Source organism: Ostrinia furnacalis, unplaced genomic scaffold (assembly GCF_004193835.3).
Source record: "Ostrinia furnacalis isolate ACB-3 unplaced genomic scaffold, ASM419383v2 OfSCF1067, whole genome shotgun sequence".
NCBI classification, from domain to species: Eukaryota; Metazoa; Arthropoda; class Insecta; order Lepidoptera; family Crambidae; genus Ostrinia; species Ostrinia furnacalis.
Window position 1 is genome coordinate 121,749 of NW_021131306.1, and position 60,847 is coordinate 182,595.

The following is a 60,847-nucleotide window of genomic DNA, read 5'->3' on the forward strand; positions in this document are numbered from 1 at the left end:
TTTGTGGAGCACCATGATTGTGTCAGAAGAAAATCTTTTTAGTTATTGTCGCAGGAGGTGCGATTTGTTTGACGCCGAGTGTAATAAAACATAAACCTTGTTGACGTAGGTAAGTGAAAGCACAGGTGATACTTACGCCCGTATTCACAAACGATGCTTGCTTATGTAAAGCAGCAGATCGAACGCACAGCGTTGAATAGAGCTCTGTGATTGGTTCGTGTGTCACCCTGTGCGTCCACGCGCACTGTGAGACCTCAGACCTCATAGTAATGTTTGTGAATACGGGCGTTAGTTACAATCACTAATTTTTATTTTATACCTACTATCTTTTGGAGTTCCGAATCGCGGATTAAGGAATTACAAAATTAATTTTCAAAGCGGACTAGTAGGTATCTAATTCCTGAGATTTTGATTAGCGCATATTCAACCAAACAAACTTAAGCTGCTTAAAATATTAGTTATACGAATAATATTACCTAGACATAGATACTAGTAACTAGATGTAGGTAGGTATGTTTTACCTATCTGTCTTTCGAACATCACAAAGTCATTAGCCTCTTCTTAATTAAAATTTAATATCCTTTGTTTGATCACTCGATAGGTAATCTGCCATTGGCCTACATTGGAGTTACAACGTGTGACGGACCGACGGAAGGACTATCACCGGAACATGCTAATTTAGCTAGGTTATAAGATTAGTGACTTGGCAAAATTCATAATTCTATAGAAGACCTTTAGGTGACCTTCAGTTTATAAAATAACTTAATTCATATCACTGATTTTGGTAATTGTGGGGTCTGACTCCAAGGTCTTTCTGGCCCAGCGATCGTAGTTCGTGGATCGTGCGTGGCAAGGTGGACCGACGACCTGATAAAGGTAGCAGGAACTGGAAGGCGCTGGATGCAGGCTGCTACCAACCGTGCGATGTGGAAGTCATTGGGGGAGGCCTATGTTCAGCAATGGACGTCCTGTGGCTGTAATGATGATGATGATGATCGTGGTTCATCCTTGCAATGTGTCCTGCCCATCTCCATAGAGGCAGAGGAAGACCGCCTAAAAGGTGGACAGATGACATCCGGCAACAAGCTGGAATAAACTGGATGCTAGTGAAAGTGGCCGGGGACAGAAGTCGGTGGAAGGTTGAAGAGGAGGCCTATGTTCGAAGATGAACCAAAAGGCTGCTACAGATATTAGATAAGATAGAGATAGAGGTTTTGGTTATGGTCAGCATACAAAAAAAATCACCAGGTAATTTTTATCTCCACTACTTACAAGACACGGAGCACAACTGTGTTACAAAAGCACGATTTTCTCTATTTATCAAAGGCAAGTGGAAGATCAGGGAGGCCTAGGTACCTCGCGAATGACGCGTTGAGACTGGTTTTCAACCGACTTCAAAAAAGGAGGAGGTTCTCAATTCGACCCGTATGTTTTTTTTTTCTATGTTTGTTACGCGATAACTCCGCCAATTATGAACCGATTTGAACAAATCTTTTTTCGGCGTATAGGGAATACCTCAAGGGTGGTCCCATTTAAATTTAATAATAGAGAAAACAACCCCCAAGGGTGGAAAATTGGGGATGAACTTTTTTATACGCAATATCTCCGCCGAATATAAATCAATTTGAACGATTATTTTTTTGTTGAATAGGTATTATCAAAAGGGTGGTTTCATGCGAATTTGAAGAAAATATTTCACCCCCAAGGGTGGAAAATTGGGGATGAACTTTTTTATACGCAATTTTTTTAATTTTTAGTTTTTTTTTGTCGGTCTTATTTTTTAAAAAAGTTAATTATTCTCTATTTTAGTTTAGGATGAGTTGATATTTTTATTTTTGCTTTCATATTTTTGTCACGGATCCTGATCCTGAGTCGGGACTCAAAATTAAACTCATAATTATAGCTATATATACCTAAATAGGTACGTGGCGAGTCATCATACCGCATCCATTAAAGCTCGTTAAAACTGGTGAGATTAAGTTAGGTATTATTGAATATTGTAATAGAATGTAAATAACTTGCGTCAGTCTTGAAAAACCTTTCACAAATAACACCAAACAACCAATACAGTCACGGGTAAATTTTAGTACCTATACCTAACTCAGTGTTATTTGTGATGTTATATCGAGAGACAGGAATTGACAGCATTTGGGTACAGACGTGTTAAGTCAATTTGCTGCACTACATTAGAAAAACTAGCTAAAATAATGAGCATACCAAAGCGGAAACCCTGTCTTCCACTACGTCAAAACGGCTTGCCTATTAAGCCTTTTTCTACAGCCAGGTCACCGTTTCAAACCTTGAGCCCCAAAATAAAAATAAAAACAGAGATAGCACACATTTCTCAGAAAAAAATAATCTAGAAAATACAACTTTCTTTCCACCACCACCACCAACCACCTTAAAAACCATAATATTGAAGCTACAATAAAAATATTAATATTTGCCAGCATCAAACATTTATTACCGTAAATAAGCCTACTTCGTGATGAAATTAATTTTAGTAAAACTGTTTACAACCTCTGCATTAGCAGTTTAGCTCGCACGTTTGACCTACATACGATTACTGTAGAAATAGAAGTTACTAGTCTAAAATTTTAGCAAAACTTATTTATGAAGAAAATTCATACACCTAAAACATTCTAGAAAAGTGCAGCAGTTTTTTATTTGTGAAATAATTCATAATCACATCGAGATCCTTTTAAAGACAAAAAAACAACACTTATGAAATGTTCTAAAAGATAAGGAACAAATTACTCAACGTGGTTGACGTTATCTTGAACCCCTGAGATGAGAGAGTTCAGATAAGTTCAGATCTCTTTCCAATCGTAAATACAGAAATCAGAAAATTTCGTTGTAACAATTGCCGAAAAAAGTAGATGCTATACTCGTACATAAACAAGAAAATTCAAGTAAAAAAATGTAAAAAAAAATGTTTTTCCATTAGTAAAAGTCACATACTAAAATTTTTCAATAAAAATCTCCCCTTGTTAATATTTTCCAAGTCTGAAGTTAAATTTTTAGCATAATAATGGTAAATTAATTAAATATTATTTTATATTATTCTTTTTTGCAACCTTTTTACATTCAACATTTTATAAATAAACAATCATTCAGCTATAAAAACGTTACGAAATATGAAAATTAGGGTTGCAACTTTTGTTCGTGCATTTTTAAATATATTTTTTAATACTTTAGATGTTAGTTTCACCAGAAAATGAAATGGCTAATGTAGATTTATCATACAGTTTAATGTAGGTAAGTAATAGAAACGAAGTGTTGAAATAAACAGTTGTACCTACATTATACTAGTGTTACCGTGTGCTGACTGAACAAACAAATTTATTTACTAACATTTATTTATTCTACATTAATGTTAATGCCATACAAACAAATGCTTGTTTGTTCCAGACCAGATGTTCTTTTATTGTACCTACGTAATAAAACTTTAATCGCCTTTAATAAAAAAATAAATTATATTATCTCTTTAAAGTATTTGTATAGATAGATCTACTTAATCCATATAGATAGGTGGGTCACGTTGCAATTAAATTGCAAGTGCACGATAACGCGCGAAAATGCCGTAATAAACCCATCTTGATACGCGCCACGCAACACGGTAATCAGCTAACCTAATCACATTATTATCAGCACACAAAACGAAAACGATCCGCTCATTACAAACATACACAATTCGTACAAATTAATTGCAATTCAAGGGCACGCCGAAAACTTGGAGTAGCCCAACGTAACTGTGATAATGATAAGACCTGTGACAGCAACGCATGCGCAAAATATCTTCAATGGACCTATTTAGAATTCGTCCGCTCGCGTCAAAACGTGGTCTCGTCGCTGATCGCTCGCTTTAGTTTCGTCGCAAAGCGCGTTCGGTGCGGTCGCAAGCGCGCGCGCCCTCTGCACGACATTGGACTGAAACTCACGCACGATATTCGAACTAATGTGTATTTGGTAAAGGACAAAAAATATTTTATGAAACAAAATGTGTAAGACGGAGATTCTACTCGCCGTCGTCGCTTTATCCATCGGCCTAGTTAACTCATGGGGTGAGTATCTCAAAATCAGCTGATACGTTACTTTTTGACACGTGCTATTTTACTCCAACTATGTATTATGTAATTGGTTATATTAGCGGGACGTCAGATGACTTTCAAGCGCGGGTAGACGGTTGATTTTTCATTCAAGAATGTGGTATTTCACGGGTGTCAATAAAGTTGTTAATTGTTTGGCAGTCGGCGCCATAACGCGGGGGCCCCGAGTCACGTAGGCCACTTGCGTACCCGACCAAGTTTAGGCGACCCTCTTCCTCGTGCCTTTGCAAACTTATAGGCGACCGACGTCATTTTTTCGGGTAGCGTTCCTGAAAAGTGGAAAGCGGTTGCGGCGTTTTGCAGAAAAGCGCGTTTTACCTACGTTTATGATTTTGACCGCCAATATGCTGAATGAGAGTATTGAGTATATTACATACAACGTTATTTTTATAATGTAACAAAGTCACCATAAATAATAATAAAATTTAAGCAATAAATTATAATTGAAGCAACGTGGTTCATGCGTAAAACTTTATCTTTATCATGTATAAAGTAAACAATGTAATGTAGGCTCAGCCAGTTGATATGAATTATTTTTTAAGTTCTTAAGAACACAAAAATGATATAAAAAATAAAATATGTATCACTCCAAACATTCAGGTCAACAGTAGGTACTGTTTGTTACAATAACCTTATGTTTATTTTCTTAACACAGAATGCCAATCATTTGCGTGATCTTATTCTAATACAATGATCAAGAATGTTATTGAAAACGTGATTGATATTTACATACCAACTAAAGATTATAAACTAACAACAAACATAATATTAATATCTGCGATATCTACCTACCATAGTATTAATTTATTACTGAAATAGTTTATCTACTTCATTTGTTTTTTTTTCGCATTCCAGAGCATATTTTTTGGTTCAAACCAGTTAATACAATGCTAATGCTAACCAGTTTTGTCAATTGAGCCAGTATAATTACTTATTATCAAATATCATGTGTATAAATTCTGGTATGGTACCTATAGTAGGTACGAACTCTGCTTAGTTTGGATTTGGACTACATGACGCAGTTGTTAAATATCTAATCTACATAAGTAGGTAATTATTAAGCCAAAATTTATTTATAAAAGAAAACCGGTGCCTAAAAGTAGGAAGTAAAGTTGTTATTGGTTGAAGAAAAATAATATATTTGTCGTTTAAAAAACAAAACGTATCAGTCGATTTGTATTGTAAAATAAGAAAGAGAATATCCAATTCCTGAAAAATGGTTAAATATTCCTAAACTAGCTGTTAAAAAAATATATAAAAATTTTCTTTTTGCTTGTTTTGTACAAGTCGTGTCAACAATTAAAATATATAAGTAAATTATTGACAACCCCATTAACACTCTAATAGTAATTTCAATCATTGCAATTTTAAAATTGCTATAATTTTGTTTTACAACTTTTTAACATATTGTGACAACCCTATTATGTTACGCAACAAATGTTAGATCAGTCGCGTGCGCAGGTAGGTACTTGAATTAGGTATAAATAAAATGCGTCATTTATGTAGAGGTTAGGAACAAATTTTTTATATAGTTAATTACATTTTAATTAGAATTTCAATTCCTAACTACAGTGGGCTGAGTGCAAGTTTACATCGTGAGCGCGTTTAAAAATGTATGAAAATTTTAGTTTTTGAACTTAACTTTGACCGTAACTTTGACGATAACCGGTGTTTTTTGTATGGAGTTTGACAGATTGTTGACGTTCGTCAAAGTTAAAGTAACATGGTGCAACCCACCCTTAATGTCATTTTTTTTAAATGAAATGATGAAAACTCACACTCAGCCTGTAGAACTGTAGCTTATTTTATGTGTATGAGCAATAGGCAAAGAAATAAATCTAAAATTAATAATAACAAAATGTTCACTTTAAATTAATTTGTCCCCTATGGAATCGAACCAGCAACCGTAGCTCAAAATCGGACGTCAACATTGATTGATAACTATGTAAATAAGTAAAGTTTTTGCATTATCACCGTTATGTATGAAATTCGATTAAATGCTGATGATGACACTTAAAGCATCATCAAGTTTCCAGCTGTTTCCAGCTGTTACCAGAACCTCGATGTTTATCTAATTTCTAAATTAGGTAATTTAGAACCTATGTAGGCCTATGTTCTTGAAATCCAATGTCAAATACAATAATAATAATCTTAGCAAATAATTCATTATGGTACTTAAAAACATTAGTTCAATTGTTTTGAACTGTAAGTGTTAAGAGAATGGCAAAAAAAGTTAATCAGGGACACGTTAATTTATTTTTGTGTCGAAAACAACTCACGTGGGTGGATATGTGGCCGTCACTGAAACGATTACAATTATTGCAACGTGATTTGTTTTTTTTTTTACATTTTTTTTTAATCATAATTATAATAATAGCCATAGAAATCAATAATTTACAAAACGAACTTTTTTGGGTGCACTTTTTTAAAAAAAATCTTTAAATATTGAAAAGTGTCCTTAGCAATTAAACATAAGGTTACTAGGTAACTACTAAATACTTACCGAATTTAAGGACAAAAGGAAAATTTAGGTAAGCAAAGAACTGCTTAATCTAAACAAGTTGTAAAAAGTAAATAAAGCGATAGTCACTCATTATATACTTTACTTTATTGAACTATTTACAGTGCATATAAATGTAAATGATACCTACTAGACTGAACACATGCGACTTTGCTTGTTACATAAGGTCACGCAGCAAAAAATGGGTACAAGAACGAAACTAAGTCTAAAACTAAATCTTCAGAAATGTCCGTGCCCCAGTTTTGAATACAATGGTTTGTGACAATAGGTATCAGAGGTTACGTGGTAGTAATTAGATCGCAATGAAGTTTCTTCGAAATTCGACACATAATTAAGTAATGTGCAGTAGGTCTGACGTTAAATAATGTAGAAATGTCAGTGTCAGAATATGCGTTCGTTCTAGTTTATGGATCAAAATGTAATGTAAATAAAATTGAAATTAGTCAAGTAATGGAAAACCGTAATTTATCAATGTCTGTACTTATTTAACTATGAATATTAATTTTTGTTTAAAAGGTTTCTATGAAATCGAGCAGTGTTTCGAATTGCCAGTCAATTTGCCTTTTAATGAAGTTCAATACTTAATACCACGGTAAGCCATACATTGAATCTTAGGATTGGTAGAGTTTCAATATTTTTAACCAATCACATAACAGAATCTGCCGTTTGATGTAGTGGTTCGGAAACGGACTACTATGCCGAGAGGTCCCGGGTTCGATTCCCGGCCGGGCAGAAATTGAAATTATGAATTTCAATTTCTGTGACGGGTCTGGGTGTTACTATGTATAATATGTATGTATTTACAAAAAAAAAAAAGTATTTAAGTATGTTTATATCCGTTGTCTAGTACCCATAGTACAAGCTTTGCTTAGTTTGGGACTAGAAGCGTAGTGTAAAATGTCCAAGGATATTTATTTATTATTATTTATTTATTTAATCTACGAACAAATTAAAGCAACTTTTAAGGAATAACTTATTATTCATTTAATTCTACTTGATTCAGTTTTTGAGATATTCCATTAAAGCTAATTCTGAGCATTATTTTGTAATTCGGGCCTAAGTCTCTACAGGGTGTTAGGTAAATGGGTATATGAGCCGACACTAGCCCATGTTAACATGGGCATATAAATGGTATGGTGAAATCAGAAATTCGATATCATCATTTTAATTTTTTTAAATTTTCATACAAAATAAATTTAATAAAATCCGATTTGTATGAAAATTAAAATAATTAAAATGAAGATATCAATTTTCTGACTTCACGATACCATTTATATACCCATGTTAGCATGGGCTAGTGTCGGCTCATATACCCATTTACCTAACACCCTATATAGTTTACGTGGATCTGTTTCGATTTTATTATAGAGTGGAATGAGTGGACCTTCTGAATCTTTATAAATTGTGTACAGGGCGTGGGACGGTAATTTGCTCACTTACAATGCAACCTCGTCGGAGGATGAAAATGCGGATCAAACGCACGCGAGGATCTTAACTCTTAACCTTTGCATAAAAATGAACTTCGCAGTGTAACTGAAACGTACTTGAAACTGGGAAAATGTTAATAACTGTAGTATTACTTAGGTGCCTTTGTATTATCTGGAATCTCATAATGACAATGCTTTTTATTGCTTTATCCATCATTGGTAGAGTCGACATTTTTACTGAACTTTCTACCGATTTTTTTTATTTGAAAATCTGTTCTATTCTCCCCCAATAGGTAGATATTAATAAAAAAAATAATAAAAAAAGATCTCGTATACTAATTTTAAAGTTTAATCACGTTAAAATTTATTTTTAGAACTCCCAATGGAGGTATAATCACTCTGGAAAGCCCTCTAGCTGATTATTATGGCGTACGTGCACTTTCCGTTGCATTATTATTACCTAATGGGTATGTAAGTAGGTACAAAGGCGGTTATAATAATATGGCGTTATATTCCTTATCGAAAGGAAGTCCTAACAGTATTAACTTAGCACTTACCTGGAACCTGCAAATTCAAGGAGTTATTGACAGATTTTATCGTAAGTGGTTCTCAGGCTGATTTGCCTTAGTACCTACTTGATTATTGTACAGTCAATAGTACAATAGATAGTATATCTTACATTCTTATTGCAAAATGCACTTACTGTGGCCACAAGTGTACAGCTGAAGGATGATTGATGACTTTCAATATTTGAACCTATCAGTTTTTGTTATTGGCTTAAACGTCAAGAGACGTGTATTAGAAAATATTTAAATACATACATAAAATACCTATATCTATTACTAGCTGTGCCCGCGACTTCGTACGCGTGAAAACCAGTTTTCGCAACATTTTTCATTGTTGCTCTGCTCCTATTGATCGTAGCGTGATGTTGTATAGCCTATAGCCTTCCTCGATAAATGGGCTATCTAACACTGAAAGAATTTTTCAAATCAGTCCAGTAGTTCCGGAGATTAGCACGTTCAAGTAAACAAACAAACAAATCTTCAGCTTTATAATATTAGTATAGATAAATAAATCCCCCTATCTAAGGCGGAGTAGAAGATTGATTACAATCGCAATTAATTATATTTAGCTCTATATTTTTAAATACTTCTGGAACCTACCTTATTATAATTGTAAATTACCTACTAAAGTAATAAAACACTATAATGGTTTGTTACCTATGTAATATTTACCAGTTATAAAGGGTGTCGGGCGGATTGACCAGTTTTTTCGCTCTCTATGAACGAATGATCCTTAAAAGCACGTCGTTCTTTATAAATTGAGCCTTATTAAAAGGCATTGAACAATAAAATCCCATACAAAATCCGAAACGGGTTGGAAATTAGGGGTCTGCATGCAATATGAGATGATCACAACAAGACAGGAGCTTAAATTCATTGCAGACAATGGGGCACTTTTTACTGGTAGAGCATTCAAGTTTAATCAATCAATATTTGGTAACATGCTCTTTTATAACTACACCAATAAAGTTTAATATAAACTTGCTTTTTTAACATGAACTGACTTTTAATTTTTTCGTAAATTATTTTTTGCCTGCGAACTCTTCTTTTTAGGGGTAAAAAATAATTTTAATTTCATAAATCAATGGTACGGAACCCTTTGTGCGTGAGTCCGACACGCACTTGACCGGTTTTGTTTCTTCTGCTTGAATTCTTTGCGGCTTCATTTTCGGCGGTCGCATAAGGCCGCGGATAGTTTTTGTCTCGATTCACGGGTACTTGAAGGGTTAAATTATTAGATAAGTAAAAGAAGTGTGCAGACATGGCGCCAATGCAAACTTTTCAGGTACTTTTTATCAAAGTTTTCCATTTAATCAATTGCTTATCTATCAGATAGCTCCATGACTAACATGATAAAATTATAATCGTTATGTTATAAGCAAACTGCGGCAAAAATTCAAAGAATGTTGTAGTATTGTTATCTTACTTGTTGCGTACATTTTCAAATCTTCACTCACATTTTTTAACCAAAAAGTTTTTCTTTACCTATAGCATAGTAGGTACTTATTCAAAAACAATACAAATTAACACAATGTATGTGAGTACGTACGTATGTAAGTACAGGTGGTGAATGGTATATGCATTTGCGATAAAATACAATATGATAAATAATATGTGATGAATATTTTATTCAAAACACTTTAAAGTGGCACTTAATTATAAGAAGTGTATTTTATCGGAAAGCACTCGAAGATTGATAGATAACAATGAGTGTTAATTATAATTAATTAATTATTTAAGTAGATACCTGAATGATTTTTGAGTTAAGGTATTTTTTATTTAAACCACGCATTTGTTTCAGTTTTAAATCTTTCGGATTTCAAAATTTGTTTATGACAACCCTACTTGAATTAATACTTTTAGCCTATTTGCAGACCATCAACTTTTAGTTGGCCGATAGTTGGCCGATTCTAATTTGTATGAAGAATCGGCCAAATCGGTGTAATGTGCGCACTTTCTTACAATTATTATCCATACTGATCAACAGCCCGACCCAACTATCGGCCAACTAAAAGTCGGTGGTCTGCGCACTATTACTTATTCTGTGGCCTAGGCTTATAAATGAGTGTAGTAGAACAATGTAAGTATGTAATAGATGAAAGTACATATTAAATGATTAGTTAGGGTTTTCAGCCGGATATTTCATCGGATGTAGACAATGTAATGAATAGGTATTTCTTTACTGAGTAAGCGTTCTCCATTTTAATACTCGTGACCACTCATCAGATGAGATCTGAGTTTTAGGCTGAAATCAGATTTAGTTCCAAGAAAAATCTGACTACGAAATAGTGACGTATTTTTAGGATTCCGTAGGTATAAAATCTACATTGTGATCTCTATGACGTCAGTTCATCTAACTCAATCTCTATAATCCCAGTTTTAACCTGCCATCATGGTCAGCTGGAAAAATCTCTTGATAGAGATATCGAGCTTCTCTCTATCAAGAGCTTTCTTCCACATTTCTCGATGAACTCCCCAGCATACTTTCTTATATTGCCAGTATGCTGGCTTGACTCTACCTTATATGCTTATAGTAAACTATGTAATTTTAGTGTAGAATGTTAAATTCTATTAAACTAAAACGACTTGGAAATAACATTTTAATTGAACTTTGTATTAAACTACTTTTACAATACATCTAGAAATCATTTCATTTGTATCTTGGAAAATGTACGAATCCCTCAGCTCGTAGATTCAAATCCCACTTAGCTGGTTTTTAATCGACCTATAGCTTCATTGCAATTTATAAATCGCACGTATCTTCAAATATGAAAGCTGTATAATCAATCAGTTTTATAGATTATTGGGCCGATACTGGATGATCAAGTGAAATCAATCAAATGAAATATCGAATAATTGACACTGCAGGAAATGATAAATTGGACGTAGGTACTTATCCTATTATGTGTTTCTTCATATCATGTTTTTTTATTATTTTGAAATCTATTTGAAGTGGGTATAAAAATGAATGACCCTGAATTCATACAAAAGTTCTAGTTCAAATTCAATACTTAATTATTTTCAGTAAAAGCTCTTTTCAACTACAAAACCATGTGAGAGTCATTATCATCAGTGTCTACTCCAGAAACACTAACCCAAGTCAGCGTGGGGAGTTTATGCCAAATCCCCATTTGCCTCTGGTGAATTGGAGAGGATGTCATAAGACGGGACTATCCCCACCTCTCGTTCCCACCGCTGCAACTCTTGTGTAGCCAGGATCTACATCTGGCGTGAGAATCGTAATTTTTAGGTGTAAATTTCGCTCATTATGGTTCTTTGTTCTCTACCTTACAAACGCAGAGAACATACGAGAGTTTTCGGTCTAGGTACTAGGCACCACGCGATAATAAAATTAATAATATTTATGATTTTACCTAAAGACAGTGGATGTATTGCATCATTAATGATTAATTTGGCTATTTGTAATCATGTGACAGAGCTTAATACAACGCATCGTTGTTTTGGTGAATTTTATCGCAGGTCGGTCACGTAGCTGAACCGACGATTTGATAAATACTGAAAGAAATTAAATCAATTACCTAATACGTTTAGGTATTCATTAATTTGATTTTTTTAAGATAAGAAGAGCTATAAGTACTCTGAGCAATCTTAGCTTTGAAGTAAAATGTATTGAAGCAACTTTTTTTTTATGTATTTGGAAGTAGGTATGTAGGTGAGTGCCAAATACCTATGTAAATAAGCGAAAAGATTTAAGCCGAGTTTGTATGCGATTTTACTTTTTCTTGACTGTGCCATCCTTATTATGTTATCTTGAAACTGTAATTATTTTATAATAATTAACATACTTTTATGTGGGTAGTCCAGACAGTGTTTTTCAACCTTTTATATGACATAGGGGGGTTACCTAGTATGAAAAAATATTTTGCGATCCCCCGACCGCTCGCTTTTTTCATGCATTTTATATTGTTACAAAGATGTTGTAGGAACCGAATATTTCTGCATTTGCATAATTCGATTTCGGATAAGTCTATCTTTATAACTTTGAGGCTTGACGACCCCCCAGGGGGTCGCGATCCACAGGTTGATAAACACTGTTCCAGTAGGTTTGTATGTCGTCTGACATGTCACATCGCATGGCTCATTAACAGCCACTGCAAAAGGCAATTAATTACCTATATCTTCTATACTTATAATAAATCTGTAGAGAGGTCAATTCTGTACATGAAATATATTTTCAAAATAACTATCAGGGGGTGATTAGTGATCGATACTGATGCCAAAAATGCAATCAGTAAAATTTTTGTCTGTCTGTCTATCTGTCTGTCTGTCTGTCTGTCTGTCTGTATGTTCCTTATAGAAACAAAAACTACTCGACGGATTTTAACGAAACTTGGTACATTTATTTTTCATACTCCTGGGCAGGTTCTAGGATACTTAAGAATTCCCACGGGACCGGGAATTAGCGGGAAAATCCTTTTGTATGAAAAATCTAAACCGCTTAAGTTAGACGCTTGAAATTTGGCATGCAGGTACCTTAGTAAACTTAAAGCTTAGTTACAACAGGATATTGCAAAATTCTTACGGGAACGGGAGTTAGCGGGAAAAAACATTTGTATGAAAAAATCTAAACCGCGTAATATAGACGCATGAAATTTGGCATGCAGGTACCTTAGTAAACTTAAAGCTTAGTTACAACAGGATATTGCAAAATTCCCACCGGATCAGGAGTTAGCGGGAAAAAAAATGGTATGAAAAAATCTAAACCGCGTAAGATAGATGAAGGGGGTAAAACGGGATCCACGCGTACGAAGTCGCGGGCGGCCGCTAGTAATATTATATTAATGTATGGAAACATTATCTTTTGAGCGATCCTTCTATCTTCAGTAATGCTCATCTAGCAAATGTTGATATAACAAATTAGCAAATCTGTCCATAACAACACAACATAGTAGCTTATCTAAACATAAACATTATACATACAAACTGCTTGCTACGTAAGGACTGTTCAATGTACAGACGACAGCACATCAAGGTAAACACTGTAGTCTATATGCTGTTGAGATAAAAGCGAATTTGCAATAAAAATGGGTAGTCTGGGTACGAGACCATTCCCACAAATCTTTCCCACCGCTGCAACTCCTGTGTAGCCAGGATCTACAGCTTGACCGCCAATAAAAACCTACCCGACCCTGTCGTCAATAGAAAAGCAATGAGCTACACTTTAAACTTAAATTATCTTTGATGTGACTGAACAATCTGAACATACACTTTATCTACTTACATATGAATAATGTACTGAGACACTACTATCAGTAAAAATATGAACTTTGCAATTTCTAATCTCAAACCACGTCAATAAATGAAGATCACACAATATCCATTTTAATCGACAATAAGTAATATCTACCTAAGTATAGGTATTTATTTCTTTGTTCATGTTTAAGGTTTAGACAATAAAAAAATACATCTTAGAAAAACAGTTTTCCAGAGCTTTCAGCGTGGGCGGGAGAATGGACGTCCACGAGGAGCTTTGAAGCACTTAATTGAATATACTACTTAGATAGTGTGAAAAGCTTTTGCGCTTAGAGCATCTCTATTTTTAACCCCTATACTACCTCTGAGGGGTAGGTAATTCGATGCAAGAAGCTCGATCATAGAATTAAAATTGGCTGAACTTTGATATAGAGAATCTAAACACAGGTTTTACTCTACAACGTGCTCTTTTTGATTTCGTGGAACTCTAGGCTAGGGTATTAATAACCACTTCAAAGAATGGAATGGCATTACATTTTTTGTTAAATTCAACAATTTTTTCGACTTATTTTTTCATACGAAATTATTTAAAAATTTAATTTTCACTGAAATAATTCATAATTTACATACACTTATCAATAAAAAGTCTGCACAAAAAGACTAGGTGACAATTTTGAAAAAAAAAAAAACTAGATTGATGATACTATAATCTAAATCAACTAGGTATCTTCTAAATCTAGAATCCACAATATCTTCAAAAATATGCTTTTAGAAACACATATTCTTAAGACTCATCACTTAACTAGTTTTTATTTATAGAATATACCCCTAAAATTTCCGGTAAACAAAAGGAGCACGTTGTATACTTTAGATTTTTATAAGAGCCTAATGAAAGCCTAGGAAGGTAGATCTTAATCAGAAACTTGGGAAAAAATCCTAAGAAATTACTATGAAAGAAATCATTACAGTAAGTTTCTTATAGATTAATTACTACGTGTACTAATTATTTACAAAGAAGTAAGGTCCAGATTCCAGTTATCGCCCTCATCTTTTCATAAACAAAACAAGTTAAAAATAGTGTTGTCGTGTCTGTTAGAGTTATTGCATTTCTTTGATTAATGACAGTCATTAATCATTAAATAGGTCATCTTTATCGGAGATTTTCTTTGGTACTTTCCCAGTTAATTAATAAACTTGACACAAGAGATTGATAAGTAAATTTATTTGCAAATTTATGTACCTTATTATTATTAAACTTTGTACTTCCTTGTTTTCACGCGGTAAATAAATGAATGTTATAATCTTTCATCCATGGTTCATTTTATTTGCAATCTTTTCCTCAGTTACGAATAATTAATTTAAATTTAACTAATAAATTTACTTATCAGAAACAAAATATGTATTTTACATATTATAATATTTAATTTTATCCTCAAAATGGCACTCTTGTGTGAGCAAAACGCACCTCATATTCGAATCGGTGACGTGTGAAAACTTGATAAGTCAGATTTTTTTTCTAAATAAAAATCTGAGTCATAATCAAAAAACTTATCGTCTCACATTATTTAACTGATAAAATTTGGTGGGTTGCGCCATTAATTGTAATTATTAGTTCAAGCATTTTCTCAAGGTGTCTTTAATTATTATCTTCACCTATCTAATCACAGACATACCTATTCGTGATGAATTATGCAAATTAATAAGTGTAAATCAACCTTATTAAAAAACCGCGAGTTGGGATAGAGCTTTTTTCATTTATAAATAACACATTTCTATTATTTATCCTACCTGGAAATCTCGGAAAGCTATACAACTTCCTCAATAAAAAGTAATTCACCTTTCAACTCCTGCGCATCTAAAAACCTGCCTATACACGTCAAAGCTCATGACGTTCACAGACGTCACTCTTGGTTGTTTTCCAACATTAGCCGAATATATTTTACATAACGATGTGCTCGTATTTACAGTGGGCAAACCGAGTCGCGTGACGGTGTAGTGAGTGCCATTCCATACAAATTACTCACTTGTTGTCAAGCTCACAGATTTGATTGTTTTACCCTGTCAAAAACTATAAAATATTTGAAAGAATGTCTATAAACTTTCTATAATTTTAACCTACATCTACAGTTAGGAGCTGATAGTACCTACATATTTACTTAGTTTTTAATTTGAGTAAATAACTCTACTTTTAAATGTCTCTATGACATGTACTGGCCAAAATGCTGACTCGATTTTAATGTAGGCGGCTATTTACTACTCTGTAATGTAGAGTCCATAACTATGTTTGTTTATCTTTAGGGGATTTAGAAATAATTAAAATGTCTGGCTCCTATAACAGCTTAATTTTATGTTTTACTTAAACGTGGGGTTCTGTTGTGCTAATTAATTAACACTACCTAAGTTTTTTAATATTTTTGGCTTTTCAATCCTCGATTATGTTTTTTTTTGTTTCCCGGGCTCACAAAGCGTAATGGCTACTGCCTACGTAGCTACGTAATTAAATTTAATTAGTAAAGTAGCGTTATATCATTAGTTTTAGGGTTCCATAACCCAAAGGGCATTGATATTGAGACTTGCTGTCTGTTTGTTGGAGAGATAATATCTTTTGAACTAGTATATTATACTAGACATTTTTTAGTATATCCCGCTGAAAAGACTAAAACATGTTTAAATAAAAAAATGTATCGTTACAACTCGCACTTGAAAGGTTTATTAAACTCTACAAAACGACTAAAAAGTAAAACGTCTACGCACAACGCCCAATTCTTGCACGTCGAATGTGACGTCAAAGAATAACAATCCAGAAAGGCATGTAGGTATTTTTTATGCTTTTATTTATAGAGGTCATTGACAAGACGTCGGGCGTCCTGCAATCTGCTCTACTTTATATCATTTCCGTGGTATAAATAATTTATTTTATCTACGACTAGCTTTCCGCCCGTGGCTTCTCGCGCGTGGACTACATTATCTACATATTTTGCGGAACCCTATTTTTTTCCAAAATAAAATTTAGCCTATGTTACTCGTGGATAATGAAGCTTTAGAATGGTGAAAGAATTTTTAAAAACGGTCCAGTAGTTTTTGAGCCTATTCATTACAACCAAACAAACAAACAAAGTTTTCCTCTTTATAATATTAGTGTAGAAGTGTAGATAACGCTGCTCTCAAGCAAGGCTTGTTACGTGACTACACGTATACGAAGGTCGGTACATCAAACTATGTAAAACGTACCGTTAAGTACCTACACCTATACCACAGAATAAATGCTAGTGCCTATATGAGCTATACTTTAAAATCCAATTATCTAAGTGCCTACATTTATGTACAAGACAATACATAGTTTGGTTAACCTTTCTTGTAAAGTATACACGTGACTTTTAACAATGTCTTATTTTATACATAATATATACAACTTCAACGTGTGTAAAGACGACAATAGAAAAACAAACATTTAACGTGACCGTCAGATGAAAAAATAAGTTGTCGACCTTTTTTTGTATGTTTTTCTTAACATTTCCGAAAATAAATGGAAAAAAACGTAGTCCTTGTTTCTATCGTAGGTATTTTTTCGGAAATCTTGACAGTTTTGTTTAGCCGTAGAAATAGATCGATAGTTATTATTAAGGGTGTTCGTAATAACTAATCAGGGTGTCCACTGCAAATGTTCGAAAAAATTCCCTGACTTTTCCCTGACTTTCCCTGACAATTTTCTCAAAATTCCCTGACCAACTATGTATACAACGTGTCCCAAAATTCATGGATAAGCCGACGCCACAGGATGGACATAGTCATGATTACTTTAGGAAAAATAATGAAAAAAATCTATCTCAATTATTTTTTAACTTACACAATAAATTATGAAATTCAACGAAAATTGACACCCCTTATGATATTTTACATTACCACGACCACAATTTTTCAATTATTCCTGGTTTTCTGTTTATATCGGCAACTTAAGTAGTGCTGCTGTTCAGCCCAACTCTTAAAACCCCCAGAATACTTGCAGTTTTTACACAAAAGTTAATCAAAATATTTTATTTCCTTAAAATTTTGAACGATTTTTACTTTCACACCACTTTGACTCATCGTTTTGTAAAAAAAAGGATGAACACTACTGCGGCAAAACTGCTCACTAGTCTGCACTCAATAATCAAATCAATAAATAATTATAAAAAATATATAAATAAACATAAGTTATAAGTTGCACTTTCACATCGACAATAGAAAATATATCATTTTACTGAAACAAAAACGTACAACTATTAAAACAAAAAGGAGTAATCTAGTTATGACAAAAAAAAATCATAACAGTCTACCTATTAATCTATCACTCTAATCCTGAAAAAAAAAAACTATATGAAAGTAATCTAATTATGAACAAAATTGTGTCATAATTTAGATCAATCCACTTCATTAGATAAAAAACTAAAAAGGAGTAATATAATTATGACTAAAAACAAAGTCATAATGTAGATCACTCCAAACCTGAAAAAAAATTGCTTCGATAGTCAAGATCAAAGGTCTTTCTAGAGCATAAATTAATTAAATCCCTTATTTTACAATCACTGGGAAATTTCGGGAGACAAACAGTGTTTTGGTAGACAAAATCTCAATGTTTCCCTGACTTTCCAGGTGACCCCTCTATTTCACTGACTTTCCCTGACTGCTATGAGCTTCCCTGACTTTTCCCTGACTTTCCCTGACTTTCCAGAATGTGGACACCCTGCTAATGTTCAGTTACATTTTAGGCTCTATTTCCATTTATTATCATGAAAAAAACAGTTCTACCGCCAATATTTCTGCCTAATTTATTCTACTTTGACATCTTTACGTTTCCCTATTTCTCTCACTCACCCCAACATCCAAAGCGAGTAAGTGAAACAGAAATGAAAAGCGATTTCAATGAGGGTTTTCGCAATTGAAAAATCCGCCAGATGGCAATACGTAGACGCAAGGTCCAAATGCTGCGTGATTGGTGGATTTTGACATATCTGTCAATGTCATGTCGGATTTTATAAAAATTTATTTTGTATGAAAATTAAAAAAATTAAAATGTTGATATCACTGACTTCACCATACCATTTATATACCCATGTTAACATGGGCTAGTGTCGGCTCATATACCCATTTACCTAACATCCTGTATAATAGAGCTCAACACGACGGTTGTTTTATCTCCGTAAACCAATGATGATGAATGATTTATTGATGACATATGAGTTATGAATACATTCCATTGCGCCTACTCTGATCTATAAATGGCATCTTTCTAATAAGTCCTGTTGTCCACTGCTGAGACATTTTACGCTTAACAATTTTTTTTACAACAGAAACTTTTATTTGTTTAATTTTCTGTGTAATTTCAGTCATGGCTGGAAAATGTTTGTAAGATGTTTTTGTAATTAACGTGCCTACTTGTTTAACTTGAACTCTGAATTCACCTCTATTGTCAGCGTCACGTTATGCTAATGAGGCGGCGCCGACGCATGCTATCGGCACCAATCTTACGTCACTGGCAAAAGTAATCTTCCAATCACGCAAAAAGTAAATAGGTACTCTGTTGGGTTAATAAACCATCCAATTTTGCGGTGTAAAATAATTGAATCGGTAGCCTTGGGCGTTTATTTTTTATGTCATAAGAGTTAAAATATTTTTTAATGGTTTTAATAGTAATTTTTAACACACTATCTTTTGAATTTCAATGGAATGTCATGTTGCGGTTGCGTTGTCAGTTCATTTCTTTACCAAATAGATAGTTACTTTGTTATTGAAGTCATTGTGCAAATAATTGGCAATTTTGAGTTTATTTACTTGTAAGTCTATTCTATGAAATCTTTGAAATTACCAGCATCCATTATGTCTATCCTGGAAAAGGCAGGTTTTCCTTTCCTGTTTTAGATAAACAGAAAATTTTACACAAAAGCGTGTATTTTTCCGTCCGGTAACATCTTGAGCGTCACACAAATTAAATATTCGTTCACTTTTTAGCGTCCGAGTAAGTGGACGTTCAGCTTTAAACAATTGAACTTTGACCACGCTGAAAGCCAAAACTTGTACGTGAGGACAGTCACGTAGCCATGGGACCTACAGCGGGTCAAATTACGCGATAAATGGCGAAAACGATTATGCAGCAAAGATATTGATACGCTATCGTTTGCTGTAAATGCTTCAATCAGGTGGGTCTCGGATAACCTACTTATCTTCAGACATCGGAATGTAATGATGATTTAGGAATTAAAGACGACAGTGTAATGTTCACGATTATCTTACGAAAAGTCAGAAAAGATAACTTGTAAATGACATCAGTATTTTAATCAATCTATTAAAATTGTAAACAAGTTTTTTTAAATAAAAGGAATGGATTCGTGCTTGATAACGATCTCATCCGAGGATTGCAAATAAATCAAATTCATTTTCAAATTTTTTATTGCGCATTATCTCCACGCGAAATTGAACTGAAAGTTTTCTTTTTGACCAATCTAGTTAAGAAATTTTTAAGTGACCCCTATGGTAACACAACAAGAATTTTGTTTTCAAAGGGGTCACATAAAAATTAGGGATTGATGGTGAAAACGGGCATTAGTTTCATTTGCATCACTGAAAAGGCCAGGAATAATTACTAACTTATGAATAAAAACACAAACAAACAGTCAATAATAACAAACAAGTCACAGGTTATCAACGCGTGAAATGTGTTTCTCCACTGGAGTTGTTTATTCCGATTTTAGACTATTAATCACAGGAAAATTGCGGATGTTGTCTACAAGGACTTGTATTTAACCTCTTCGCGACCTTTCTTCTATTCTGTGACACTTTTTCTAGACTTAGCTCACCAAGGCAATAAATAATTCAATGCAAAAAAACTGTTTCAAACGGTTATGTAAAACCTATCAGTGTGACTGACCTCTAAAATCAGCTCAGTCACAAGACGGTGGTGTGGCGGTCTCGATGCCAAATATTCATTGACTATAGCTGTACACATCAGTTCACTGTTTATGTAACCACCACTTGGTAATTTTATTTCAATTTCATCTAAAATTAATTCAGTTGCAAACTTCGTCCGAAAATAAAAGTTTTTACGGGCTCCCGGTAAGATTGCAACACTTTCTCCCTGATAAATTGGCCAATTGCGTGATTGAGACCTGTGTGGAATTTTGTATTCTGGTCTTATGGCTCGTTGTAGGTTTTTGTTTTTATTAAATTCAGGTGCTTTATTTCAATTAGAATAATTATTACTAACGTGATTGCTACCTTATGTAGCCTCCGATATTTCAGCACTGTTGCTGAAAAGCGCCATGATCACGCAGTAACTGAAGATTTTGCGGGCGCCGAAATATCGGAGGCTCGTAAATAATAAGGTTAATAATCCTGTTATTAATTATTCTAATGTTAGTGACCATGAAAGTTTAACTTCAATTAGCAATATTTTCGCAGTTATCCTTATGTTTGATTTCCTTGTTACAGATATTGCCATCACCAATGGGGACCAACTAGAGTTCTACAGTAACCAAACCAAAACAAGCAGCGAAGGCACCCGCTTTAGGGACCTTACGGCTTTAGCGTATGATGCTGTCCACAACATGCTGCTCTTCGTCGACAAGGAGAATGACAACGCATCCATATTCAGCTTCCACTTAGCAACAAAGAAGTACCAGTCACTAGTCAGGAGGAGGTCGTACGAGAACATCCAAGGTCTGGCCTTCGATCCCGTCAAAGGAATGCTTTTCTGGACTGACACAAACGCAAAGAGCATATTCTGGATGTCGCTGATGCTAGGCACCAAAAACGATGTCTATGGAAACCTTTTGATCAAAATGAACGATGAGATTCCAAGAGCAATTGCCGTCGATAGCTGTCGAGGGTAAGTTACTCGTAAAAGTTACATGAGTGTTTGAACATTTTTTCGCTACTTATTGCTGTAGCAACTTTTATTTTTAATTATTTATGTCAGTTTATGGCAATAGTATCTAATTAATTACATAACATTTTGTTGTTTCTTTCCAGATACATTTACTGGACAAACACAAACATTACAAATCCAACGATAGAAAGATCCAGATTTGATGGTTCTGAAAGGGAGGTCATTGTCAACACTGATATCTACATGCCAGTCAGCATAGCCATCGACCAGGGAACTAAGAGACTATATTGGGCAGATGACAAAGAGGGCATACACTTTTCCATAGAAAGTTCCAACCTTGAAGGAAAGGACAGGCAGACATTGCTAAGGGGCGTTCAACATCAACCAAATGCTTTAACAGTGTCAAAAGACTCGATCTACTGGGTCGATTTATACAAGAAAATCTGGAAATTGGCAAAGGACAAAAATAACGCTGAACCTTTCGAACTGCTCAGTTTCTCACATAAAGCGCCTTTTGGGGTTATTGCGAATTACCAGGTTTCTAATGAAATTGAAGGCATCCCTGAGTGTGACGCTTTGTCCAGAATGTCCAAAAATAAAACAGCGATCAACGATTCTTTCAACATTCCCAAGGACCGGGGGCTGTTCTGTCTCTATGGTGTCAAGGTTGAGGGGAAACTGGCTTGTAAATGTTCCCCGGGGTACATAGGGGACCGCTGTGAAATATCAGTCTGTAGCAATTACTGCCTACAAGGCGATTGCAGTCTTACTCCAGGAGGTGAACCTACGTGCAGGTAAAATCTTTAATATGTATTAAGTTACGCGTTATCATTTTATAGACTCATCATTATCGTTAATAAGGTGTAAATGGCGCCTACTCAATGTTACCTACATTGAGTCAAAGAGAGTCTATCATCAGTGTCAAAGTTCTCTTCAACACATTTGCAGGAAAAAACAAATACTCATATTTTTGACGGTGCCGGTGATCTAAAAGCTTTGTTTGAAAGTCAATATGAGAGGGCTTATGCCCTCTGATACATTACAATGCTAACTTAAAATCTGTTCCATGTTTTAAGTCATACAATTAATCTTAGCTCAGCATATAGTCCAGTCAATAAAGCATTATAGATGGAAAACTGTAGAACACAATTTCTGACTTCAGGACTTTATTTAGACTAGTTAGGAGGTGAACATAGCAAAAGTCCCCGCCCTTAGCCCTTGAGCCGGCGGGGAGAGGGGAGTTTAAAGGTGCCACTTTTCGGTTTTTCGCTTAATCCTCGGAAACTATGCGTTCTAGTGACATGACTACTTTGAACCAAAAAAAGCTGTAAATACAAAGGAACAAATAAAAAAACAGTAAATTTTAACATTTCACATGTGATAGATAGATAGTAGTGCTCTAAATATCGATTTTTGAACGTCAATACCTAAATAACCGTTTGAGGTATATTTATGAAATTTGAAGCTGATGTATATCTTGCAAGTCTCAATACATAAGCCAAATTTGAAGTGTTAATGCACAGTAGTTTTTGAATGATGAGGAGTCAAAAGTGGCTCTAATTGGTTCGTCTAAATATACGCACGGTGCAGTCCCCTCCATGGAACTAGGCTTAACATGCTCCCGCATGTCTATAGTGTTTGCTCAATGTTGATTTAGTCGATTTTCTCCTGAAAGGAACATGTAAGACAACAATAAAATTTCCAATTTTACAGACCTTCTAGAGCAGATGCCGCAAAAACTATACAAGATATAGAAAAACCTGACGGTCTCACCTGTAGCAAATTGAATAAGCTTTTTTTGGTTCATAGTAGTCATGTCACTAGGACGCATAGTTTCCGAGGATTAAGCGAAAAACCGAAAAGTGGTACCTTTAAATCCCCCTCTCCCCGCCGGCTCAAGAGCTAAGGGCGGGGACTTTTGCTATGTTCACCACCTAACTAGGCTAAATAAAGTCCCGAGGTCAGAAATTGTGTTCCACGGATTTCTCTCTACGCCGTCGTTAAGGCATTCATTGACTGGACTAATAGGTACATTAATCTTAATCAATTTATTATTTTCAGCTGCAAGCACGGATACAAAGGAGAGAAGTGTGAAGTTGACGTCTGCAGCCAGTACTGTTTGAACAATGGTGTATGCACCGTCAACAAAGATCAGATACCTGAATGCCAGTGCTCTGGGGACTATGAAGGCCAGCGGTGTGAGATGGTGAAAGCAGCTCCAATCCCAGCAGCAACGAATTGCAAGTGAGTGTTTGGAAAATAATCTTACGTATGTTATAATGCTCGAGCAGTTACTTTAGCATCAGTCAGTTGCAGTCTACTGCTGGATGTAAGTCTCCCCTAAGGACAGCGCCAAAGACAAACAGGTTTTTCTTTCAGTCACCAGGGTAATGTCAGCATTACAGAACTAATCTCACCTCAAGATCCCACTACTGCAACTCCCGTATAAAAACCCAACAAGTCTAGGTTGAGTAGTCCTTGGGAAGAGCTCTTGGAAATCGCTACGAATTTAATCAGAACAATATTATTATCTCCCCCTATATTGATCGAAGTATAAATCACCCACATAATGCCAATTAAATAGCATATTTACCTTTTTTTCCAGTTGCACTAAGGAGACTCGCTCGTTGTACCAGGCCGAGAATTCAGTGCAGACCGATGGGGAGTTCGTGGAGCCATCTGAATGTACCCAAGGGTGGGATACAGTGAGGGATCCAGTGATAGTCGTGCTTGGAGTACTGTGTGGGCTGTTGTGTGTGGCCTGCACGGTGCTGATCACAAAGGTTCTACAGCTCAAGAGAAGGCCTAGGTATGATTGGTATATCTTGACGACTTTTTGGTTTATTGTGTTGTGAGTGAAAGACGTGTGTGATTTATTAATAATTATAATTCGAGTAAATTAACTTAGCTCGCATAGCTGACGCAGTTTTCCATAGTTGTAGGCAAACTGCAAAATATACAAACACTATGGGAAACTGCATAAATTATGCGAGCGAAGCTAAACTAAGCTTATCTCTTGGTCTACAACTCGCACAAAGTTTAACCCATGCAATGCACGAAAATAACTTCACTTACCTACTTCAAAACTTAACAATATTCTTGTTGATGTGCATTTGTTTTTTGTTATATTAAGTACCTATTATGGTATCAATTATGTGATGTTTTTTTTTGTATGTTTGCAATATGTTATCTCCTTTTCAGAATAAAGAAGCGCATCATAGTGAACAAGAACGTGACGCCGATGACAGCGCGGCCCGATCAATGCGAGATCACTATAGAAAACTGTTGCAACATGAACATCTGTGAGACTGTAAGTTATTTTACTAATTTCCCTTTTCTACTTCTTATAACACAAAACCTTATATACTTATAATATTGATCCAACTATATTAGTTTTTGATTAGCATGCGTTTCAGTTTTGTTTAATAATTGACCTTCCAGGCCATAACAATGCCTACTTAATTTAATTAATATAAAATTAGTAATTAAAGAGTGTTACATTTGAATAACACCTCACGTTGCGTTATTTTAATTAATATCAATTTCGTCATTAATTAAGTTCCGAAATTCAATGAAGGAAAACCACAATAACATACTAATTTTATATCAAAACCTACGCAATTTTGTAGTTACGAATAAGGAACGTAGTGCCCATATAAAATATACAGCAGCTTATTCGCAAAAAATTAAGTGTTAGAATACCTACCACATTAGCTTAAGTATACTCGTACTTTATGTCAAATTTTTATTTCACTAAGATGAAAAGAGAAAAAAAAAACAATTAAAATGCAGTTCTAATATTATTTATGGATAACGGGGGTTTGTGTCTTCTTATAACCTTTAAACCCACTACGGATACGGCGTGTGTAACTAAACGTGAAATGTCATTTTTCCAACTTTTGTTTCTAACTGCTCAGTTACTCGTACTTCTAAAAGTTTTGTCACCATTAACTTGGGCTGTAAGATTTCATTCATTTCATAACACCATTATTATTAACAAATTGTAGTCTATCTATGCATTTTTATTTTCATGCAGGGAGATAGGTGCGAGCATATCAACTGGGATTGAAATTGGCGTCCGTTTCCAAGGTTTTTCTTAAACATAAATACCAGGCTTCATACATTAACGGTGGTTGATGTACTAACAAGAGCAGAATAACTGAATGGCCATAATAACAAAACAAATGGGATTGGGAAAATATAGCTCTAGTTCTTACACTACGAGCTAATGATTCTTGATCCCATTTTTGGGTGTTTTTTCAAAAACAATAAGCTTTATTTAAGTTGTATTTAAGAAATACTAATGTTATTTGTTATATTTGTAGTAGATTTGTAATATGTATACAGGGTGTTAGATGGGCAAAAGCTTTAAAAAGTAAAGTCAAACATTTTTTAACGGAATGAATTTAAGATAATCATCGAGTAGCTAGTACCTAACTGAGAAGAAAATTTTCTACACAAATAGGTAAAAGTTTATTTGACTAACAAAAATTTTCTTTTTGTTACAGCCTTGCTTCGAACCGCGTTCCACTATTAGACCAACCTTAGGCGATGCCAAACCAGGGAAAGAAGAGAAGAAGAACCTTATTGCCAACATGGAACTACCTGATGAGTACTAACGGTACTAAAATTTGCTTTTCGACCATGGTAAATAGAGCTCTCAGCTTTCCGCCGTCACAAACTGAACTGTACTCTCCGTTGTAGCTTTTAGGCTGATTTTAGAGTAACCGAATTGCTAAATTAGGGGTTAGTACAAAATTAGTTGGATCACCTCATTCCGTCTAGGGCTCTAGAATCATGGTCGAGTTATTACTCTTTAGGGAATCCAAATAATAATTGACGTTTACATGAAATAGGTTTGCTGCGAACTTTTGCACGAAGGACGCCGGACGATATGACATTAAGAATTAAGAATAAAATCAAAAAGATAATTTTAATTTCAAATATTACTATCCAGCTTTCAAATTCCGTTGTCTTCTAGGTCTGTGTGTTGAACTCGTATTGTTCTAATTTTATGGTAATTCTGTACTAACAAAGTTCGCATAAACCTATTTCTAAGTACATGTTAGGCTGAAATATATGTGATATTTGATATAAAGCGACTACTAATGGAGAACTGTGTGAGTATCTGGCTGTGTATACATTGGGCTGCTAAAATCTGAGTACATGGAACTAGATTTTAGGCTGGGTGTGTAGATAAGGTATATCGCGGGATATAATTATATCGATAAAATTTCCATGGCCTGGCACCGGGTAGGTATATGTGCCTTGTATATTCAATAAGCAACCAGCTTTACATTGCTTAGAAGCATATTGATCTCTAACTATGTGGAGACTTGCCAAACCATGTTAATTTTAACACGATTCTAACATTGTGTCTATTTTTCGTTATTATACCGTGCCAAATGTCCTTGTTTTTTTTATTGTTAGAACCGAAAGTAAACATGCAGTGGAATACACTTGCATCGCGTAAAATTCTTCGTTTAAATGTTTATAAAACGTCGCAATAATAACGAAAAATAGTCGTGCGTTAAGTATATGTACTTATGGCATTTAAAACAAAACTATTTATAAAAATATCAGTAAAATTATACCAAATTTATACAATAGGATATAAAATTTTATTTGTGTAATTCAATGTTACCAATCAGCGTTGTGAACCTTGGTATATTGGTGATATTACATTTATGTAACCGTTAAAATCACTGCTATATCAAACAATATAAATATCTATTTGCAATATCTAGAGGCAGTCATCTTAAAAATAATGGATATTCATACACTACTATTGCCGAAACTAATCAGTTTATCTCTTTCTATTCAATAATAAAAATACATCTGTTAACCCATTCGCTGCTCACTAACAAGACAAATGAGTGTGACATATATTATATGTAGATTATTTAACAGAACTACAAATTCTTTTTTGAAGAAAAAACGTTCTGGCTATTTTCATTTACTAAAAAAAGAAAGAATGGGTAAAGTTAGATAATAAGCTTCAAATTACGATGTTATGACGCAAAAAAGATGACGCCTCAAAGATACAATCTGACAAACTGTTCCTATTCCGCAAATTGTGTTCAAATCACCCACAAATCATGATGACATGGTTGTTTTCGTTCATTCTTGTCATTTGTTCTTCCAAACAAATGTTTTATCAAATCGACTTGTTGACTAGTTGTACTTGCGCGTTAGTGTGGTTGTATGAATAAGAAATACTTTTAGATGGGTAGTAGTTACAATAGGATTTTAAGAATGGATAAAATGTCAATGATTTATTTTAATAAAGCAACACCCTACATTTTAAAGCAAAAAGCGCTCTCATTCATAAATGAAAGACGTTTGTAGCAACACGACAGTTTGCTATTATTTTCACAAAAGTTACCATTTTTTAACCTCTTTAAAATCGTTAAACGGACCAAAATTTAAACACCAAAACAAAGCAATAATTTATAATATGACATTTTATCTATTTTGGAACTTGTTACCATTTGTTGGGAGTAAAGGTATGCAAAAAGTACCAACCAATATGTAATAGAATTTTATAATTTGTAATTTTTTGAGCAAATGCAAAAAAAAAATGTTCAGACGCAGAAATAGAATGTTACCGATTTTATATTTTATAAAAACTAAAAGCTGTATAAACGTAGCGTTCAGAAAATATTTGTTTAACCCTAAAAAAGCTGTCATAGTGTTAATAATAAAATAATACATGTACAAAACATTTTGATAAATGCAAAAATGTGTTTCTTAGATATAAATGTCAAAAATCCAGTTAAGTTTAAAATTGAGTGAAGTATGGTTGTTGTACTTGGGATATAAGATGTAGTTCATATTTTATTCTGGGAACAATTTAAACAATTTAATGATGATTCCATCACTAGATGTTTTTTTAATAAATATTATGGTTTTTTTTCTAATTGATTTTTACTGCATCTTATATCCATGAGTACAGATTTTTCTTATTATTTTTTATTTTAAATCGGTGCCTCAAGTCTCGAACTTTGAACACGCGCCAAGAAAAGTAGTTGTGTACTTTAGTTTAAGAACTCCGTTCCTATAATTGTAAACATATTTATGAATTATTTCGTAGTAATGTGCAAAATTAATTTTTGTCTAAGTATTTATTATTTAATCGACCCAATGTTGTGAAAACTAAATTATTTGATACTTAACATTATTGTAAACCGCCCATTGGTACTTAGACTTTGTAGAATCTCAAACGACAAAATGTACTTATCCATTCAAAATGTATACAAAATTTTATTTATGCAAAAAGCGTTTCAAGAGACACTAAAACATAGTTTTTTCGACTGCATTCATAAGTGTTTATGAAATAGGTCGCATATGGTGGTACTTAGAGAAATAGACAATTAGATATAGGATTTATTTTTATTAGTTTTAGCTTAGTCTGTGGATTGATAATATCCACATCAGAAATGTGATATTATTGAGTCTTTGTATAAGCATTAGAATAGAAAAATAATATAAAGAATAAAGAGCTTTGAAAATAATTGTTGTATTTTAATAAAACACCTGGATTTCATATTATCGTTTATTTGGATTACACGGTAAAAATGCTATGGGAAGAGATTTCCTTGTTATAATGGAAATTATAAGGGAAATATATATACCAATACCATGTAGGACGACAAATCGTGAATGGCATTTTGACATAGAAATGTCAAAGCTGTTGATAGATCTGAAATATTTCATTTCTTCTTATAGATTTTTAAGTTTAATTTTACAGAACATAAATAAATACTTGATACATATTTCTTTTGAATACATCTTACATTAGGTATTTTCTTCAATTTATTAAATTGATGAACTTCAACAATTTTTAACAATTGAAATCATACATTATTTTGCATTCATGTGTACTTTAAATTATAACGATTCACAAACAATTAATTATAAGAAAATTATTGATCTTTAAAAAAATAACTTCATTATGATGAAACGACATGACTACATAATTTATACATAAAACAGAAATAGTATAGTACAGTCAGGTACTAAAACGGAAACACGTAATATTTTTTAAATTAAAGTAAAACCACTTTGACTAGTAATATGCAATTGGTATATTTTACTATGCAACAATGGACAATCGTCTCATTTGCGGTTTAACTGCAGAACTATGGTAAATAATCTAAACAAGACGACTGTTGTCACAATCTAAGATAGATTTTACGGGTTAAAAAACAACAAAGGCATTTTCTTAATACTCGAATAATTTTCGTTTTCTCTTACATAATTTTGTTCGTGTACAAATATTTTAATAATAAATGTTTTAACAAAGAAAGCTATTAGTATATTTGTGATGTTTTTTCAGACTATCTTTTACATTAACTCGTTTATTCTGGACAATCCGCGTAGATAAAGAATTATGTTTAAATGTTTTTATTACAGCTATTCATCATAATTTAAGTAAAAAATATTAGTTCTTTAACTGTATTCGATTATACGATATTTGTTTAATTATTATTTGTAAATAATCATTTTAATTTGTAGAAATGCATACAAAAGCATAATACAGCTTTCATCTAGTGATGTGGAACTAACAATATTCGTTTCTCGATATAATATTAGATTATCGATACGATTACACAAACGATATATTTTAATGGTGTGTGTTTTTAGTCACAGGTATTGATCACCAGTAGTATTGAGTTTTATGATCGTCTATATTATTGTTGAGTTTATGTTATCGATACTTTACTTTAGTTTGTATCGATAGTGAGCGGTAACATCAAATATGATCTGAATTTTGATACCAAATTAAAAATTTGAGCGATAACTGCATATCAATAAATTATCACCAAGATAAAAATCTAAAATTTTTGTCTACCCTTAGTCAAACGACACAGAAGAGCACTCACGTCTGTCATTATTTTGTTCGAATTCTTTATCCATGCAGCTTGTACTTACATTCATTCGGTAAAACATTACATACTACAGCTAAATATGACAAAATGTTTAAACACTAAAACAGCTAACAAACTACACCCTTGTTAACTAAAAGACCAACAACAACCAAGATAAGCATGCAACAACAATCTGACATTTTAACTACATACATAACTAAATATCGGTACATTTAATTGATATATCTATGAACAAGCAAAATTAATCTCTTAATCTACATTACGTAACGAGTGGTTGCAATATCAGGCACTTGCTTTCGTCTCTCATTACTTCTTTAACTACTTCACTTCAATATAGAATATCGAGTTATCGAAAAATTGTACATCCCTAGCAATATTTTATGCCTGACTCTCAATGCAATTGTTACAGGGTGGGTAATATCACACCCTATTCATAGAATAAATAAAAATTTGGCTTGCAACGAATTTCGGCAGCCGACGGAACAGAAGATTGGTTATTTTTATAACATATCACACAAAATAATGTCTTTAAGAAATCTTGTGGTATAGAAATCCTTTTTATTTTAATTTCCTCCTTTTTCCAACTTTCAAAAATAACCTCTACCACCTCAAAAAGCTGGTTCTTGCCACCCGTCGAATATAGATGATAAATTAATAATGTATTCGACGGTAATTATGAAGATTATAATGTTTTCGAGATAATTATGTAGCCAGTTATAAACTTCGTTGCAAGTCCGATACAAATATTCTTCAATTAGGCAAACTACTACTTATTCCTAATGTTTATTTTACCCAAATTATGGATAAAACCTGAAACGGTGAGCAGTGATATTATGTACTAAAATTAAATAACACACTACGGTCACAGATTTTGGTATTCTACCCATTTCATATACTTATACCGACCCTGTAATGTTACATTGTTTACTAGTAAAAGTAAAGTAATAAAATAACTTAATAAAATGTTTTCGTATGTTGTTAAATACGAAAGAACTCTTTTTTACAATCGAACCAACTTTTGCCTACAAATTCATTCATTTATATAGGTCTGACATCTCATAGTAACATAGTTCATAAGTAAAAAATAGCACGAACTTATTAGAAACTCATAAGTCTAAAATCACAGGAAAATTGCTGACTCACCTAAGAAAAACACGCAGACAGACATTCTTCTACAGACCTGCTAATAAGTCTTTCAAGATTATTATGTGCAGTGGACCTACTGTTGTTTGTATTCATCTGTAACAATAAAAAAGTTAAATTGAAAAATATATAGTCTCTAGCTATAACTCAAGAAGGCTCAAAGTCACGTACAAAGCCATAGATAGGCCTCCCAAAACTAGCGTCTTTTGAAGGTCGTTGTCTCGTCTGCGCCAGCGCAGCGTCGACGCGACGTACTAAATCTTTTAAAACTAAATAACGTGCCGCCACGTTCTTATGAGGCCCATAGTAAGCGACTTTACTATGGACCTCATAAGAAGGCTCAATGTCACCCGAAGGGCGATGGAGCGGGCTATGCTCGGAGTTTCCCTGCGTGATTGAATCAGAAATGAGGAGATCCGTAGGAGAACCAGAGTAACCGACATAGCTCGCAGAATTGCTAAAATCAAGTGGCAGTGGGCGGGGCACATAGCTCGTAGAGACGATGACAGATGGCAGGAAAGTTCTCGAGTGTCGACCACGGGCTGGAAGACGTAGCGTGGGCAGGACTCCCACTAGGTGGACCGACGATCTGGTAAAGGTCGCGGGAAGAGCCTAGTTGCGGATAGCGCAGGACCGTTCAACCTTGGGAAAACCTTGGGGGAGGCCTTTGTCCAGCAGTGGACGTCATTTGGTTGAAACGAACGTGCCGCCAACGCTGGGTAGATCCGGCGTTTGGCAGCCGATCAGCATTGGCGTCGCGTCGCCGAGCCGAAGCTGAACCAGTGCGAAATCGACACTGAACCAACGCCGAGTCGACGCTAACTAAGGCAGACTCATGTCGCCGCTTCGACCAAGTCGACGTTGAGCCAGCGCTATGTCAAAGCTGAGCCAGGGCGACGTTAATGCTGAGCCAGCGCCAAGTCGTTGCTGCGCCAGTGCCGAGTCGTTCTGAGCCAACGTCGAGTCTATGGTGAGCCAGCGCCGAGTCAATGCTGAGCCAGCGCCAAGTCGTTGCTGAGCCAGCGCCGAGTCATTGCTGAGCCTGCGCCAGGTCGTTGCTGAGCCAAGTGGCAAGTCGACGTTAGCCAAGCGCTACGTCGACTTGCCGCTAAGACGCTGAGCTAACGGCGAGTTCAAGCTGAGTTAGGGCCGCGTTGACGGCGAATAAATAAAATATAATAAAAAATCCATAGGATAATGTTTTCATAGGCTAATGAGTTAGCAAACAGCGTTACACAAACTAACCTGACTACCCTCGAAGCAGCGCCGTAAGCTCGCGCACCTCGTCCCGGTGCTCGCGCATATAAGCCTGAGCCTTCCACAGCATAGTAACGAGTTTGTGACGTCAGCGAGGACCTGGCAGTGGCGCACTGACCCAACCCACGCAGCAGCGCCGTGAGCCAGCACCAATCGACATTGAGCCAGCGCCCAGTCGACATTGAGCCAGCGCCAATCGACATTGAGCCAGCGCCCAGTCGACGCTAAGCCAGCGCCGAGTGGTCGCTGCGCGAGCGCTGACAAGTCAACGTCGCTAGTGTGTGGGATCCCATAGGGCTTTTTTTATCTACGGTAATCAGAACAGTATTTCGTTATAGGGGGGCAATATCATCAAATTACTGTTAAAAACTGACCTGACTACCCTCGAAGCAGCGCCGTAAGCTCGCGCACCTCGTCCCGGTGCTCGCGCATATAAGCCTGGGCCTCCCACAGCATAGTGACCAGCTTGTCGTCGGCCCGCTCGTCCATGGCCAGGTCGGCAGACATGTGTGGCGAGAAGCGGAAGTATGGAGCCCCGAGGGAACTGCACCAAGCGCGCGCCCGCTCTACGACGATCTGCTAAAGGTCACGGGAAGAGCCAGGATGCGGGGAGCGCAGGACCGTTCATTGTGAAAAACCTTGGGGGAGGCCTTTGTCCAGCAGTGGCCGTCATTTGGCTGAAAGTGCCGCTCAGCATTGGCGTCGCGATGCCGAGCCGAAGCTGCACCAGCGCGAAATCGACACTGAACCAACGCCGAGTCGACGCTAACTATGCTAAGATAGACTCATGTCGCCGCTTGGCCAGCACCGAGTCGACGTTGAGCCAGCGCTACGTCAAAGCTGAGCCAGCGCTACGTCAAAGCTGAGCCAGCGCGACGTTAATGCTGAGCCAGCGCCGAGTCAATGCTGAGCCAGCACGTTGAGCTAGCGCTATGTCAAAGCTGAGCCAGCGCGACGTTAATGCTGAGCCAGCGCCGATTCAATGCTGAGCCAGAGTCGAGTCAATGCTGAGCCAGCACCGAGTCGACGCTGAGCCAAGCGGCGAGTCGATGCCGAGTCAAAGTTTACCTAGTGCCGCGTCATTATAGGGGGGCAATGTCATCAAATTACTGTTAAAAACTGACCTGACTACCCTCGAAGCAGCGCCGTAAGCTCGCGCACCTCGTCCCGGTGCTCGCGCATATAAGCCTGGGCCTCCCACAGCATAGTGACCAGCTTGTCGTCGGCCCGCTCTTCCATGGCCAGGTCGGCAGACATGTGTGGCGAGAAGCGGAAGTATGGAGCCCCGAGGGAACTGCACCAAGCGCGCGCGCGCTCTACGACGATCTGGTAAAGGTCGCGGGAAGAGCCAGGATGCGGGGAGCGCAGGACCGTTCATTGTGAAAAACTTTGGGGGAGGCCTTTGTCCAGCAGTGGCCGTCATTTGGTTGAAACGAACGTGCCGCCAACGCTGGGTATCCGGCGTTTGGCAACCGCTCAGCATTGGCGTCGCGATGCCGAGCCGAAGCTGCACCAGCGCGAAATCGACACTGAACCAACGCCGAGTCGACGCTAACTATGCTAAGACAGACTCATGTCGCCGCTTGGCCAGCACCGATTCGATGTTGAGCCAGCGCTATGTCAACGCTGAGCCAGCGCCGATTCAATGCTGAACCAGCGCCGAGTCAATGCTGAGCCAGCGCCGAGTCAATGCTGAGCCAGCGCCGAGTCGACGCTGAGCCAAGCGGCGAGTCGACGCCGAGTTCAAGTTTAGCTAGCGCTGCGTTGACGGTAAGCCAGCGTCGTGTCGCCGCTGCGCAGTCGCAAGACAACGCTCGAAAGACGCTATCGGGGGTCGCTGTGGAGGATCCCATAGGATAATTTTTTCAGCATATCAGTACTTATGGAAAGATCTTTTATAGGGGGACAATATAATCAAATTACTGTTTAAAACTGACCTGACTACCCTCGAAGCAGCGCCGTAAGCTCGCGCACCTCGTCCCGGTGCTCGCGCATATAAGCCTGAGCCTCCCACAGCATAGTAACGAGTTTGTGACGTCAGCGAGGACCTGTCTATGCAGCACTGCCGACTACAATATACAAACCGATCGAGTTAACTTCGTGACGTCACATCGACGCTCTGGTACGGACGGGGCGAACGCGGGGAGCTGTGCGGATGAGTGCGAGGAAGAGTCGCATTCCAACGAGGTGCACAGTTAGTTAAATTGTGTTGTAGGGTTTTAATTTGATGATATTGTCATCAAATTACTGTTTAAAACTGACCTGACTACCCTCGAAGCAGCGCCGTAAGCTCGCGCACCTCGTCCCGGTGCTCGCGCATATAAGCCTGGGCCTCCCACAGCAAAGTGACCAGCTTGTCGTCGGCCCGCTCGTCCATGGCCAGGTCGGCAGACATGTGTGGCGAGAAGCGGAAGTATGGAGCCCCGAGGGAACTGCACCAAGCGCGCGCCCGCTCTACGACAATCTGGTAAAGGTCGAGGGAAGAGCCAGGATGCGGGAAGCGCAGGACCGTTCATTGTGAAAAACCTTGGGGGAGGCCTTTGTCCAGCAGTGGACGTCATTTGGCTGAAAGTGCCGCTCAGCATTGGCGTCGCGACGCCGAGCCGAAGCTGCACCAGCGCGAAATCGACACTGAACCAACGCCGAGTCGACGCTAACTATGCTAAGATAGACTCATGTCGCCGCTTGGCCAGCACCGAGTCGACGTTGAGCCAGCGCTACGTCAAAGCTGAGCCAGCCCGACGTTAACGCTGAGCCAGCGCCGAGTCAATGCTGAGCCAGCACGATGAGCTAGCGCTATGTCAAAGCTGAGCCAGCGCGACGTTAATGCTGAGCCAGCGCCGATTCAATGCTGAGCTAGAGTCGAGTCAATGCTGAGCCAGCGCCGAGTCGACGCTGAGCCAAGCGGCGAGTCGATGCCGAGTCAAAGTTTAGCTAGTGCCGCGTCATTATAGGGGGGCAATGTCATCAAATTACTGTTTAAAACTGACCTGACTACCCTCGAAGCAGCGCCGTAAGCTCGCGCACCTCGTCCCGGTGCTCGCGCATATAAGCCTGGGCCTCCCACAGCATAGTGACCAGCTTGTCGTCGGCCCGCTCGTCCATGGCCAGGTCGGCAGACATGTGTGGCGAGAAGCGGAAGTATGGAGCCCCGAGGGAACTGCACCAAGCGCGCGCCCGCTCTACGACGATCTGCTAAAGGTCACGGGAAGAGCCAGGATGCGGGCAGCGAAGGACCGTTCATTGTGGAAAACCTTGGGGGAGGCCTTTGTCCAGCAGTGGCCGTCATTTGGTTGAAACGAACGTACCGCCAACGCTGGGTATCCGGCGTTTGGCAGCCGCTCAGCATTGGCGTCGCGATGCCGAGCCGAAGCTGAACCAGCGCGAAAACGACACTGAACCAACGCCGAATCGATGCTAACTATGTTAAGACAGACTCATTTCGCCGCTTGGTCAGCACCGAGTCGACGTTGAGCCAGCGCTACGTCAAAGCTGAGCCAGCGCGACGTTAATGCTGAGCCAGCACCGAGTCATTGCTGAGCCAGCGCCCAGTCGTTCTGAGCCAACGTCGAGTCTATGGTGAGCCAGCGCCGAGTCAATGCTAAGCCAGCGCCAGGTCGTTGCTGAGCCAAGTGGCAAGTCGACGTTAGCCAAGCGCTACGTCGACTTGCCGCTAAGACGCTGAGCTAACGGCGAGTTCAAGCTGAGTTAGGGCCGCGTTGACGGCGAATAAATAAAATATAATAAAAATTCCATAGGATAATGTTTTCATAGGCTAATGAGTTAGCAAACAGCGTTACACAAACTGACCTGACTACCCTCGAAGCAGCGCCGTAAGCTCGCGCACCTCGTCCCGGTGCTCGCGCATATAAGCCTGGGCCTCCCACAGCATAGTGACCAGCTTGTCGTCGGCCCGCTCGTCCATGGCCAGGTCGGCAGACATGTGTGGCGAGAAGCGGAAGTATGGAGCCCCGAGGGAACTGCACCAAGCGCGCGCCCGCTCTACGACGATCTGGTAAAGGTCGCGGGAAGAGCCAGGATGCGGGGAGCGCAGGACCGTTCATTGTGAAAAACCTTGGGGGAGGCCTTTGTCCAGCAGTGGCCGTCATTTGGCTGAAAGTGCCGCTCAGCATTGGCGTCGCGACGCCGAGCCGAAGCTGAACCAGCGCGAAAACGACACTGAACCAACGCCGAATCGATGCTAACTATGTTAAGACAGACTCATGTCGCCGCTTGGTCAGCACCGAGTCGACGTTGAGTCAGCGCTACATCAAAGCTGAGCCAGCGCGACGTTAATGCTGAGCCAGCGCCGAGTCAATGCTGAGCCAGCACGTTGAGCTAGCGCTATGTCAAAGCTGAGCCAGCGCGACGTTAATGCTGAGCCAGCGCCGATTCAATGCTGAGCCAGAGTCGAGTCAATGCTGAGCCAGCGCCGAGTCGACGCTGAGCCAAGCGGCGAGTCGACGCCGAGTTCAAGTTTAGCTAGCGCTGCGTTGACGGTAAGCCAGCGTCGTGTCGCCGCTGCGCAGTCGCAAGACAACGCTCGAAAGACGCTATCGGGGGTCGCTGTGGAGGATCCCATAGGATAATTTTTTCAGCATATCAGTACTTATGGAAAGATCTTTTATAGGGGGACAATATAATCAAATTACTGTTTAAAACTGACCTGACTACCCTCGAAGAAGCGCCGTAAGCTCGCGCACCTCGTCCCGGTGCTCGCGCATATAAGCCTGGGCCTCCCACAGCATAGTGACCAGCTTGTGACGTCAGCGAGGACCTGACAGTGCCCACGCAGCAGCGCCGTGAGCCAGTACCAATCGACATTGAGCCAGCGCCCAGTCGTTGCTGAGCCAGTGTCAAGTCGACTCTGGCCCTGACAATGGCTATGACGCTTGAAAGAAACTAGTGTGGGGATCCCATAGGGTATTTTTTATCTATCTAATCAGAACAGTATTTATGGAGGGATCTTTGACACTCCTAGAAAACAGTGTTATACTCGTAATACTGACCTGACTACCCTCGAAGCAGCGCCGTAAGCTCGCGCACCTCGTCCCGGTGCTCGCGCATATAAGCCTGGGCCTCCCACAGCATAGTGACCAGCTTGTCGTCGGCCCGCTCGTCCATGGCCAGGTCGGCAGACATGTGTGGCGAGAAGCGGAAGTATGGAGCCCCGAGGGAACTGCACCAAGCGCGCGCCCGCTCTACGACGATCTGCTAAAGGTCACGGGAAGAGCCAGGATGCGGGGAGCGCAGGACCGTTCATTGTGAAAAACCTTGGGGGATGCATTTGTCCAGCAGTGGCCGTCATTTGGCTGAAACGAACGTGCTGCCAACGCTGGGTAGATCCGGCGTTTGGCAGCCGCTCAGCATTATCGTCGCGATGCCGAGCCGAAGCTGCACCAGCGCGAAAACGACACTGAACCAACGCCGAATCGATGCTAACTATGTTAAGACAGACTCATGTCGCCGCTTGGTCAGCACCGAGTCGACGTTGAGTCAGCGCTACATCAAAGCTGAGCCAGCGCGACGTTAATGCTGAGCCAGCGCCGAGTCAATGCTGAGCCAGCACGTTGAGCTAGCGCTATGTCAAAGCTGAGCCAGCGCGACGTTAATGCTGAGCCAGCGCCGATTCAATGCTGAGCCAGAGTCGAGTCAATGCTGAGCCAGCGCCGAGTCGACGCTGAGCCAAGCGGCGAGTCGATGCCGAGTCAAAGTTTAGCTAGTGCCGCGTCATTATAGGGGGGCAATGTCATCAAATTACTGTTTAAAACTGACCTGACTACCCTCGAAGCAGCGCCGTAAGCTCGCGCACCTCGTCCCGGTGCTCGCGCATATAAGCCTGGGCCTCCCACAGCATAGTGACCAGCTTGTCGTCGGCCCGCTCGTCCATGGCCAGGTCGGCAGACATGTGTGGCGAGAAGCGGAAGTATGGAGCCCCGAGGGAACTGCACCAAGCGCGCGCCCGCTCTACGACGATCTGGTAAAGGTCGCGGGAAGAGCCAGGATGCGGGGAGCGCAGGACCGTTCATTGTGGAAAACCTTGGGGGAGGCCTTTGTCCAGCGGTGGCCGTCATTTGGCTGAAAGTGCCGCTCAGCATTGGCGTCGCGGCACCTAGCCGAAGCTGCACCAGCGCGAAATCGACACTGAACCAACGCCGAGTCGACGCTAACTATGCTAAGATAGACTCATGTCGCCGCTTGGCCAGCACCGAGTCGACGTTGAGCCAGCGCTACGTCAAAGCTGAGCCAGCGCCGGGTCAATGCTGAGTCAGAGTCAATGCTGAGCCAGTCATTGCTGAGCCAGCACGTTAAGCCAGCGCTACGTCAAAGCTGAGCCAGCGCAACGTTAATGCTGAACCAGCGCCGAGTCAATGCTGAGCCAGCACGTTGAGCCAGCGCTATGTCAAAGCTGAGCCAGCGCGACGTTAATGCTGAGCCAGCGCCGATTCAATGCTGAGCCAGAGTCGAGTCAATGCTGAGCCAGCGCCGAGTCGACGCTGAGCCAAGCGGCGAGTCGATGCCGAGTCAAAGTTTAGCTAGTGCCGCGTCATTATACCCGGGGGCAATGTCATCAAATTACTGTTTAAAACTGACCTGACTACCCTCGAAGCAACGCCGTAAGCTCGCGCACCTCGTCCCGGTGCTCGCGCATATAAGCCTGGGCCTCCCACAGCATAGTGACCAGCTTGTGACGTCAGCGAGGACCTGACAGTGCCCACGCAGCAGCGCCGTGAGCCAGTACCAATCGACATCGAGCCAGCGCCCAGTCGACGCTGAGCCAGGGTCGAGTCGCCGCTGCGTGGGTTCTGACAAGTCAACGTTGCTAAAGCCTGGTCCGTGAGCACGTATAATTTTGTCCAATGACCCCAATATAATTACGCGCGTGCGATAAGGATGAGTAGCTTGGGGTCATTGGACAAAATTCTACGTGCTCACGGACCAGGCTTTAGTGGATCCCATAGGGTATTTTTTATCTACGGTCATCAGAACAGACAGCCTAACAGTTATACTCGTAAAACTGACCTGACTACCCTCGAAGCAGCGCCGTAAGCTCGCGCACCTCGTCCCGGTGCTCGCGCATATAAGCCTGGGCCTCCCACAGCATAGTGACCAGCTTGTCGTCGGCCCGCTCGTCCATGGCCAGGTCGGCAGACATGTGTGGCGAGAAGCGGAAGTATGGAGCCCCGAGGGAACTGCACCAGGCGCGCGCCCGCTCTACGACGCGGCCGTCGGATTGCGTTGCCTGGAAAAGAGTGAGTTAAAGGACAATGTTCATTTCTGGCCTGGCGTGGACAAGCTGCTAATGAAAAGATGAATTTGCCAAAAATTTTTAATTAATTTTTAAAGTATTCACTTAGTGTAACTTTGTATCAATTTGCCTTTATAAAAATCCAATTTAAATAGTACTTTATGTGATAATTACAACTTCCTGTCTTTAACACTCAATTCAGTGTTGCCAAAATGAATCTTATCGGTAAGAATCGATTCATATCGATTGTTTTTCGACTATGACAATTAGTATTTTTTAAATACGTATTCATTAAAATGACATTTATAAAACCTTTCTAATATTCCAATAACACTACCAGAAATATTTAAATAACTAAATGAAACCTTATTTCACACACACCTTATTATACACCTTATTTCGAGTCATCAAAAAATACAATCGATTTTTATATCGATTATTTTTATTCATCACCACATTATTAGCATGGCAACACTGAAAATATTGTCACAGCTGTTATCTGTCATTCGCTTTGTTTTGTATTTTTCATCGTGAGTGTTGTTTAGTTCTCAAAACCAAGTCTTTGCCAAAATAAAAGCAGAAGAGTGTTGTATAAGTTTCCCTTTTGACGACTTTATTTTTTTGACCATGGTCCTCGATGCTTCTCTTCCCGATAACCCTTGCATACTCTCGAACTACGAATCTCACTCAACCAATGACCAATGGCTCACTTTCGGACATCGAACCTTGCCTAAACGCCGACCACGGCTTACGTATGGACTCCGACCCGAGCCCCAATGTTAACCCCAGCCCGATTTTGGATAATGCAACCAGCAATTCCTCAATCTCATGAGGAACCTATGATATGTATCAATTGTATAGCTGACATGATGCAGAGGAGGCGACATAGCCTAGAGCTTATTAAGTTCAGTTGGTTATAATGTCAGTGGATGACTCCTCAGCTGGTAAGTTATTGAATGAGCGTGTGGACTTGTTGCATACCTTTTACAATGTATTTGATCAACTACCTTTACCGTAGATTACCATAATCCTAATAAAACTTTTTTTTTAGATTGATAACAGCAGTGTATGTTGTCACTCATGTTGGACTGTGGCCACGGTGTGGCTCTGCACCAATCAAGGACAAATAATATTTCAAATGAAGAAGCAACCACTAGCACTGGTCACAGTTAACGTGGATTATCTTTGTTACAAATATGTTCCATAGACTGCATATTAACACGGAAAGAGAATCACATATTCGAAAATAATGTAATAATGGAACAGATTTCACCTCGTCAAGTAAGTTTTTTTATAATTATTTTCATTATATTTTATTAAAGACATTGGCTTGATATATTTGAACAAAGTGTATATTTTTTTCTGTACAAATACTTCTTACTGATAGATAAAAATTGACATCACATCTCAATATCTTAAAGAATGAATTTTAAATGATACCATAATTAATTTCTTTGTTTCAGCTGCGGGGATCTGACCAAATATGTCATCCCTGATGGCAGTGAGCTGATCGAGCCCCAACAAACACATGATAGGACGAGGATTCATTTGCCCTGATATTGGCCGAATAACAGTAGGTTGCTGTGCTCATGTTATGACAATTTTGTGGTTTTTGAGCTGGGCAAGGTATCAGGAACATGTATTTCCACCTGCCTAGTTCCTAGACAATATTTTATTGACCCATGAGTCAGATTAAAATAATAATAATAAAAAAAATGGTGTTTTATTTTGCTTCTAACCTTTCTAGTCTTAAGCAAAAAAAAATTTTTTTAAGGACTTGGATACAAAATGATGTTTATATTCTGTTTCTTACTGGTATAGACTATTTAATAAATAACAAATTACATGCTGTAATGTCTGTCCACCTCAGGCCAAAGGTCCCATATAATACTAAGTGGGCATAACCCTTTGAACAGTGTAGGGAAAAAGGAATTTTATTTTGTAAAGATTAAGTTGAAAATATTTTGTCAGTAATCGAGGAAAACCACCTGAGGCTCTCAAAAAATTCTGACACAGCTCCTCTGGCTACCGGCATAAAGCCGGGTCTCCAACGCGTGTTTTGCCCTAAATCAAATCAAATCAAAATCATTTATTACATAATGTAGGTACATATAAGTAGGTCATATAAAAATTTATATTGTTCAGCTACATCATGCCATAACGGCATGCAACAGAATCAATTTTTCGTGATTCAAGAAATTATACAAAAGAATTAAATTAAATGTCACAATAATAATTAACAATGTCAAATTTAGTAGATAGAATTTAATATAGTATGTCAATTTGTCTCATAGATTTGATAATTACAAGGTCAAACTAACAATTTATGTAGAATAATGTCTTTAAATGGATCTATCCAGGAGGAATCTAATCTAATCTATCCCTACCTACACGATCAACAAAAACATCTCAACATTCAACAAAAAATGTAGAATGTTGACAGTTTTTTGTTGATTGTGTATGGCAAAACACAACTGTCAAATGTATCATGTATGCAACTATTGTAGAATACAATAAGAAATATTACGTTACGATTGTTTTAACAAATCAATCAACAAAGTAAGATCGGTCAAATCGCATTTAATTTGTTACACCGTCATTATGATCCTGACCTGATCTACCAACAATCCACCGATGGCCGAGAGACCCCACGCGAGCCTCGCCGTGTCCCATAGACTTTCTGGTTTGAACACGTCGATGTCCTTCAGCTTCGTGACAGGTATTAGGCCTGAAAAAAGTTTACAATTTATTATTTTTGCTGATCTATAACTTGAAGTCACAAGCCTGTAAAGGATGTATTCTTTTAATGAACTGTCAAAACTCCTGGTTGACAAAACAAAAGGAACTGGTGACGTCACTTTACACTATTTAGAAGCAAAATTAATTCTCAATTCCCTGAGATATACAGAGATACTATGATTTATTTTTATTAAAGTTGTATTAATCTATAAAAAAAACTTTAATTTAAAGTTGGCATCCGTTAAGTTACCTGATAGTCGACTATTATACATTTATTACATTTATATTCGCTCCTTACCAGTGCCACAAGACACCACAACCTTAAGGTTGGTCGCGCGCGCCTCCTCGTACTGACCGACGCCGTTCAGAGCCAGTCTCAGCTCCGTTAGCTCTGTCAAAGCGTCCAGCGTAGGGTTGTTGCCCATGAGACCACCGTCTAGGTACCTGGAATTATATGATCAAACGAACTTACCAAGTGAAGTTCGATCTGAATTATCCTGTTTTCGCCGAAGAGATTTATTTTACCGTGTAGTACCCCTGTACGACAAGCCAATCCGCACACAATATTCAGCGTAGTAGTAGTAAAAAACAAAAGAGCGGGCAACCCCACCCCTACCACGCTGTGGGCTCGGTGTCCGAGCGGTCTCATTATATTTAGAGAAGAGATGACATTGACGTTTACCTCCAGGGAAGAAGATATAGAANTAAAACGTTGTTACGAAAAAAACACCATGTTAATATGCTTCTGTTAGAAAAGGACTCCAAATCCCATTATTGTCTTATAAAGGACTAGCGGCCGCCCGCGACTTCGTACACGTGAATCCCGTTTTTCCCGCTAATTCACGTTCCCGTGGGAATTTCGGGAATTCCTTTCTTAGTGCACCTCTACTGTACCTAAGCTACGTCCCTTCCAAATTTCAAGTACCTACGTTTAGCCGTTTAGGCTGTGCGTTGATCTGTCAGTCAGTCAGTCAGTTTCTCCTTTTATATATTTAGATTTAACAAAGTTGGTTCGAAATCAAGTTACGAAGCATCATGGGAAATTACATTTTTGTGACGAATGTTTGTTATTTTTTAAATCAAAACGAGATCANTACATAACAAATAATTATACACGTCGGCGCAGAGACGTTGATATTAAGAATATTCTTAATCGCATCTGTCGACACGAGTACATTCTGAGATTACCCACTTGTTAAAAAAAAAAAAGTTCCTAGATGGTGGACTTAGATAGCGTTTATATAAAAGATGCTAAACAAAGTTTATGCGGTTTAAGCACTTCAAAAGGGATGATATTTTAACCGCAATTAAACTTTTAACAAAATATTCATTTATGGTTTATAAAATATATAAAGCGTGGTAGGGGTGGGGTTGCCCGCTCTTTTGTTTTTAGACGCTTTGGTTTCAGTACATGACATAAACCTATTTTTTGTTTCTTGAACTTTGTTTGATATTTAGTCATAATTCATATTTTTATTATTACATAGGCTATGCTAATCTCGTTTCGTTAGTAGATACGAAGTATAATAAATAAATTAAAAACCAAAGAAAATTCGGGACACATTGAACCCCGTATCGCACTATTCATATTAAAATAGTAGTGATGTGAGTAAATAAAAACGATAACTTTTATTAAAAAAAAGTTTAATCAGTATCCAACATGGTTCAAGTTGAAAAGCGGTTGTAAAGCCGAGTCTGCTGGTTTTATGACAATATTCTTCAAAATTGTGAGCTTAAAATTTTCTTTATTTGGACTTCTTGGAAAATTTACTTCTGGTACTTGTCCTTCACTCTGATTCACAATACGTAATTCTTGATATTTTTTTCCGGTACTACGGCTCGTGATAATATCATATTGAACAGGTGTTGGATGCCGCTGGAAAACTTTTCTCAACATTGGTAAAGAAGCTGACTGTCGGTGGGATGACCTTGGTNGGATATAAAAGTCGTCATCAACATTGTAAAGTAATTTAATCCCCAATGCAGGAGCACGACACTATAATGAAGGGCGAAATCGATAATTTCGCCTACACCCTTCATCCTATTAAATTTAGTGACACATGGTACCTGGTACTGATACTTTTGGCACCGTTCTCTAAATACACTGTTAGTCCCCAATAATTAATTAAATAAATATCTATTACCCTGTTCATATGGATGGGTTTGGTGGACGCCGTTTACACACATACTCGCCACCCAACGACACATGATCTACCGCTATTGATATAGACAGCTTGATACATAGTCACTGAATTGGTAAGTAACTCATAACTACTGATTTGGTCAGTTTTGATACATACAGCTACTGAATTGGTCATTTTGATACATACAGCCCTTGATTAGGTCAGTATTAAATCGCTTACCTGCCCGAAGCTCTGAAGTAAGAGGGCGCGGCGCCTGAAGCCCTGGCCGCTTGCCAAACTAACTGCTCGGACGGCGGCGGCGGGACTGGTAATGACACAAATGACACTTGGTCCCTACCTGCACTTGCGACACCTATAACTGAATAATACTCGCCTTTTACTGACACATGTACCAAAGCAACTGATTTGTGCAGTATGAAACGCTCAGCCGTTGACTTAGTATGAAGCACACAGCCATTGATTTGGTCAGTATGCAACGACTGTCACTAAATTGGTCAGAATGAAACACTCCGCCACTAGTTTGGTCAGTACGAAGTAATAGTTATAGTCTGGTCCGTGAGTACGTAGAATTTTGTCCAATGATCCCTAGCTACCCATCCTTATCGCTCGCGCATAATTATGTTGCTATCGCGCTCGCACACTCACTGCGGGTGCCAGTCGCACAGTCGCGACAGCAATATAACGAGGACTATCGTTTTAGCGCTCACCAGTTAGCGCCACTGTAGAGTAAGGTCCTGTCACTTGCTAGTAGCGAAGACAGTGGCACCAACTGGTGCGCGCTAAAGTGGTAGGAGGACTATCGCATTTGCACTCATCAAGATGGCGCCACTGTAGAGTAAGGCCCTGTCAATCGCCAGGGGTGCCAACTGTTAAGTATAAAAACGATAGCCCTCATTACGCGCGAGCGATAAGGATGGGTAGCTAGGGATTGGACAAAATTCACTCACGGACCGGGATTTAGTATCATTCAATCGCTTACCTGCCCGAAGCCCTGAAGTAAGAGGGCGCGGCGCCTGAAGCCCTGGCCGCTTGCCAAACTAACTGCTCGGACGGCGGCGGCGGGACTGGTAATGACACCACTGACACTTGATCGCCTGCTTCTGCCCTGGGACCTGGAAATAATCATTACAGACTTGTCTTCGATAACGTCATTTAAAGAAGTTTTCATTTCGACTTTTAACGAGCACTGTTCGTTCGTTTCAGCCGAAAGACGTCCACTGCTGGACAAAGGCTTCCCCAAGGTTTTCCACAAAGACCAGTCCTGCGCCGCCCGAATCCAGACACCTCCCACGACCTTCACCAGATCGTCGGTCCACCTAGTGGGGGGCCTGCCCACACTACCGTCTTCCGGCTCGTAGTCGCCACTCGAGAACTTTTCTGCCCTAGCGGCCATCAGCTCTACGAGCTGTGTGCCCCGCCCACTGTCACTTGATTTTAGCGATTCTGCGAGCTATGTCACTTAGGTTCTCCTGCGGATCTCCTCATTTCTGATTCGATCACGCAGGGAAACTCCGAGCCTAGTAATGTAATGTGGTTTAAGTGTTATAAAGTCATACGTTAACAAAACCATTAAAGACAAACTACTGTTTTATTTGATTTCTGTCTGATTTGATGATAAAAATAGCTTGATAAGTAGAGTAAAACACTGGATATTTAACAGATGAGCTTATCATCTTCCCTATTTTACTGTAACGTGACCAGTAACCGGCGCCTGCGCTTTTTTTCTTACATCTCATTCAAGTTTGACATCTGTCATTTATACAGACTTTATATAAATGACAGATGTCAAACTTGAAAACGCAGCGTGGGACGTCCACCCACAAGGTGAAACGACAACATCATAAAGGTAGCAGGGAAGCGCTGGAAGCAGGCCGCTACCGATCGATCAACATGGAAAGCATTGTGGGAGGCCTATGTTCAGCAGTGGACGTCCTATGGCTGAAATGATGATGACTCACTGTTTGTTCCATTGTACGCGTCAAGGATCTCCTGCGCCGATTGGTAGTTCCTGAAGATGTGCAAGTCAACCGGCTTCCTGTCAGCCAGGACAGCTAAGATCATGAGCTTCGGGTGTTTGATATCTGACATCACGGTTTCAGTACCTGTAATCATAGTTTGAAACTTTATTATACATTGTTTAGAATACCAAAATGTAACTTCTATTTCCTGCGAGATTTGATATTCGCTGACTGCGTATACGCAGTACAAAGCAGCACAAAACAGTCGAGTTGTAAATAAGACCCAAATCGACAACATACGAGTACTAATGTTCGACCCATTAAAACTATTGTCATAAAGAATAGTGAGATGAGGTCTATATAACCTTACCTAAACAATCCTTCAGTATATTCTCCAAAGGATCCGACGGGTATGGCCTCATTCCCACAAAGGCAATCTCTTTGAGCCTAAAGTACAGTCTCTGGCACTCCCGTAAACTCTTCCCACAGGCGAGAGCCAACGCCAAGATTCCTCCCGTACTGGTCCCCGCTATCCAGTCGAAACAGTCCACTATGGGCCTTCCGACCGACTCTTCAAGGGTTAACAGCACTTGGACTAAGACCAGACCGCGGATTCCACCGCCGTCTAGGCAGAGAAGTCTGAAAAGAATGATTTAATTTATCTATAACTATGATTTTCAAACTGGTCCTTCGAGCCGGATATGTGGTTCATATCCGGCTTACAATATACAATATACATAAAGACATAGAGAGATGACTTATCAAAATAAAATCTAAATCTCAATTGGTTATCATCACATTGAAAATAAGACTAGGAGGAGGAATCCGCATAAAGCTTAATATGCCATTCGTCTTGAGGGACAAATGCCTCTCTCAAGGATTTCAACAACAACCAGTCTTTCGCTGCCTGCATCCAGGCGCTCAGACCTTCACTAGATCTTCTATCACCACTCGAGAACTATCTGCCCCAACAGCTAACAGTTCTACTAGCTATGGCCATGCCCACTGCCACTTAAGTTAGACAATAATGCGGGCTATATCAGATATGACATTTTCTCTACTTATAAAACACTACTCACCGTCCACACTTCTTATCCTCGTCAAATCCCGACGCCTTCTCTATACCAGCCACCGCCAACATATCATTGATGACTTTTCGGGCGGCGGCGCGGGCTACGGGGGGAGGAGGCACTCCGTTATACTCCCCTCGGGCAGAACAACCCGGTCGGCAGCCGTACATGTCGCCTGGACATCTGGGGAAATGGACCTTAAATGTAATCAAGTAAGGATGATTATTGTGGTATGCTGGCCGAGCAACTAGTCTGCAGCCACATGTCGCCAGGACATCTGCGAAAATGGACCTTAAATATAAGAGAGTAAGGACGATTATTCTGGTACTCTGGCAGAGCAACCCGGTCGGCAGCCGTACATGTCGCCTGGGCATCTGCGAAAATTGACCTTAAATGTAATTAAGTAAAGATGAATATTGTGGTATGCTGGCCGAGCAACTAGTCTGCAGCCACATGTCGCCAGGACATCTGCGAAAATGGACCTTAAATATAAGAGAGTAAGGACGATTATTCTGGTACTCTGGCAGAGCAACCCGGTCGGCAGCCGTACATGTCGCCAGGGCATCTGCGAAAATGGACCTTTAATGTAATGGGGTAAAGATGATTATTGTGGTATGCTTATGCTAGCCGAGCGACTCAGCCTGGGCATCTGCGAAAATGGATCGTGAATATAATGGGGTAAGGACGATTATTCTGGTACTCTGGCAGAGCAACCAAATCGGCACCCGTACATGTCGCCTGGGCATCTGGGGAAATGAACCTTAATGTAATTGAGTAAAGATGATTATTGTGTTATGCTAGCCGAGTAACTCAGTCTGCAGCCAAATATCGCCTGGGCATATGCAAAATGGACCTTAAATGTAATTAAGTAAAGATGATTATTGTGGTATGCTGGCCGAGCAACTAGTCTGCAGCCACATGTCGCCTGGGCATCTGCGGAAATGGACCTAAAATGTAATCAAGTAAAGATGATTATTGTGGTATGCTGGCCAAGCAACTAGTCTGCAGCCACTGGGCATCTGCGAAAATGGACCTTGAATATAATGGAGTAAAGATGATTATTGCGGTATGCTCGCCGTGCAACTAGTCTGCCTGCAGCCACAATGTCGGCTGGGCATGCGAAAATGAGTCTTGAATAGGAGGAATAAAGCGATATTTTATCATGCCACTGTCTATTGCAGACATGAAAACCAATTTGCATGCTTTTATGTGTCAAATAGTGTTTTTGACCAAGAATATTTTCAGTTTCAATGTGTTGAGATAATTTGAAAAACATGGTATGACGTCAATAATGTTTTAAAACTACTAGACGAAATGTCAAAGTGCACAACTGTTATGTATATTTTTTAATATTTGTGTAATCCTAATAACCCGGGGGTATCCCCGTTAACATTTATTAACTACGAGCCAACTTGTGCCTTATCGTATTTTTTTCATAAGATACATTTGCGCATATTTTGTTCAAAGAATATGTGAGGTTAACAGGCACTTAAAATATTTACCTTTGGGCACCAACAGCGTGAAGAACATACAAGATCTTGTCATAGTTGCTATTCGACATTTCAATCGGCACGCTATGCCTTGGCGTGTGCCCCTCCTTATTTTTGGCTTCCAAATTCGCGCCGAAAACTGTCAGCGCTTGAACTATTGGTATATTCGTTTGTTTCACAGCTATATGTAGAGGTGTATTGCCTTCCTTGTCTCCTATTGAATGTTCTGCGCCTCGGGAGAGTAGTGCTGTGACGCAATCGAGTCTTCCGCGCAGCGCCATGATGTGCAAGGCAGTTCGGCCATCGAAGTTTACAGCGTTAATGTCACAGTTCTTGTCGACTAAAGGTTCAATGACCTCCCTGGATGTGGCCCAGTGGAGAGGCGTGCCTCCATGCTTCATATCTTGCTGGTGGAGCTTTGGCTGGTTGTCTTGCAGCAGATCGCCTACGATACCTGTAAAATATCATTTGTCGTTGATTTAAGTTTTACATTTCGATTTTTTGGGTCAATGAGGGCTATCGTTTTTATACTTAACAGTTGGCACCCCTGGCGATTGACAGGACCTTACTCTACAGTGGCGCCATCTTGATGAGTGCAAATGCGATAGTCCTCCTACCACTTTAGCGCTCACCAGTTGGTGCCACTGTCTTCGCTACTAGCAAGTGACAGGACCTTACTCTACAGTGGCACTAACTGGTGAGCGCTAAAACGATAGCCCTCATTAACTGCTTCTTTAAGATTGCCAGTAATCTGTGGTGCACATATAACTGTAACTTCCGTTAGCTACGAAGGTATCCTAGTAAGCTGGAGCATCTTGAATGAAAACTTAGATTTACAGAAAGAAAAATTACAATCGAAACTAGTTAAGTAGTTCTCAACATTGGATGATATGGTCACTCCCTGCCAGAGCGTAACCATAAAACCTGACAGGTCCCTCTGGTGGTGCTTATTGGGGCAGCACGCGAATTAGTCGTAATATAGTGCAATATATCGTTCACAAGCTATCTGGTTCCTAAAAGGGGGGTCCCTAAGAGAGGGGTCTCTAAAAGTCGGATCCCTAAAATCAAAGTAGCCCACCTGGTATACTAGTGGCCGACCGCTGCGCTGCTGTAAGATTGACGTCAGCGCCGGCCATCATTAGTGCGCGTACGCAATCCGGCGCGTTGGCCAGGCAAGCATTGTGTAGAGGCGTGTATCCTTGCTTGTTAAACGCATTCAGAGATGCTGCTGTTTTACTAAACCATGCATGGTACATGGTAGCTTCAGTAGCGGGGTAAGAAGGCTGTGGTACTTGTCACAAAAAACGTTTCGTTGGCACTGAGCCGGCGCTGACAAGACGACAAAAGACTAGTGTCCTAAAATGGGGTCCCTAAGAGACTGGTCCCTAAAATCGGGGAGTCTCAAGACAGGGGTCCCTAAAATTAACGTTTACTCACCTGGTATACTAGTGGCCGACCGCTGTGCAGCTGTAAGATTGACGTCAGCGCCGGCTATCAATAGTGCGCGTACGCAATCCGGCGCGTTAGCCAGGCACGCCATGTGAAGAGGCGTGTATCCTTGCTTATTGAACATGTTCAAAGATGCCGCTGTTTTACTAAACCATGCATGGTACATGGTAGCTTCAGTAGCGGGTAAGGAGGCTTGGTACTTGTCACCAAAAACGTTTCGTTGGCACTGAGCGGGCGCTGACAAGACGACAAAAGACAGTGTCCTAAAATGGGGTCAATAAATGGTCCCTAAAATCGGGGAGTCTCTATGTTTGCCCACCTGGTATACTAGTGGCCGACCGCTGCGCAGCTGTAAGATTGACGTCAGCGCCAGCCATCAATAGTGCGCGCACGCAATCCGGCGCGTTGGCCAGGCAAGCCATGTGAAGAGGCGTATAGCCCTGCTTGTTGAACACATTCAGAGATGCAGCTGTTTTGCCGGCTAGCACCTGTGGAAGAAAAAAAGGTTTATTTAGACTTTAAAACAGTGCGCGTACGCAGTTTAACGCGTTGGCCAGGAAAGTCATATGAAGAGGATGTTGAACACGTTTAGGGATGCGGCTGTTTTGCCGGCTAGCACCTGTCAAAAGGTGTATTTAGACACCCCACAGATTACAGGGCAATGTGGGCACATAGTACGCAGAACTGACGGCCGATGGGACAGTAAGGTTCTGGAGTGGAGTTAACCTACCGGAAAACGCAGCTGGGGCGTCCACACGTGGACGTGGATGGTGTTAAGATGGACCGACGACCTCATAAAGGTAGCAGGAAGGCGCTGGATGCAGACCAACCGGGCGATGTAGAAATCATTGGGGGAGGCCTATATTCAGTAGTGGACATCCTGTGGCTGAAATGATGATGATGACAGCCTATAGATTTTTAGAGGCAGGCCTAAGATGCGCGCCGTGATAGGCGGTTATCACGCAATTTTATCGATTTTGCCCATACAAATTGACGTCGATAAAAGTTATCACGGCGCGCATCTTAGGCCTACAGGACTAAGCAATTTGCCGTCCACTACAATTGTAGGTTTCTGTTTATCTAAATGAACAAACAGAAAGTATACACTTTCTGTTTTTAAATGAAACTTGAGTTAGTTCCAAAAATTAATTGTCTCTGATCCTCTATTGTACAAATTACCAGCCAGCAAAGTGGAAGGACCTCTCCATCTCGGTAGTTTAGTGTTAAGGCCATGATTTTCCAAATTGTCGATATTTGACCGATTTTGTTTGCAGATAGTTTCTAAATGAAAAGATATTTTAGCAAACAAAAAATTGTAGGAGTAAGTTAATGTCTTTAACTAGGGCGACAACTTTTCCAAAACACGATATTGCATAGTTTGTCCGATAAAAAAAAACCCAAAGAAGTACGTCGACGGCTTTTTTGTTTTACTCTCATATATTCATTTTTAACATTTTACACTTAAAATATATACTAATAGATAGGACTTTGTATTTTCTAGGTCGACAACTTTTCAAAATTTTGTTATTGCGTCTTATTTAGTTACTATGTTGAAAAAATGTGAAAAAATCGGCCATGACGGCTTGAACAATCTCAATCAGTCGCGCGGTGGCGCTTACGGAGGACGGACGCGTGTCAGTTTTATTCCTGTGACAGTTCGCGATTTGTCAATATTTTTGACAAAATCGCCTCTGTCTGGCGGGTGGCGAGTCACAGTATAATAATATCAGTATTACTGGAGAAAGCTAAGAATTTTCAATTATGGATGATACATAGTACATTTTCCAAATATCAGATAAAACCAATGAGTAAAAATTAATTTATTTATGGGAAATTATGAGTCAAGCCGCAGATATAATAATATTTTAGGCTGTTTTTATACAGAAATAAAGTTTATTATTATTATTTTTCCACGGTATCCAACCTTTGATTTTAAAACTAAGCCACGGGAATATTAAGAGGCTTCTAAAGTTCTAATATACTAATTCGCCTTCTTTTAAATGCCACCTAACTATTCCAAAGAAAGCGTCAAATTATAAAGAACAATATTTATTATGACTTGTCCTCCTGATTTATATGTTACGGTAAATGTGATAAAAATTATGAATAATTACCGGTTATTATGAAATAATTATGATTTGGTAAATGTGATTAATATGAGATCATTTATACATATATGTATCGGGTTGCCAGGTGTCCGGTTTTATCCGGACATGTTTGGCTTTTTACGGTCTTGTCTGGCCAAATATTGTCTTGTCCAGCCTGTCTGGCTTTTGTTAGGCTTTTTATGCGAAAGAAAGCCGAGCTACGGAATAATATCAAGCGCTGGGCAACCGATGATGATAGTACTTCGTGAGCTATGACACTAATTTTAAAGTAAAATGTCCGGCCAAATGAAGCACAGAGTCCGGCTTTTGTGTTTCTGGACCTGGCAACCCTATGTATGTATACATAGTCTGTTAAAAAATAACGGGAATTTTCGTTTTTTCAGAAAAGTATTTATTTATTGATCTACATTAGTATTTAAACTTTTAAAATAGTCCCTATTATACATTATACACGTGTGTTAGCGCTTCTTCCAATTCTCAAAATACTTCTCAAAGTCGATCTTTGAGATAGCCTTTACATCGATCGGCGACGCGTGTTTAATGTCACTTATGTCTGTAAAACGATGACCCTTTAAAGTTATTTTTATTCACGGAAATAGAAACTAGTCATACACAGCCATTTCCGGTAAATTTGGAGATTGGAACATTGTTACAGTTTTGTTTTAGCAAAAATTCGCCGCCACTTTCGCTCAAAATTCAGCAATTTTTTAACAAATTAATTTTTCATACCGACAAAAATCCAAAAAAATATTCATAGCATGAGTCAAACGACATGCTAACATCATCAGCATCTTCCCTAATTGTGATTCGACGGTGTTTCATAACCACTTCTTTCTGTTTTTTCACATTTTCATCGGTTGTTGATATGCTGGTGCGTCCAGAGCGCTCGTCATCTTCTATGCATTCATGGTCTTCTTAGACACGATTTTACCACTCGTAAACCCTTGATTCACTCACCGCAGACTCACCAAAGACCATTTTTAACATTTCAAACACTTTTCATTTCATTTTATAAGTAAAACTTGATTTAAATTCTTTGATCGTAAGGAGTTAGTTCCGGCGTTTCTTCTCAGCACTTGCCATATGTTTGTCTCGAAGTGCTGGTAGGGCCCAAAAGGTAAGGAGACATGTAAAGTGCCCCATAGGGGTTACCTTTTCTTTTTTTATTATTTACTATATTTTGACGTTCATAAGTGCCACTTGTGGTCTTTTATTCCATTTTTCCTAACAAACAAAAATCGCCGAACTTATAAAACACGTGTAACTTAAGTGAATGACAAAAGTTCTCGATCGCAGCCTTTGAAGGTCCCATTTTTTGATTTTTCGCTTATATCTCAGAAACTGTCTAAATAAATAACTATGCGTCCTAGCGATATGACTATTGCAACAAAATGAAATCTCATTTCATTTACTACTTTTTTCAGTCAAGTTTTTCGATAATATCTTGTATGGTTTTCGAGATATCTGCTCTTCATAGTTTTGTAAAACTTAAACCTTTTGCCTTATATTTTCAAATAATTATGAGGAAATAGTTGCCATAATTTACAATTAGATGATAATATTAGGTACTTTTTGATGATGAAAGAATATAAGGCGAGTCATCAATTCCGATGTTTCACAATTTTTTAAAGATGCTGAATTATATTTTTCGCTTATATCTCAGAAACTGTCTAAATAAATAACTATGCGTCCTAGCGATATGACTATTGCAACAAAATGAAATCTCATTTCATTTACTACTTTTTTCAGTCAAGTTTTTCGATAATATCTTGTATGGTTTTCGAGATATCTGCTCTTCATAGTTTTGTAAAACTTAAACCTTTTGCCTTATATTTTCAAATAATTATGAGGAAATAGTTGCCATAATTTACAATTAGATGATAATATTAGGTACTTTTTGATGATGAAAGAATATAAGGCGAGTCATCAATTCCGATGTTTCACAATTTTTTAAAGATGCTGAATTATAAAACTAGATGGCAATACAGTTATTTAATTGATACCATAATTAATTATTTTAGAAATTTACTGCTTGAATCTAAGTTAAAAATTATAAAAGGGCAGAAGAGGACCTCTAGGCAAGTTGTTTTGAGGATTGTTTACTATTTCTGAGTTTACAATGATTAATTTAGAGTCATTTGCTTAAATAGAATAGCAATACGTAAAAGAACATTAGTATTTCATATTAAAATGGAGTTTACATTTTTGTGATCATTTGCTTACTATTTTTGTCGGTAAAAAGTATTTGTTTGACTTAATATTATCATCTTTATTTGACATTATTGAATGACAAACATTTGTGTGCATGAACATTATAATAATGTTTGTTTCGGGCTGGGTGTTTTCTAACCATAATATGAATGTATTTATTTATTAATATGTTCATATCCTATAGTACAAGCTTTGCTTAGTTTGAGACTAGAGGCGCAGTGTTAAAATATTATGTCGAAGGATATTTAAATTATTATTTATTTATTCACTATTTGAAGGTTACGGTTTAATCCAACTTACGGCTTGTTTTTACACTGTGGCGTCATCGCGTTGCGCGAGTGTCAGCGCGAGTGTCAGTGCGAGGTGTGCGGGGGCTGAGGTAACGAATGCACGGCATCGAGGCGGTAAATCCTAGCCTTAACGTATTATTAACATGTAGGAATGGTTAGAGTTTTTAAATAATATTAGTTATTTCTGGAAAGGTGTTTCTCATTATGAGGTGGATTTTTTTTTATCTTTGGACTTTGATCGACATGGTAGTCGTTGAAATTATACATTTCATTCATTTGTATGTGCCATTTGCCACCATATCTCGAATTGCGAAAACACATAGCGAATTTGATGCCACCATAGATAATAGTAGTATCGTACTTGGCTTTGCAAATATGCCAAAAATAAAAATCTGTCTGTTGTGTCTGTCAACACAGGCGAGTCTGTTACGTAAACGTCAATGCAAACAAACTTTATCTCAAGTTATTTTTACTTGTTATGATGACTAATATTTGCAAGTAAGTAAAAACTCGAATCTTCGCTTTGGGTAGCTAATAAGATTTACATACTTGTACTTGTACATCTTCAGGGCTTTTTACAATGTCTAGACATAATTATAACGTTGCAAAAACATATTTCGATACTATGTTTATTAGGACCATGCATAGTTTCAGGGTAGGTATGCAAATTAATGCATTTTTCCCCGTTGAAAAAGAGAGTGGAAGCTTTTTTAGGCAGGGTGGAAACACGTCACACGCATGCGCTGCTCAAATTTTTTGATGCAGACCCCTGGGGACATCCATGCGAGTTTTAGCGGAGGCGGGCAGCTGCCCTCTCCTGCCCTCTCTAGTGCAAATAAGCCTTTAAAGACGGTAAAGGTATGTATAGTCTGGTCCGGGAGCACGTAGAATTTTGTCCAATGACCCCAAGCTACCCATCCTTATCGCTCGCTATCGCGACTGTGGGACGGGCGCCCGCAGTGAGTGTGCGAGCGTGACAGCAACATAATTACGCGCGAGCGTTAAGGATGGGTAGCTTGGGGTCATTGGACAAAATTCTACGTGCTCACGGACCAGACTATAGGGATATGCAGCTGCCCTTTCCTGCCCTCCGTCCCTAGATATGCCCATGAGTTACTTACATTGATAATCTCCTTGTTGCTAGCAGCCGCGTAGTGGAACACCGTGTTGCCGTCCAGGTCGACCACGTCTAAGGAACAGTTCAGCGACACCAAGCTTTGTACCATGCGCAGGTTGCATGACTTCACTGCCACCTGCGGAAGAAAGAACAATGGGTGATTTTTAATTTCGACGTTAAAAAAAAAAAACTGATGTTCGCTGGGGCATTGGCTAGAAGACAAAGTTTAAGCAGGCCTCTCATTCGATGAATCGACGATCTGGTGAAGGTCGTGGAAATCGCTTGGATGCAGGCCGCGTGTAACCGGTCATTGTAGATATCTTTAGGGGAGACCTTTGTCCAGAAGTATACGTTTTTTGGTTTGTAAATCCGAATTAGAAGATGCTTCAAACATACGAGTAAATATCCTACTTAGATGAATAAGAACGTAAAAGAAGAAACAATACCTATTACGAAGATTAGTGCGTTTAAAAAGATTATCTAAACTCTCTGATATTCCTAGATTAGTTTTCTACGCGTCTCTAAAATGCTGCTAAGCTATTATTATAGTTTTTGTAAAGACGCATATTATAGAGTTCGCATTCGCCACATACATAACTACCTATCTATTAGCGCCAAACAAACGAACAAACGAAATTAGTCGTATTGAATAATATTTTGGCGGTGTAGCGTCATTTCATAATACATATCACACGTCTAAATCTTACATAAAATTCGTATTATATTACTCAACCCATTACGACCTCAGACAACGACACAAGTTGAAGGTCAGTAACGTTTTCAACGAGTTTTTTATAGTGTTTTGCCTTCATTGTGAACTTTGTTTCCCTCATTGTGAACATGTGTTCATAAAAAACCATTGCGTATTTGGAAAATATCTAACGAAATTATGCTTGAATCCACAATAATAAATTTAGACGTAAAATAAGATGTATGGCTAGATTGAACCTTTGAGTAGGACACGAGCCTTCGCAAAAACTAGAAGTAGGTGAAAATAGGAGATGAGGTTAGTAGGGGTGATCAATTATTTTCTTAGTTACGAGATATGAAAAATTTAGGTCAGACAGGAACCAAGTGTTTTTAAGTACACTTTCAGTGTTCGTGAGTTCGTGAGAGTCGACAATACAAGCAGGCGAAGTTAATTGATATATGGAATACCTTACATAGTTACATATACTTTGTCATGACGTCATAATAATCACCCTGTAGGCGTTCACAATAGAATGGTTCTCCATAGCAAGCTGCTTGAATCACGCAGCTTGACTGACTCAAACCTAGAGTTAAACAATGAGAGATTACGACGCCTCAGCGGCAATAAAGGGTGCAAGAAACGTATCAGCAAAAATATGAACATCATTAATATTACTGTAATATTTCGAACTTTGGAATCAACAAAAAATCCTAATATAAGTTTATGATTCATTACAATGCTGTCACTAATTTAACTAATCGCTTTTATCTAAAATCAATACTAAATTATCGATAACGAACATGCAATAATAATTATTATTGTACTACGGAAATAATAGTAGCTACTATTATTTCCTAAAAGTATAGATAAGACGTAACACGTTTACGTACTATCGCCCTTGTGTGTCCAATGTTTAACAAGATGTTGTTTGGCAAAACTGTGAAATAATATTTCCATAGTCCAACAGAAAGTTTTTAAAAAGGGCCATTTAGTTTCTAAGTGTGGTAGTAAACTGCAACATAGGTCAGCAATATTGCGTCATATGGCGCGTATATGGCCGTATCTAGATTAGGAATAATGCGGCTCCGGCTAACTTCAAGGCTAGTTCTGTCTACTTATTTTAAGCCTTCAATGCTATCCATCTTTCCTAGTTTGGAACATATTACAGCAAATGATTACAGCGAATTCCAGATCAAAAGCATTCAACTAAGCCCTTTTTGTTAGTCAGAAAAAAGGTACTCACCATCAAAGGAGTAGCTCCATTAGCTGGGTCTGTGTCATCCATATGCTTCTGTACCTCAGGGTCGTTGAACAGCTCGTGTGGCCCGATGTGGGCCACCAAATGGGCTATTGTCCATGATTGGTGCTCTGACAATGTGTCACAGAGTTTCTGTAGACCTGCCACTGTACACTAAAACAAAGATTTAAGACCTATTTAGTGACATAAAGTAGGAAATTCGCAAGTTAGGTATTGAATAAAAAACGTAAGCTACCATTAAAACTATTTTTAACACTCCTGTTTGCTAATCATTGTGTAAGGCTGAGTTGCGCCACCTAACTTTGACCGTAACTATGACGATAACCGGTGTTTTTTGTATGGAATTTGACAGATTTTTGACGTTTGTCAAAGTTAGGTGGTGCAACTCACCCTAAGTCTTTTTACATTTGTTTTTAGCCTTTTATATTTATCATTTAGTCATCAAAATGGTTGTAAATAATACTTGTATGTACTACATTGGCTCATATCTCAGCTACAGATGCTGTAATTTCTTTGAAATTAGGTAAGTCATGGAAAGGAGCCAAATAAAATCAATCTTAAATAGATGTGACTAAGGGCAGATTTTATAATCTCATCCATTACTTTTATTATTGATAAACATATTAAAATGGGTTCTTAGTATCTAGAAATGGAACTAAGATACAAAATGACAGCTATTTTATTAATGAACAATAAATAAGATAGCAGTGGAAAACAAAAGTTCAACAGTTCATTTGGGGAATTCCCTTTCACATGTAAAAATAAATAAAATAACCAAGAACTAAGTTACAATGCAGTTTAAAAAGTAACTATAATATTGTTTAAACAGAACATGTAATTAACTTTTATTAAAACAAGGAAAATCAATCTGATTAAAATAATCTTTTTCCTCCATCATATTTCTAAATTTTTTCTGTAATAACTAATTTTAATAAATTAATTAATGATACATGAAAGAAACATCAATTTTTTCATGTTTATGTATGAAAACTAAGCCAAATTATTAGACATCCACTTACTTCCTTAGTCACAGTGATGTATACTGGTATCCTTTCTTTGTAAACAATAAACCTCTCTTCTGCTATTTCTTTATTCTCAGATCGGAACAAACTGAAAGATACATTACAAAATGTTATTTACAGAATAAAAATCTATTTCGATATAAAATAGCAATCGCAAGGTTAAGCAACCCTAGATAATTTTTGTAACTTTACGCAATATATAGGAATACCTAACAATGCTCTCATTACTGTGTAACTATCTGATCATGTATAATTAAAGCAATGAATCATCTCAATTTATAGAAATAACAAGATATACTGACCTGTACATAGTATGCAAGCTCTCAGTAAATGGCTTATGTAGGATGATTTCGAAGAATCTGTCCTTAGTATTCTTGGTATCTGGCGGAATTTTGGGTGCATACAATATCATAGAATCTTTTCTGTACAGAACAGGCCTCGAAATGTAGTTATCAGATCGCACTTCAAGGACTTTTGTAGGAGACTCCTCAGTCCCGAGGAGACCTCGAAAAACTGTTGAAAAATTTAAGAATATCATCAAATTATGCAAAGTAACTGAAATAAACTGCAAAAATAATATCTTGGCACAATAATTTTACTAACATGAATTCAACATGTTTATTCAATATTGCCGCAGCCTTGTAGTGCCAAGGAATTTGTTAGGCTGAGGAAATAAACACTGCACTTTGAACTACACAATATCGGATACAATCAATACTATTTTTTCACGCAATAATATGATTTTCCGACGCAGTTTTTCCGCAACGATCGCTACAAAACTAAACCAACTTGACAGAAGACTGACTGACAGCAGTGACAGCACTGACAGCCATCATCTGTGCTGACAGCAGAGGAAGAGGCACAGATTAATGACCTGTGGACCATGAATTATCTTTAGCTTCATGCTGTGGACTTTGGTATAGTTCTTGCTTAAAAATACAGATGGCGTTTTATAGGATTGGATAAAACGCCATCTGTATTTTAGATTCGTTTAAATATTATGCACTACCACAGATAATATAATACTAGTCACTACGAATGTGAAATTAATTTGAACAATAT

The 60,847-nt window shown here is 38.6% G+C and overlaps 2 protein-coding genes and 2 long non-coding RNA genes across 5 annotated transcripts; 2 read left to right on the plus strand and 2 right to left on the minus strand.

The window, feature by feature from the left end:
- Positions 1 to 3,821: 3,821 nt before the first annotated feature.
- cue (Low-density lipoprotein receptor repeat domain-containing protein cueball) lies at positions 3,822 to 28,982 on the plus strand. Of its 2 annotated transcripts, XM_028302066.1 has the most exons (8): positions 3,822 to 4,064; positions 21,302 to 21,698; positions 21,842 to 22,492; positions 23,760 to 23,942; positions 24,304 to 24,507; positions 24,900 to 25,008; positions 25,735 to 25,787; positions 26,207 to 26,293. In XM_028302066.1, exons 1-7 carry the CDS (start codon positions 4,001 to 4,003, stop codon positions 25,765 to 25,767), a joined length of 1,641 nt encoding a protein of 546 aa, XP_028157867.1. In that variant the 5' UTR covers positions 3,822 to 4,000; the 3' UTR covers positions 25,768 to 25,787; positions 26,207 to 26,293. The 2 variants fall into 2 exon arrangements, with proteins under 2 accessions (XP_028157867.1, XP_028157866.1); XM_028302065.1 differs by lacking the exon at positions 25,735 to 25,787 and having other exon boundaries at positions 26,207 to 28,982.
- A 115-nt stretch (positions 28,983 to 29,097) lies between these two features.
- On the minus strand, positions 29,098 to 33,353 carry LOC114351032 (uncharacterized). Its single transcript, XR_003655755.1, has 2 exons — positions 32,978 to 33,353; positions 29,098 to 31,828 (listed from the first exon to the last, which is right to left on the minus strand). It is a non-coding gene; the product is annotated as an uncharacterized LOC114351032 (long non-coding RNA).
- A 6,211-nt stretch (positions 33,354 to 39,564) lies between these two features.
- Positions 39,565 to 60,609, minus strand: iPLA2-VIA (calcium-independent phospholipase A2 VIA). The gene is made up of 15 exons (XM_028302063.1): positions 60,389 to 60,609; positions 60,088 to 60,298; positions 59,783 to 59,873; positions 58,749 to 58,916; positions 56,819 to 56,950; positions 51,408 to 51,576; positions 49,652 to 50,093; positions 48,159 to 48,332; positions 47,450 to 47,718; positions 47,080 to 47,223; positions 46,101 to 46,233; positions 43,276 to 43,421; positions 42,851 to 42,966; positions 40,013 to 40,232; positions 39,565 to 39,583 (listed from the first exon to the last, which is right to left on the minus strand). Exons 1-14 carry the CDS (start codon positions 60,399 to 60,401, stop codon positions 40,017 to 40,019), a joined length of 2,424 nt encoding a protein of 807 aa, XP_028157864.1. The 5' UTR covers positions 60,402 to 60,609; the 3' UTR covers positions 39,565 to 39,583; positions 40,013 to 40,016.
- LOC114351031 (uncharacterized) lies at positions 40,788 to 41,914 on the plus strand. The gene is made up of 3 exons (XR_003655754.1): positions 40,788 to 41,182; positions 41,290 to 41,519; positions 41,702 to 41,914. It is a non-coding gene; the product is annotated as an uncharacterized LOC114351031 (long non-coding RNA).
- Positions 60,610 to 60,847: the final 238 nt, after the last annotated feature.

Bases quoted from the DNA above. Each gene is read 5' to 3' on its own strand.
- cue (XM_028302065.1), top strand. From the start codon at position 4,001: ATGTGTAAGACGGAGATTCTACTCGCCGTCGTCGCTTTATCCATCGGC. The intron at 4,065-21,301 runs GTGAGTATCTCA...TCCTTGTTACAG, and splicing joins CGGCCTAGTTAACTCATGGG to ATATTGCCATCACCAATGGG. The intron at 25,009-26,206 runs GTAAGTTATTTT...TTTTTGTTACAG, and splicing joins ACATGAACATCTGTGAGACT to CCTTGCTTCGAACCGCGTTC.
- iPLA2-VIA (XM_028302063.1), bottom strand. The intron at 50,094-51,407 runs GTGGGCAAACAT...GATATTTTACAG, and splicing joins GTCGGCCACTAGTATACCAG to GTATCGTAGGCGATCTGCTG. The intron at 42,967-43,275 runs GTAAGGAGCGAA...AACTTTTTTCAG, and splicing joins TGTGGTGTCTTGTGGCACTG to GCCTAATACCTGTCACGAAG.